The sequence below is a fragment of the Delphinapterus leucas genome, chromosome X (genome assembly GCF_059928025.1).
Source record: "Delphinapterus leucas isolate spDelLeu-1000000601 "Yukka" chromosome X, BTC_Dleu_Yukka2, whole genome shotgun sequence".
Taxonomy (NCBI): domain Eukaryota; kingdom Metazoa; phylum Chordata; class Mammalia; order Artiodactyla; family Monodontidae; genus Delphinapterus; species Delphinapterus leucas.
The window spans coordinates 29,750,170-29,812,701 of NC_143150.1; the positions used below are offsets into that span (position 1 = coordinate 29,750,170).

General features: G+C 43.3%; 4 protein-coding genes, 1 non-coding gene and 1 pseudogene across 7 annotated transcripts in view; 3 read left to right on the forward strand and 3 right to left on the reverse strand.

Annotated features, from left to right (window-relative positions):
- Positions 1-15,376, forward strand: part of LOC111169054 (NF-kappa-B-activating protein) — an 18,508-nt gene extending 3,132 nt beyond the window's left edge. Inside the window, exons 2-9 of the mRNA XM_022562969.2 lie at positions 381-461; positions 4,723-4,793; positions 4,975-5,112; positions 6,765-6,828; positions 8,780-8,889; positions 8,987-9,062; positions 10,417-10,566; positions 13,619-15,376. Coding sequence (XP_022418677.1) covers positions 381-461; positions 4,723-4,793; positions 4,975-5,112; positions 6,765-6,828; positions 8,780-8,889; positions 8,987-9,062; positions 10,417-10,566; positions 13,619-13,793 — 865 coding nt within the window. The 3' untranslated portion in view covers positions 13,794-15,376. The remainder of the gene's footprint in view (positions 1-380; positions 462-4,722; positions 4,794-4,974; positions 5,113-6,764; positions 6,829-8,779; positions 8,890-8,986; positions 9,063-10,416; positions 10,567-13,618) is intronic.
- A 5,496-nt stretch (positions 15,377-20,872) lies between these two features.
- On the reverse strand, positions 20,873-32,432 carry AKAP14 (A-kinase anchoring protein 14). The gene is given in 6 exon segments (XM_022562962.3): positions 20,873-21,757; positions 22,295-22,347; positions 25,024-25,203; positions 29,746-29,837; positions 29,927-30,029; positions 30,031-32,432. Coding segments are annotated over 6 exon segments (672 nt in total). The 5' UTR covers positions 30,085-32,432; the 3' UTR covers positions 20,873-21,567.
- Positions 32,433-33,978: 1,546 nt separating this feature from the next.
- On the reverse strand, positions 33,979-45,844 carry NDUFA1 (NADH:ubiquinone oxidoreductase subunit A1). 3 transcript variants are annotated; one of them, XM_089904132.1, is made up of 3 exons: positions 45,617-45,840; positions 44,487-44,576; positions 33,979-34,106 (listed from the first exon to the last, which is right to left on the reverse strand). In XM_089904132.1, exons 1-3 carry the CDS (start codon positions 45,716-45,718, stop codon positions 34,020-34,022), a joined length of 279 nt encoding a protein of 92 aa, XP_089760258.1. In that variant the 5' UTR covers positions 45,719-45,840; the 3' UTR covers positions 33,979-34,019. The 3 variants fall into 3 exon arrangements, with proteins under 3 accessions (XP_089760258.1, XP_022418672.1, XP_022418674.1); XM_022562964.2 differs by lacking the exon at positions 33,979-34,106 and adding an exon at positions 37,530-38,796 and having other exon boundaries at positions 45,617-45,844; XM_022562966.3 differs by lacking the exon at positions 33,979-34,106 and adding an exon at positions 41,949-42,101 and having other exon boundaries at positions 45,617-45,830.
- Positions 35,026-36,615, reverse strand: LOC149744194 (uncharacterized; annotated as a pseudogene).
- A 90-nt stretch (positions 45,845-45,934) lies between the features above and the next one.
- RNF113A (ring finger protein 113A) lies at positions 45,935-47,116 on the forward strand. The gene has a single exon (XM_022562961.2). The coding sequence runs from the start codon at positions 46,029-46,031 to the stop codon at positions 47,058-47,060; it is 1,032 nt and encodes a 343-aa protein (XP_022418669.2). The 5' UTR covers positions 45,935-46,028; the 3' UTR covers positions 47,061-47,116.
- A 13,497-nt stretch (positions 47,117-60,613) lies between these two features.
- TRNAW-CCA (transfer RNA tryptophan (anticodon CCA)) lies at positions 60,614-60,686 on the forward strand. Its single transcript has one exon. It is a non-coding gene; the product is annotated as a tRNA-Trp (tRNA).
- Positions 60,687-62,532: the final 1,846 nt, after the last annotated feature.

Sequence of the window (62,532 nt, forward strand, 5' to 3'; positions counted from 1 at the left end):
GAATTCTCTTTACTTTCATAAGGATACATAAACAAATGAAGTTATTTCCAAATGTAAGACTGTCTCTGTCACATATTGCAGAAGGTGAAAGGAGCAATTAGGAGCTATGTCATGCATGCGGTGGAAGGGACACACTCGACAGCCTCCCAGGCTGAATTTCTGGCCTGGCCTGTCAGGCTGTCTGTAGTCTGTACCATTTGATAGTACTGTCAGAACATCAGATCCTAAGTGTTGAGTTTACATTTAAACCAAGTTTTTATTAGTTTAAAGTTTAAACTGTAAAGGGAAAATGGAACTTAACTGGACTCCTTTGACTTTTATTATATATTTAGGAAACAGTTTAGCCATGGTGTTATAATTTACCTGCTTATCTCTTCTAGGAGATTAAGTGAGAGAGAGAGGATTGGAGAATTGGGAGCTCCTGAAGTATGGGGACTTTCTCCAAAGAATCCAGAACCAGAGTAAGTGATTTAAAAATATATTTTTTAAATGCAACATTTGTTTAAATCCAGAGTCTATTGTCAAATTTTTTGTTAAGAACTTTAACTACAGCTCTTTTTTTCCTCTTTCTTGTGATTTATGCTATTCTACTCCTTAAGTTTTAAAAAAATTGAACATACCTAAGGATTAAAACATGCTCCTAGTGGATTTTAGCATGCTAATTGTTCTCTTTAAGCTGTAATTCATGAGGTGCTAATTTCCTATTCATAGAAGGGTTCAGTGTTGAAACAAATACATTTATCTTATTTTGAATTATTTTTTCTCAATCCCGTAACTGATTGCATGTCATACATTAGCATTACAAAGCATTTTTTAAATGAATATACTGATATGGGTTTGTTTAGTTTCCTGCATACAGTATTGTTGAAGGCCTAATGCTTTTTCTTTTTGCCTATTTTTTTTTCTCTTTGGTGTTGTTCATAAGCTGCTTCTTCCCTCTCCTTTATTTCTGTGTTTTCTTTAGATTGAGTTGAGACAATGTGCTTGACAGGTAAACCTGTTATTTGTAACAGGGTGATAAAGCATTATTATCTGAAAGTTCTTTTTTCTTCTTAAAAAATTATTTTTCCCACCACCTGTTATTTTTTTTATTGAGGTATAATTGACATACAGTATTAGTTTCAGACATACAACATAATGATTTGATATTTGTATATATTGCAAAACAATCACCACAATAAGTCTAGTTAACATCCATTACCATACATAGTTATAAAATTTTTTTTCTTGTGATGAGAACTTCTAAGATTTACTTTCTTAGCAACTTGCAAATATGCAATACAGTATTATTATTATTTTATTTTAATTTTTGGCTGAGTTGGGTCTTTTTTGCTGTGCATGGGCTTTCTCTAGTTGCAGCGAGCGGGGGCTACTCTTTGTTGCGCTGCGCGGGCTTCTCACTGCGGTGGCTTCTCTTGTTGCAGAGCACAGGCTCTAGGCGTGCGGGCTTCAGTAGTTGCGGCTCGCGGGTTCTAGAGCGCAGGCTTAGTAGTTGTGGCGCATGGGCTTAGTTGCTCCGCGGCACGTGCTTCCCGGACCAGGCTCGAACCCGTGTCCTCTGCATTGGCAGACGGATTCTTGACCACTGCACCACCAGGGAAGCCCCAGTATTATTAACTGTAGTTGCCATGCTATACATTACATCCCCAGGACTTATTTATTTTATAACTAGAAGTTTGTACTTTTTTATACCCTTCACACATTTTACCCATGCCCCACCCACTGGCAACCATCATTCTGTTCTCTGTATCTGTGAGCTTGCTGGTTTTTTGTTTTTTGTTTTTTAGAGTTCACATATAAGTGAGATTATATGATATTTGTCTTTCTCTGTCTGACTTATTTCATTTAGCAAATGCCCTCACAGTCCATCCATGTTGTCTAAAATGGCAAGATTCTTTCCTTTTTAAGGATGAATAATATTCTACTGTGGTGTGTGTGTGTGTGTGTGTGTGTGTGTGTATATTTCTCACAGTTCTTTTTTATCCATTCACCTGTTCATGGATATTTGGTTGTTTCTATATATTAGCTATTGTAAATAATGCTGCAATGAGCATGAGAATGCAGATATCTCTTTGAGATGCTGATTTCATTTCCTTCAGATATATATCCAGAAGTGGGATTGTTGGATTATATGGTAGTTCAATTTTTAATTTTTTGAAGAACATCCATACTGGATTCTATAATGGCTGTACCAATTTATAGTCCCACTAACAGGGTACAAGTGTTCCCTCTTCTCCACATCCTCACCAACACTTGTTATCTCCTGTCTCTTTGATAATATTCATCCTAACGGGTGTGAAGTGATATTTCATTTTGGTTTTGATTTGCATTTCCCTGATCACTAGTGATGATGAGCATCTTTTTATGTACCTATTGGCCATCTGTGTGTCTTCTTTGGAAAAATGTCTATTCAGATCCTCTGCCTATTTTTAAATCACATTGTTTGTTTGTTTGCTATTGAGTTGTATGAATTCTTTATATATTTTGGATATTAACCCCTCATCAGATATGATTTGCAAATATTTTCTCCCATTCAGTAGGTTCCTTTTCATTTTGTTGATGGTTTCCTTTGCTGTGCAGAAGCTTTTTAGTTTGATATAGTCACACTTACTGATTTTTGCTTTTGTTACCGTTGCTTTTGGTGTCAAATCCAAAAAATCATTGCCAAGACCTATGTCAGGGAGCTTACCACCTATGTTTTCTTCTAGGAGTTTTATGGTTTCAGGTTTTACATTCAAGTCTTTAATCCATTTTGAGTTAATTTTTGTGTAATGGTGTAAGATAGTGGTCCATTTCATTCTTTTGCATGTAGCTCTCCAGTTTTCCCAGCACCATTTATTGAACTGACTGTCCTTTCCTCATTGTATATTATTGGCTCCTTTATCATAAATTAATTGACCATATATACATGGATTTATTTCTGGGCTGTCTGTTTTGTTCCATTGATCTATATGTCTGTGTTTATGGCAGTACCATACTGTTCTGATTACTGTAGCCTTGTAGTATAGTTTGAAATCAGGGAGCATGATGCCTCGAGCTTTGTTCTTCTTGCTCGAGATTGCTTTGGCTATTCAGGGTCTTTTGTGGTTTCATGCAGATTTTAGGACTGTTTGTTCTATTTCTGTGAAAAAATACCATTGGAATTTTGGTAGGGATTTCATTGAATCTGTAGATTGCTTTGGGTAGTATGGATATTTTAACAATATTAATTCTTCCAATCTGTGAGCATAGAAAATCCATTTCTTTGTGTCTTCTTCAATTTATTTCATCAATGTCTTATAGTTTTCAGTGTACAAGTCTTCCACCTCCTTGGTTAAATTTATTTCTAGGTATTTTATTCTTTTTGATGGAATTGTATTCTTAGTTTCATTTTCTGATAATTCGTTATTAGTGTATAGAAATGCAACGAATTTCTGTGTATTGATTTTGTATCCTGCAACTTTACTGAATTCATTTATTGGTGCTGACAGTCTTTTGGTGGAGTCTTTGGGATTTTCTATATATAATATCATGTCATCTGCAAATAAGGACAGTTTTACTTCTTCCTTTCCAATTTGGGTGCCTTTTATTTCTTGTTCTTGCCTAATTGCTCTGGCTAGGACTTCCAATACTATGTTGAATAAAAGTGGTGAGAGTGGCTATCCTTGTCTTGTTTAGCTTTTCACCATTGAGTATGATGTTAACTGTGGGCTTGTCATATATTGTTTTTATTATGTTGAGATACTGAAACTTGTTCTAACAGGTGCCTTTAAAATACTCAAAGAGGGCTTCCTGGTGGCGTAGTGGTTAAGAATCTCCCTGCCAATACAGGGGACATGGGCTTGAGCCCTGGACCGAGAAGATCCCATGTGCCGCAGGGCAACTAAGCCCGTGTGCCACAACTACTGAGCCTGCACTCTAGAGCCCATGAGCCACAACTACTGAAGCCTGCGTGCCTAGAGCCTGTGCTCTGCAACAAGGGGAGCCATCGCAATGAGAAGCCCGCGCACCATAACAGAGAGTAGGCCCTGCTCGCCGCAACTAGAGAAAGCCCACGCGCAGCAATGAAGACCCAACGCAGCCAAAAATAAAAATAAATAAATAAATTTATTTATTTTAAAAGAATACTCAAAGAATTAGAGTTGAAAGGAATCCTAAAAATAATTTTCTAGGCAATTTCTAAATTATTCCATATGTGATCTTCAGAGGAAAAGACTGTGATATGGAAATTCCCTTTTTAAGCTATTGTAGAATGTTAATAACACTCATTTTCAGAATTCTCTTACAACAGGATGAAATCTCTGTAGCTGTAGTGTGTTAGATTCTTGCTCTGGGGAGACAGAACAGTTGCTGCTCTACCGTATGTCTGTTCCACAAGTAGAATGAAATTATGAAGTCTTCCCTCAGCCTTCTTATCTCCAGTTTCTCTCCTCTTTCCTTATGGTTCCTGTTTCCCTGCATTTGCCTTGTGGTTTCTTCGAAAATATAAATCCTTCATGCTGCTTTCAGTGTGAATAGCATTTTGTTAACTCGAAAGCTTTATGCAAATGTAAATGATTATTCTACTATTATGAAGGTGGTTGGCCGATAAGCTGTACTGTTACAAAAGCAGTCCGGTGCTGGCTTTGAATGGTTCTTGGACAATCAATTTGTTACTGAAAATTTTTAAGTATGTATTTTTATACTCCGTGGTCCATATTTTATCACTTTCCTGATTCTTACTACAGTTTTCTTTAAATTCAGCTCTGATGAACATACACCAGTAGAGGACGAAGAGCCAAAGAAAAGTACCACTTCAGCTTCTACTTCAGAAGGTATTTTTTAAATATAGGACTTTTTTATTGAGAAGTTTAAAAAATACGTTTATAAATAGTTGAACATTAGACTTTACTCAAATCGCCTGTCATCAATTCCTTTTCAGTATTTTTAATACAATAAAATTGATGCTCAGAAATACTTCTTTAGAAGTTAGTTTTTTATTTGTATTTTATGTAGAAGAAAAGAAGAAGAAGAAGTCTAGTCATTCAAAAGAAAGGTCCAAGAAAAAGAGGAAGAAAAAATCATCTAAAAGAAAACACAAGAAGTATTCTGATGATAGTGACAGTGACTCTGATTCTGAAACAGACTCCAGTGGTAAGAAAGCCAACATCCTTCTGTGAGCCTTGCTTCAAAACTAGTTGTACTTCTTGAAAGCTTATTTTAGAAGAAGGTTCTTAAAAACAATAATAGCCAAGAGTTTTGAACACTCACTGACTTGGTGTTGGGCACCCTGCTAAGTGCTTGATACGCATTATTGCTATTTAATCCACACAGTCACTGTAGGACACATCTTAGAGATGGAGACATGGAGGCCCAGAGCAGGTTATAAGTACCGCCCCAAGGCCACACAGTTGGGATTCAAACCTAAGCCGTGTGACTCCAGATTGGTTGTGTGTAGCTGTACGAGGCATGTGGCACCGAACCATGTTGGGGTTAGTCTGTGAGACGTGTGGTGCTAAACCAAGCCACAGGGGGCTGCCTCAGCCCAGTGGAGCAGCTCTTTTGTGAGATTCTCACACTTAGTGGGCACCTTTGTGCAATTTTCAAAAAGGTACACCATAGGGGACTCCCTCTGGCCAGCAGCTGATTTATGTATCACACTTCCTGTGGGGCGGCACATCACAAAAAAGTCACCTTTTTGTGCCCTCTCCTGGCTGATGACTGACAGAGGGTGCCTCCTCTGGGGACACGTTACACTAAGGCACCCCTTCCTCTGGTGTCACCTGGGTTTCCTGGCCCTCACTGTCACCTTTCTTCCTCACTGCTGGAAGGCTGAGCTTTCTTGAAGCGCAGATCTGAGCATGGCGGTCCCTACTTAAAATCCTTCCGCAGTTCTCCATGGCCTTCAGGGTAAAGTCAGATCCCAATTGATCTCTCAAATCACACGTACCCTGTGGCTCTCCTGCAGCGTCCTCTTTGGCCTAAGAATGACTTTCCATCTCCTTGATACTGCACGTCCTTTCTCTTGACTCTGTCGCTTAATACAGAGAGTCCGTCTGCCTACAATGTTGGTGTCTCCCTGCACGCGGCTTGGCTTACTCATTGCTATGATGGGCATGCATTACTTTTGTAATGAAACTGATTTTAAAAAGAACTAGCTTAAGAGTCACCTTTTCCTGGTCAACCGTTCCTCAACCACTATCCCCAAATCAGCCTGATTTTGAGACTCCTCTGTATGCCCAGAGCACCCCATGCTTCCCTCTCACTCAGATTCGCCTCTTTCCCTATGTCTTCTCCACTAGAATGAGCTCCTGGAAAGCAAACCTCCAAACACACACATCATGAAAATATTCAAACATTGAGAAAACTAAAGGGAGTAGTATAATTAATGCCATGTACAGTACTTGTCACTCAGGTTTAACATTTGTTAGCATTTTGACGTATTTGCTTCAAATAGGGATTTTTTTGTTGAGATAGTCAAGGCAAATTACAAATATCACACTGCCACCCTAAATATTTCTCTACACCTCTAAACAATAAGGACATTTTTGTATCTAACCACAATACTATTATCTCATGCAATAAGGTTAATAATAATACCCTATATAACCAAATGCAACTTTAATTTCTATGTCCCCTGTGCCTAGCACATTTCCTAACAAGTAGAAATAAATGTTTGAATGAATTTGAATGAATTAATTTCTCTGTAACAACAAATGGAAGAGTAATAAGATATTTATCTACTCAAGAGTATTGGGGTTTTAGAGTTAAAAAATTTTTTAATTATAATGTGCTTTAATTTGCAGATGAAGATACAAAAAGGAGAGCAAAGAAAGCCAAGAAAAAGGAAAAGAAGAAGAAACGCAGATCGTCTGTTTTTTTCTTTATTTTTATTATGGAAAAGTTCAAAAATATAGAAAATTATATAAAATAGTGTAATGGACCTCCATGTAACCATCACCCAGCTTGAACAATTATCAACTCATTGGCAGTCTCTGCTGCCTACACCCCCATTATTTGAAACCAATACCAGATATCATTTCATCCATAAAGCTGCGAGTTTCTCTAAAAGATAGGCATTCTTTTAAAGAAAAAAAGTACAATACTGTTAATCCGCCTAAAATGTTTAACAGTAATTGTTCATTCAATTCTCAGTAGTTTTTGGTATAGTTTATTCAAATTAGGATCCAGACAATGTACATAAATTGTGATTGGTTGATATGTCTCTTACATCTCTTGAAATAGATAGCTTCCCCTTCCCTTTTTGTTCCTGCAGTTTTTTTGTAGCAGAAACAAAATCATTTGTCCTGGAGGGTTTCCTGCGGTATGGATTTTGCTGGTTGTATTCTTACAGTGTTCTTTTAACATGTTTTCTGTCCTTTGTATTTCCTGTAGATTGACAGTTAGGTCTAGACACTTGATAAGGTTCAGATTTGAGTTTCTGGCAGGAATACTTCATAGGCGGTGCTGTGTACTTGCAGCAGGAGGCAGATAATGTCTGGTTGTCTCTTTTTGTCATATTAACTGGCATCACTGGTCATTGTCTAGGTCCCTTATATCATTGCCAAATGGTGATGGTCTACTTCTGGCTTTCTTTCTTCATGTATTAGGTAGAATAATGCTATATGAGAAACCTACCCTCATTAACTATTTGGTTACTCTGAAGTATAGTTGGTATAGTAAGGGCAGAATAATTGCTTACTTTTTTTGTTTTATGAGTTTTCAAATAAATGAGTTGGGGTTTTTTAGTATCATTATGAACCCAAGAATTCAAACATTTGATGTATTTTAATCCATTACACTGAAAATTGTTGATGTTCAAATTGGTAAGAGCTGTTTTTTATTTTTTTTTAATTTTTTAAATAAATTTATTTATTTTATTTATTTATTTTTGGCTGCATTGGGTCTTCGTTGCTGTGCATGGACTTTCTCTAGTTGCAGTGAGCGGAGGCTACTCTTTGTTGCCGTGCGCGGGCTGCTCATTGTGGTGGCTTCTCTTGTTGCGGAGCACGGTCTCTAGGCGCATGGGCTTCAGTAGCTGTGGCACGCGGGCTTAAGTAGTTGTGGTTCACGGGCTCCAGAGCGCAGGCTCACTAGATGTGGCACATGGGCTTAGTTGCTCCATGGCATGTGGGATCTTCCCAGACCAGGGCTCGAACCCATGTCCCCTGCATTGGCAGGCGGGTTCTTAACCACTGCGCCACCAGGGAAACCCAAGAGCTATTTTTTAAACTGCTTTATTTCTGCTATCTTTCTACAACATGAGAACTGTATTTTATTGTTCCCTTAGGGATCTTCTTTTTTTTTTTTAATAAATTTATTTATTTTTGGCTGCATTGGGTCTTTGTTGCTGCGCGCAGGCTTTCTCTAGTTTTGGTGAGCAGGGGCTACTCTTCGTTGCAGTGCCCGCGGGCTTATTGCGGTGGCTTCTCTCGTTGCGGCTCACAGGCTCTAGAGCACAGGCTCAGTAGTTTTGGCGCATGGGCGCTAGAGTGCAGGCTCAGTAGTTGTGGCGCACGGGCTTACTTGCCCTGTGGCATGTGGGATCTTCCTGGACCAGGGCTCAAACCTGTGTCCCCTGCATTGGCAGGCAGATTCTTAACCACTGTGCCACCAGGGAAGCCTCGGGATCTTTTTTTTATAGTGAAACATGATTTGGTTAAATAAGTTAGATTTTTTAAATTAAAGTTCTTCTCTAATAAGTTTGAATTAGCTGAGCATCAAGATCATTTCAGTCAGTCCTTCATTGCCTTGAAAAAAATAAGATGCCCTTTAGCATGGGAATATTAAATCAATTTATATCAAATTATAATCATTACAGGAAGAAATATAAGAAAAAGAAGTCTAAGAAGAGCAGAAAAGATTCCAGTGATTCAAGTTCTAAAGAGTCCCAAGAAGAGTTTCTGGAGAATCCCTGGAAGGACCGATCAAGTAGGTTCTTCTGATAGACTTCGACTCAGAACAGGTAAAACATTAAATTAACTGATTAGTCAAAATGTGAATATGTTTCTGAACATCTTTTGTGCAGAGCCTGAAGAACCCTCAGATTTGATTGGCCCAGAGGCTCCCAAAACACTTGCCTCTCAAGATGATAAACCTTTGAAGTAAGTAAGAGTGTGTTTATAATCTCTAAAGTAACTTCCCAAAAGTTTGGTCCTAACGTCCTCTTCCAAGCTTATCTTCCTCTACTCCCTTATTTAGACGCCAGGTTCCAACTGAGCTGAACTAAAACTTCCCTGTATTCACTGTGCACTTTCACCTTATTTCTTCCCCCAATGTGCCTTCCCTTCTTGCCCCAGTCCTGATTTCTTTACTACCCCCAATTTCTTCCTGTTAAAATGCTTAACATTCTTCAAAGCCCTTTTCAAAAGGAGGGGGCATATGCTGATTCCCGATATCGTCCCTCCACAGGTAGGTGTGATTCCTACCCCTCTTTATTTTTTATTTCTTTATTTTTTACTTTGTTTTATTTATTTGTTTGTTTGTTTTGGCTGCATTGGGTCTTCGTTGCTGCACGCAGGCTTTCTCTAGTTGCAGCGAGCGGGGGCCACTCTTCATTGCTGTGCACGGGCTTCTCATTGCGGTGGTTTCCCTTGTTGCAGAGTACGGGCTCTAGGTGCACTGGCTTCAGTAGTTATGGCACGCGGGCTCAGTAGTTGTGGCTCGTGGGCTCTAGAGCATAGGCTCAGTAGTTGTGGCGCATGGGCTTAGTTGCTCCACGGCATGTGGGATCTTCCCGGACCAGGGATCGAACCCATGTCCCCTGCATTGGCAGGTGGATTCTTAACCACTGCACCACCAGGGAAGTCCTCCTATCCCTCTTTAATCCTTTAGTCCTCATAGCGTTTTCTTTCTTTTGTGCAATGTGTTACATATTCTACGTTGTATTAGTGTTATATCCTTATTAATATGTAAGTGCCATAAGAACAGAGATTATTTTTATATTACAAGCTTTGAGTTTAATAGCTATTCAAGAAGAATTCAGTGAATTGAATGAAGCGATGGTAGTTTTCAAAGTCCCCTTGAATGAAAGTTATTTGAGAACCGTTACTGTATAGCATTATTATTGGTTATAAGTCTAATAAATATGTTAATTTGAGATATATTATTTCTTTACTTGTTTTTTAAAGGGAAAAAGGTAAAAGGAGTTCACTGGAGGCAGAAGCAATAAAGGCAATACCTGTGGGGAAAATTGATCCATAATTGCAAACCATGAATATATGCTCACTAACATCAGTTCTTTTATTCTTCCAAAGTATCTCTGCATTTCTGGGTTAGTGATATAGATCACAGTGCAGTGTTCCCTAGTTAAGTTGAAGTAATTTACATTGGGCTTCCCAGCATGCTGCCCAGCAACTGTTATTCCTACTGTTCTCTGAGAGAAATGGTTTTTTGTGCTCTCTTTAGATGATGAACTTTTTATAATGAACCTTTTCTGAATTCTATATTACTTTGTAGCTATGGCCATGCTCTGTTACCTGGTGAAGGTGCAGCTATGGCTGAATATGTAAAAGCTGGAAAACGTATCCCACGAAGAGGTGAAATTGGCTTGACAAGTGAAGAAATTGCATCATTTGAATGCTCGGGTTACGTAATGAGTGGTAGCAGGTATGTTCTTGGCACTGAGGTCAGTTTCCTTTCTCACTACCAAAATTATATTTTGGTGACATTTTCATTAAGTGACCATTCCTAATGAAAAGTAAAGTATAAATATTGGCTTAATATTGGTTTTGTTAGTATAAATGTAGTTGTCTAAAATTCCAAGTAGGTATGCAACTCGGCTGTGTCTCCAACTTCAAAGAATCAGTCTTTTCAGTGTCCTAATCCATATTTTGGTACAGATAGTTTATTCTCCGGAGGATGTAGTTAAATTCAGCTATTTATCACTGCCCCACGAGGAATGAGGCATTCTGGTAGTTAGGAAAGCATTTATATAGGACAGTGTTTCCTGTTTTCTGAGTTTGCCTCTAGTTCTCTGTGGAGTCAGAGAACTTGGACTCTCTAGTTCTCTGGACTCTGAGAATGAAGAGCAGAAAAGGATTATGTCAGAGATCAGTTTTAGCATGAGAAAAGGAATACAAAATTGGGAAGAGAAAGCAAAGTCCCAGGAAGAACAAGGAGAGTGAACTAATAGGGTATCAGTACCAAGATCAAACTGAATTTTGGATTTTTTAAAACTTCATAAACTTTTAAAAGTGGGTAAACATTTTTAAGTGAAATTGGAGGCAAATATTTGTGGAACCCCTGAAGCATCTCCAGAATCTTGGAATTCTGAGGACTGATATTTGAAAACATTATATCTAAGGACCAGTAAGACAAGAAAAAGAAATTAGAGGCATAAGAATTAGAACAGAGGATATAACACTGTCATTTTTTGTGAATGGTATGATTTTTTACATAGAAAATCCTAAAGACTCTTCAGATGAATTACAGATAATAGGAAGGTTTAACAAATAGTTGGATATAATGTTAACACCCAAAAATCAATTGCATTTCTATGTACCAGCAACAAAGAACTAGAAAATGTAGTTAAATAAAAAGAAAACATTTATAATAGTATCAGAGAATATGAAGGACTTAGGAATAAATCTTCACAAAAGATGTCCAAGACCTTTACAGGGAAAGCTATAAGACATTATTAAGAGACATTAAAGAAGACCTAAATAAATGGAGAGGTATCATGTTCATGAATAGGAAGGCAATATTGTAAAGTTGTCAGTTATTCCAAAATTAATCTGTAGATTCAGTGCAGTTCCAATCAAAATCACAACTGAGATTTTCATGAAACGTAATAAGATGGTTCTAAAATTTATATGTTAGACTAGCGGGCCAAGAATAGCCATCTTACTTCTCTGAAGAAGAGCAGGAAGGTGATTTACCCTACCATATATGAGGGCTTATTATGAAGCTTGCAGCACTTTGGAAAGAGTGGCATAACAAATGAACTGTTCAACGGAATAAAATACAGAGCCCAGGGGCAGAGCCATACATGTATGGAATTTCGTTATATGAAAGAGCTGGTATGTCAGATCAGTGGGGAAAGAATGAACTAGGCAATAAATGGAGCAGGAAGAAAATGGTTATCTGTATGGAAAAAGCTGAAAGTAGAACCCCGTATCACCATATTTAAAAATCATTGCAGCTAGATCAGGAGTTAAACATCAAAAACAACTTTAATACTCTTAGTATAAAATATGAGGAGATTTCTATTAGATCTTGGGGTGGGGAAGCATTTCTTAAAGAAGACCAAAAAAATGCACTAACTATAAAATAATATATTGATAAATTTGCCTGAGTTAAAAATAAGAACTTTTGTTCATCAAAAGACATCTTAAAATAAGTAAAAAGACAAGTTCCAAGCTGGGATAAGATCTTGTAATACACACAACTGATAGTTAGTATTGAGAGTATTTAAAGAATATCTATAAACAATCCAAAAGAAAGTGAGAAAACGACACAAACAGGCATTTGTCAGAAGGAAAAAATATATGGCCTACACATACAAAAAAGATGTTTGTTATCATTGGAAATGGAAATCAACATATGGAAATACCATTTTACAGCCATTTGATAGAGAAAAGTTCAAAGTTCTAACAATCCCAAGCATTTGAGAGGATGTGGATCCACAGGCTCTCTTAAGTGTTGCCAGTGGTGGTATAAATCGGTACAACCATTTTGGAAAGCATTCTGACATTATCTTGGAAAGTTGAGCATTCACATATTTTATGATCCAGCAACTCCATACCTACATATCCAAGAGAATCTTTCCCATGTACTAAGAGATGTGTACATTGATGTTTATTACAGCATCATTCACATGGCACTTTCCGTTCCAGATAAACTACTCACTATACCCTGAGCAACCTAAATACATTGTCATCTCCTTGACTTACCACCTGCCACTCCCCCACCTTCACACTAACCTGAAATGATTCTCCCCTCTTTTCCTTACTCAGTTGGCTCTGTTTTTCTAGGTATAGTTCAAGCTTCATCTTGAATTGATTGTGCAGGATTGGGTACATATACATAAAAGAGGCAGGTTTTCATGAAGTTTTCCTTCTAAATAGGCAGATCTTTTGAAGATGATGTAAAAGTTTCCCTCTGCCTCGACCCCTATACTTTACTGATTTGGTCCTTGTGCTAAAATCCCTTCTTTCTTTTCTTTGAGCTGCAACTGAATTCTAAGGAAGTTAAATCCACCCACAAAACTCACCCAAAAATTCAGTTGTAAATTTAAACCTGGTTCTTTTGGTTGTATGATAAATTAGAACTTTGGAGAAGTTCCACCTGCTAGATGACAACTTAAATCTTATCTATCCTACTATCAAGTCTACATATCACTTAGGAAGTTTAATAATTTGCCTGTTCCTAGTTGTTTTACTGGAAATAACAGAACCAGACTTAGGCCCTTAGTATTTGAAATTAATAACATTCACCCTATTGACAGAACCGCAGAGATCATTATTTGAATACTAGAAATGAATCAAAGGACATGTCAGCAGATAAAATGAATGATCTTTTGAAAATCTAACCCATTACAGAAACAGATTCTATTTGTCGGCTTTTTAAATAGACTACTCTGTATTAAGAAAGGATTAGTGAGGAAGCACTATGAAAATAATTACTGAGAAATTAAGCCAAAAAATAAAATTATCTCCAGGCATCGCCGAATGGAGGCTGTGCGACTGCGAAAAGAGAACCAGATCTATAGTGCTGATGAGAAGAGAGCCCTTGCATCCTTTAACCAAGAAGAGAGACGAAAGAGAGAAAACAAGATTCTGGCCAGCTTTCGAGAGATGGTATACAGAAAAACTAAAGGGAAAGAGGACAAATAAGGATTTTCTGATTGTTCATCAGACATTTTAACAACAAAAAAGAAAGTTTGGGTTCCATATATACACACAAAAAGATTACCATGATCTGAAAAAGCTTTACAGTGCTACTGTGCCTTCTATTAATTCTTTCAGTCCTTCTATAAAAAGCTGCTTATTGATGTAACTTTAGCAAGCTCTTTGGGTTATTTTGGATTGACCAGAACAACCTTCTGGTTTAAAAATCCAAATTATGAATGAAACTCTACTGTGTTGGGGGAGGTGGCATTGAGAGAAGGTGCTGGTGAGGTGAGAAACTGCACTCTCACACCACGGGACAGTGCTCCCATTAGCTCTACATGGTGCCCACTCCCCAACCCGTACCAGCTGAACTTGGGAGAAATTATCATTCCTCTATGTTGAAGGTGTTATAGATGGACTTGATAGAAACACACAGGAGGCCACTTTTGTTAACAAAATGAAGGCACGGCTGAAAAAAGCAAATCTGGAATTTGAAGGTTGACTTGTATATTACAATATTATTGTCAGCTCTGGAAGTAATGTGTTTTGATTTTAGTCCCTACCTCCACCCCAAAACCAACAAACCAAAAAGCAAACTAACCCACAGACTTGTTGAATTCTTAATAGGCTAATTAAAAATGGTTATTTCAAATATAAAGTATTGGGAAGTCTCCTGTTGTGCCAGTGTAAGTACATTATTTCCATCTGAGCTGTGTTTAGATCATTATTCGAATACTAGAAATGGATGGGAGTCAACAATGATCAGGAGTTTAATAAGGAAAAATATAATGAGTCATTGTTTTCATTGTTTTAACTTGGTTGCTTCATAAGGATGAAGCTAAAATGATGTTAAACGTTTCTAAAGTCTGTCCTTTGTAATAAGCAGATTTCATTTTAAGCCTTGGTAAACTTTTCAGTTTATTTTTTACATCTGTCATTCAGTTTAATCTGTAACTTCATATAGAACCCGTCACTTTCTCACTTTTTTATGGCTACTGTTGGCTTTTAAGTTTGGGGGAAATGGAAAATTCTGGGACTGTGAGATCGTGATCTTTTTCCTTCCCTCCTTTTGTTAAACTTTAGTTGTTAGGACATACGAGCGAAGGGGGAGGGGATAGTAGAAGTTTTGGCTGTTTTTGTTAAGGTTGTTTTGAGCTGCATTATTATGTGCCTAGGATAAATTTAAATTATCTGAGTGATGGGGAATTTCTGACTTTGCTGTTATAAAATGCCCTCTCTCCTTATAATAGTTTAAAGTTTTTTTTTTAAAGTTTTTTCTTTTGAAGAGTACACTGCATTTATTTAACCCCATAAATTATAACATCTTAACACATGTAAAATTTTTGTAAAGTGCTTTGAAAGATATATATATTTTTTAACAAGTGGAAAATAATGTTCTTTAAAATACATCAAACTTTTAGTGGAAAATATTACCAGAAGCATGTAAGGATTTGTTCATCCTCTTCAAGAAATGGGATTTTTATGTAAAATATATATGTAGCACTGAATGCCAAAATGATGGGTATGTGTTATTGGAATTAAAAATGAGACTTGTTAATAAACCCATCGGGATGGTGTCTTAAGTCAAGAACGACCTTGAGAGGGGAGAGGGAGGGGCGTTGGGTAATCAGTGCTTCCGGAGGTGAACTTCCTTGCCTTGTGATAGGTTTGAGTTAGTGGTCAGGACAGCCATTCAGACTGACAGTCCCCCAAACTTCTGCGGCTTCAGTGACAGGGACAGGAACGTGGTTGACTTGAACATTCTTCAGGCAGCCAAAAAGATTTCCACGCAGGAAGCTTCAGGGTTTTCAAATTAGCTGGGACACCTCCAATGTGCAGATGCTCCTGCGTGCGGGCAGTGGGGATGGGGGGTGCCGTCCAGCGGTGGAACTATAGTCTGCGTCCAGTTTCAGGTGCAGGATGTGTTGTTTTATGGTGACTGTCACTGAGTGCCACTGTCCGTCACACAGAGATTGCTTTGGTGTGACCGATGTCAGGATCCCACCTGCCTCACTGCCCACAGAGGCCGTGACCTTTCCTGCCTCCATATAAACACATAAGAGCTCCCTGGGTTGACTTCCGATGTGAAATAGAATTCCAGTGAGACTTCTCGGGCGAATGCTGAAAACAAGCTTAAATTCTGGCCCCAAAAGCACGGAGTTAGCTAGGATGACATGACCTCCTTCTTGAGAAAAATAGATGCCTTTCTCCAAAGAGCCATCCAAGCAGGGAGACACCCCAAAGCTTGCAGAAGCGGTGTCCAGGGGTTTCAAATCCAGCTGAAAGTTCCTCAGGCATCCCACAAAGCTGTTTTGGGGGAGGGTCTTTGGCTTTCCTGATGGAGACGATCCCAGGTAAACTGGTGCTCTGAGGCTGACGGTGGATTTTCCGGGCAAACTTCCCTCCCGGGCCCTCAGACCATCCACAACCAAGCGCCCCCTTTCTCCATCTTCCCCAAATGCCACCATGTGCCACTTCCCGTCACTGCACTTTGCTTTTGAGCTTCAGTTTTTTCCCTCCTGCGCCCAGTGCAAAGACCAGACGTCCTTTCGAAAGATGAAGAGCCATAAAGGAGTTCTTAGTGGACGCGGGGAAGATGGCGGAAGAGTAAAACGCGGAGATCGCCTTCCTCCCCACGGATACACCAGAAATACATCTACACGTGGAACAACTCCTACAGAACACCTACTGAACGCTGGCAGAAGACCTCAGACCTCCCCAAAGGCAAGAAAGTCCCCACGTACCTGGGTAGGGCAAAAGAAAAAAGAATAAACAGAGACAAAAGGATAGGGACGGCACCTGCACCAGTGGGAGGGAGCTGTGAAGGAGGAAAGGTTCCCACACACTAGGGAGCCCCTCCGCGGGCGGAGACTGCGGGTGGCGGAGGGGGAAAGCTTCGGGGCCGCGGAGGAGAGCACAGCAACAGGGGTGCGGGGGGCAAAGCGGAGAGATTCCCGCACAGAGGATCGGGCCGACCGGCACTCACCAGCCCGCGAGGCTTGTCTGCTCACCTGCCGGGCCAAGCGGGGCTGGGAGCTGAGGCTTGGGCTTCGGTTGGAGCGCAGGGAGAGGACTGGGGTTGGCGGCGTGAACACAGCCTGAAGGGGTTAGTGCACCACGGCTAGCCGGGAGGGAGTCCGGGGAAAAGTCTGGACCTGCCGAAGAGGCAAGAGACTTTTTCTTCCCTCTTTGTTTCCTGGTGCGTGAGGAGAGGGGATTAAGAGTGCTGCTTAAAGGAGCTCCAGAGACGGGCGCGAGCCGCGGCTAAAAGCGCAGACACCCAGCTCGCTTCTAACCAGCGATTGAAGGAGTCGGCTGCTCCTCAATGGCCTCAGGGTTCCGTGGGTTCAGTTGTGACTAGGACGGAGCTAGCGGGTTAGAGCCTGGGTGAGGGGTTTGCTAGAAGTTGGCTTTCGGTGGGAGCTAGGGTGTCTCTGCGGTGACAGCATCTGTGGCCTCCGGAGACACGGGTTCAAGACCTGGTCCAGGAAGATCCCACATGTCATGGAGCAACTAAGCCCCTGTGCCACAACTACTGAGCCTGCGCTCTAGAGCCTAGGAGCCACAACTAGTGAGCCCACGTGCCACAACTACTGAAGCCCGTGTGCCTAGAGCCCGTGCTCCGCAACAAGAGAAGTCACAGCAGTAAGCCCACGCACCACAACGAAGAGTAGCCCTGCTCACCGCAACTAGAGGAAAGCCCGCGTGCAGCAACAAAAACCCAATGCAGCCAGAAATAAATAATTTTTTAAAAAAAAGCGTGGACCCCAGAGACGGGCATGAGACGCTAAGGCTGCTGCTGCTGCCACCAAGAAGCCTGTGTGCGAGCACAGGTCACTATCCACACCCCGCTTCCGGGGAGCCTGTGCAGCCCGCCACTGCCAGGGTCCCGGGATCCAGGGACAACTTCCCCGGGAGAACGCACGGCACGCCTCAGGCTGGGGCAACGTCAATCCGGCCTCTGCCGCCACAGGCTCGCCCCGCGCTCCGTGCCCCTCCCTCCCCCCCCCCGGCCTGAGTGAGCCGGAGCCCCCGAATCAGCGGCTCCTTTAACCCCATCCTGTCTGAGCGAAGAACAGACACCCTCCGGCGACGTACACGCTGAGGCAGGGCCAAATCCAAAGCTCAGCCCCTGGGAGCTGTGAGAACAAAGAAGCGAAAGGGAAATCTCTCCCAGCAGCCTCAGAAGCAGTGGATTAAAGCTCCACAATCAACTTGATGTACCCTGCATCTGTGGGTGGAATACATGAATAGACAACGAATCATCCCAAATTGAGGAGGTGGACTTTGAGAGCAAGATTTATGATTTTTCTCCTTTTCCTCTTTTTGTGAGTGTGTATGTGTATGCTTCTGTGTGAGATTTTGTCTGTATAGCTTTGCTTCCACCATTTGTCCTAGGGTTCTATCCGTCCGTTTTTTTTTCTTAAAAATTATTTTTTATTTTAATAACTTTATTATTTTTATCTTATTTTACTTCTTTCTTTTTTCCTTTTTTCCTTCCATCCCTCCTTCCTTCCTTCCTCCCTCCCTCCCTCCCTCCCTCCCTCCCTTCTTTCTTTCTTTCTTTCTTTCTCTCTTTCTTTCTACTTCTATTAATTCTTTCCTTCTACTTTTTCTCCCTTTTATTCTGAGCCGTGTGGATGAAAGGCTCTTGGGTGCTGCAGCCAGGAGTCAGTGCTGTGCCTCTGAGGTGGGAGAGCCAACTTCAGGACACTGGTCTACAAGAGACCTCCCAGCTCCACATAATATCAAACGGCGAAAATCTCCCAGAGATCTCCATCTCAACACCAGCACCCAGCTTCACTCAACGACCAGCAGGCTACAGTGCTGGACACCCTATGCCAAACAACTGGCAAGACAGGAACACAACCCCACCCATTAGCAGAGACGCTGCCTAAAATCATAAGTCCACAGACACCCCAAAACACACCACCAGACATGGACCTGCCCACCAGAAAGACAAGATCCAGCCTCATCCACCAGAACACAGGCACTAGTCCCCTCCACCACGAAGCCTACACAACCCACTGAACCAACCTTAGCCACTGGGGACAGACATCAAAAACAAGGGGAACTACGAACCTGCAACCTGCAAAAAGGAGACCCCAAACACAGTAAGATAAGCAAAATGAGAAGACAGAAAAACACACAGCAGATGAAGGAGCAAGATAAAAACCCACCAGACCTAAGAAATGAAGAGGAAATAGGCAGTCTACCTGAAAAAGAATTCAGAATAATGATAGTAAAGATGATCCAAAATCTTGGAAATAGAATAGGCAAAATGCAAGAAACATTTAACAAGGACCTAGAAGAACTAAAGACGAAACAAACAATGATGAACAACACAATAAATGAAATGAAAAATACTCTAGATGGGATCAATAGCAGAATAACTGAGGCAGAAGAACGGATAAGTGACCTGGAAGATAAAATAGTGGAAATAACTACTGCAGAGCAGAATAAAGAAAAAAGAATGAAAAGAACTGAGGACAGTCTCAGAGACCTCTGGGACAACATTAAACGCACCAACATTCGAATTATAGGGGTTCCAGAAGAAGAGAAAAAGAAAGGGACTGAGAAAATATTTGAAGAGATTATAGTTGAAAACTTCCCTAATATGGGAAAGGAAATAGTTAATCAAGTCCAGGAAGCGCAGAGAGTCCCATAAAGGATAAATTGAAGGAGAAATACGCCAAGACACATATTAATCAAACTGTCAAAAATTAAATACAAAGAAAACATATTAAAAGCAGCAAGGAAAAAACAGCAAATAACACACAAGGGAATCCCCATAAGGTTAACAGCTGATCTTTCAGCCGAAACTCTGCAAGCCAGAAGGGAGTGGCAGGACATACTTAAAGTGATGAAGGAGAAAAACCTGCAACCAAGATTCCTCTACCCAGCAAGGATCTCATTCAGATTTGATGGAGAAAATAAAACCTTTACAGACAAGCAAAAGCTGAGAGAGTTCAGCACCACCAAACCAGCTTTGCAACAAATGCTAAAGGAACTTCGCTAGGCAAGAAACACAAGAGAAGGAAAAGACCTACAATAACGAACCCAAAACAATTAAGAAAATGGGAATAGGAACATACATATCGATAATTACCTTAAATGTAAATGGACTAAATGCTCCCACCAAAACACACAGATTGGCTGAATGGATACAAAAAGAAGACCCAGGGCTTCCCTGGTGGCACAGTGGTTGAGAGTCCGCCTGTCGATGCAGGGGACACAGGTTCATGCCCCAGTCCAGGAAGATCCCACATGCCGCGGAGCGTCTGGGCCCGTGAGCCATGGCTGCTGAGCCTGCGCGTCCGGAGCCTGTGCTCCGCAATGGGAGAGGCCACAACAGTGAGAGGCCTGCATACCGCAAAAAAAAAAAAAAATTTTCTTAGGAATTCCCTGGTGGTCCAGTGGTTAGGACTCGGCGTTTTTCACTGCCTAGGGCCCGGGTTCAATCCCTGGTTGGGGAACTAAGATCCCACAAGCTGCGCAGGTGGCCAAAAAAAATTTTTTAAATAAAAATTTTGTTCTCTAAGAACATTACTTTTTGTTACTGGTTCCCAGAGACTGAATGGGTTTGTTCTCTGATTTTCATTCAGTAGGCAAGGTAGTTTAAATGCAACAATTTTGTGATATATGAATATTGTGGATTTTCATTGGATTCTCCTGTCTCCTCCACAGAGTAGATACTCAACAAATGCTTGTTGAATAAATGAAAGAAAATATATTAATTTATTTCAGAACTTTATCATATCTTTCATCAAGGTTTTTTCAGGAAAGATCTGCCAAAGAATAGCTTCAGTAGCATGTTCTTTGGGAAAGAGGAGGGAAGAATAAAAGGGCTAAAAGTATTTTTTTTTCAGCCTATTAGAGTTACTGCTTCAAACTGTGTTTTAGTCACCTGAGCCATAAGTCAAATGGAAGGGCTATTGTATTTGAAATATATTTTTTGTTCTCCAAGGAGACTTACCTAGTTTCCCCCCTCCTCACCTGTTGCTCTGATGAGATTTTCCCTCCTTTTTAATTTATTGCACAAATGCAGCAGTTAAAAAAGAAGAAAGAAAAATTACCCACAGTCTTACCCCATCAATTGTCTTTAGTATTCTGTGTTCCCTTCCAGTGCTTGTGTACATAAATACATATTCTGATGTACCTGTAAGTAATCACTCATAATTTTGTCTTTGGTGTTTTAAAACCTTGCAGCCAGGCAAGACAACCTCACAGGAATGGTAGGAATGATCTGGTGTGAGGATGGGAAGAAGACAAGAAATAGTAAGGGTGGCGATTGAACCTTCCCTGTTTCATTGCACCCAATCCTCAAGCCACCCTGGTGCCATCACAGTTGTGATGCTGTGTTGTGTCAGGCAGCACACCCAGTTTCATAGTTTCAGAATGTATTATTTAACAGTGAGGCTTAACTTGCAGTAAATAAAGGGGTCTGTGAGTAGGGAAACTCTTCAGACTGGTTATATTATGAGCTGTAGAACTGTTGCCATTTTTCTGTTCCCTAGTTGTGCCCATGAAAGAGGTGTGTCCAGGCTAGAGACTTAGGCTCAAATGGGGGAACAGGCAGCCAAGGACCAATCTCAGTTTGGTCTGACAGGTGAATTTTAGCAACTGTAAGACTGAGTGATGCAGATAGTGGTGGGGAACCTTCTAGAAAATAGAAGACAACTTACTGGTTACTCTGCTAATGTGATGGAAGTTGCCAACTGGAAAATGAATGAATACAAAGAAAACCAGTGCAGCTGGATTGTGTGCCACAAGTTTATTATTCAATACTATTCTGTGGTTCGATGTACAGTATTGTATTTTTAACACACTCCGATGAGAAATCTATTCCTAAAATATTCTGGAAGATTCTGACACTGTTGAATTGGAAGATATTTGAATTCATTAAAATATATTTGGCCTCAATAATGTCCCTCAGGCATTTTTCTTGAAAGTGAGTCATTCCTGGTCTGCAGAGGAAGAAAAACAAACACAACAGAAGCTTTTAAAATGAAACAAAACATTGAGCCAGGGATTGATTACCTGTTTACTCTGTTACATTTCTAGTGAGCAAAATGCCTTTTGTGGGTGGGGGGCAAAGGTCGTCTCTGTTCCTTAGGCGCATTCAATAAAAGGCTTAATGAGTTTATATGTAAAGATTCTTTAAGAGAGAGCTGTACAAATAAAAGGAATTACTATATGTGAGTTAGTTCCATGTGACTGTGAAGTTTCACATAGAAACAGTAGACATGACCTACCTTGGCCCCACCCTACTCCAGCAACTAATCCTCACATTTATAATCAGTGAAAAACAAGACACTAAAAATAAAAACAATTTTCTAAACAAAGGCAGACTCCTACTTTCAGCCCATCTTAATGGAGTAGGTGGTCCAAAGAAGACAAGTGACCATTACGTAAATCACCTGTGGCTGTGGGCCTGCTGGGCTCCTGGAGTGTGATGAGTTTTCCCACCACCCTTTTAAAGTAAGTCTCTAAATGTTCATTACCTGTGGACCAATGAATGGCTCTCAAAGACGTAAGAGACATCAATGGGTGTATCCTAAGAGAAAAAGACACCTGTCAGCCAAGACCAGTCACAGCAACTCATGATTCTTTCCACTGCTGCAAGTGTCCATAAGTAGACTCCTCAATTTCTAGGATTCATTTTCCCTGTGAGTTGGAGGTCTGTAGGTAGTAGTTCTTTTTCACTCCAAACCTGTGTTCCCCAAAAGATCTTTTTGGCAACAAATACCTTAAGAGTATCCACAAAATTGAAAACAAGTCAAGAGAGGCTGTGCTCTCATTACTAGGAGCATGAGGAAGTCATGTGCCTTCTTTACGTGCTCCAGTTTCACTCAACCAACAGTACCAACTTACCTCGTAAGGATGGCCTAAGAATGAAACCATATAGATGAACATGGTTCAAAAACATTTTAAAAGCAGCATAAAAATCTAGGTTGTAATGCCGTCTCAGTGGTCCCCATCCAGTGTCCCCTCCAAAATTATACTCGGAATTCTGAGCGAGAGCCAGGCTCCCAAGCCCTCTCTCTGTGTGGTCTCTTGTCATGGTCTCATTCACCTCCAGCAGCCTCACTTTCCGATCTTAGAGCTTGCCAGTTAGCAAGACAGCTGATGGCGGGATATATGACCAGGAGAAGTGAGAACTCACAGATTTTACCTCTTTAGATCACTCCAGGTTCCAAACTCTCCAACTAGGTAAGTTTGTACTAGGATAGGATGAATATAGGACACAGTTGGCTCACTGTGGTCATATATAAAGCCTTAGAGTCAGGCAGAGCCTCAAATAACTTTGAAAGGATGAAAGCAGAGGGGAAATAACATTTTTATGTCTGCTGTATTCCAGGCATTATGCTTGGTACCAACCCTGTTCTAAGGACCCTAGCCTTGGATTCATACATGTTATTTGGACTCCTTTCACACCAGCTATCAACATATTTCATATTCACGGTCGACCTGGTGGCTACAAGCAGTCATTCCTTCAAGTATTTATTGAGTGCCTGCTATTTACCAGGCTTTGTTTTACAGCAAGACAGAAATCCCTGCCTTCCTGAAGCTTACATTCTGGTGGGGGAGCAGGGTATAACAAGATAAGAAGTTACATAGAAGATCAGAAGGTGATAAAGTGTTATGGAGGAAAAGCAAAATCATGGGGGTGGGGTAGAAAGTGCAGTGGAGGAGGTGAGCCAGCAGGCTGTGCACGTACCTAGGGGAGAGGGTTCCAGTCAAAGGGAACAGCAAGCGCAGAAGCCCTGAGGAGGGACAATACCTGGCTTATTTAAGGAGTGGCAAGATCAGAGTGGCTGGAGCAGAGTAAGTGAGGGGGAAGGAGTAACGGGAAAGTCGAAATAACAAGGAACCAGATCACACAAGGCCTGTAGGCCCTCATTACTCAAAGTATGGTCTGTGGACCTGCAGCATCAGCACCACCTGGGAGCTTCTTTGTAATGCAGAAGTTTGAGCCCCAGACCTGCTGAATCAGAATCTTCCTTTTAACAAGACCCCTGAGTAATTCACATGCACTTTGAAGTTTGAAAAGCATGTTGGAATGTTCAGAACAGACGCGTGACATAACTTCATTTTTCCAAGGCTCACTCCGGCTGGCTGAAAAGAGACAGGATGTGGGTAAGGGTGGAAGCAGAGAGACTAGTTAGAAGCCTATTGAAATAACCTTGGTGAGAGATGATGGTGTCTTGGCCCAGGGTGGTAGAGGTGGAGTGAGAAGAAACGCTTGGATTCAGGGCCTTTTTTTTTTAAATTGTTTTTTGGCTGCGTTGGGTCTTCATTGCTGTGCGCGGCTTTCTCTAGTTGCAGCGAGCGGGGTCTACTCTTAGTTGCAGTGTGCGGGCTTCTCATGGCGGTAGCTTCTCTTGTTGTGGAGCATGCGCTCTAGGTGCGCGGGCTTCAGTACTTGTGGCACGCGGGCTCAGTAGTTGTGGCTCGCGGGCTCTAGAGCGCAGGCTCAGTAGTTGTGGTGCACGGGCTTAGTTGCTCTGCGGCATGTGGGATCTTCCCAGACCAGGGCTCGAACCCGTGTCCCCTGCATTGGCAGGCAGATTCTTAACCACTGCGCCACCAGGGGAGTCCCGTCAGGGCCTATTTTTGAAGGTAGGACCAACAGGATTTCCTAATGGATGTGAGTGAAAAAGAAGAGTCAAGGATGACGCCCAGGATTTTGGCCATCAGCTGAGATGAGAAAGGCGCAGGTAGGTCGGACTTGGAAAGGCAAATCAGAAGTTCAGTTTTGGATACAATAAGTGAGATGTTTATTAAACATCCAAGTGGCAGAAATCTGGGCTGGAGATAGATAGAAATTTGGGAATCATAAGCTAGAGGTGGCATTTAAAGCCAGGAGACTGGATAAGATCATCAAGGAGGTTAGGCTAGAGAAAAGATCCAAGGCCTGAGTTTTGGGGCATTCCAACATGAAGAGGTTGGTGAGAGGAGGAGAGGCCAGTAGACCAGTAGAGAACGAATGGTCAGTGAGGCAGGAGGAAAACCAGGAGAGAATGTTGTTCTAGAAGCCAAATGGAATATTTCACGGAGGAGGGAGTGATCAGCTATGGCAAGTGCTGCAGATGGGCCAAGCGAGACGAGGACAGAAATATGACTGTTCTGTTTCACAAAGAAGGGGCCCATCAATGGCCTTGACAAGAGAAGTCTCTATTCTCGTCGAAGCCTCACCGAAGGGAACAGGGCAGAAAAGGAAAGCGCTTACCGGAGGTTTGTTTGTGTTGATCTTGATGGTGAAGTAGACACTGGCAGTGGTTCGTGCTATGGGTCTCCGAGCAGTTGGGATGCTCCAGTGTACACAGTAGATGTAGTGGAAGCTGTGAAACACATCTTCCCTCTTTAAAAACTCTGTGTAGTGCACCCAGCGGCCTTGATACTCCCAGTTCTGTTTCATAGGAAAAAATAAAAAGCACACAAAGGAAGAAAAGCAGACTTGTGTTCAAGCTGTCTAGACGAAGGCAGCGCACAGCAGTAGGGGTTACAGCCCTGCTTCTGGATCCATTTCTAACACTTTTGACTGGGATTCAAACTACAGTCAACCCCCGCTTATCTCCACAGGTACGGGAGAGAAAAGGTGGAGCTAAAACGTCAAATAAGTGAATAGTGCAGACATCGCTTGAGATTGGGCTCTGGAGCTCAGGGGCCCACGCGCAGTGTGTGTGTACATACACACCACACACACATACACGCTAACCTCCTTCCAGGCCTTGTCTTGGAAGGCAACTTTGGTTAATTGGAAAATAATTACAAAGTGCTTAGAACACGTGTTCTGCTCACTGTGCTCCAGAAGACCTAAAGGTGTGACTAGAAAGTAAGGGGGCTGATTTCACAAGCTGTTTTGGAAAATCAGACTCAATTCATTGCAGCCCTAGGTGGTAGGTAAAATAAGGTCAGAAAAGGAATAGATCAGGCAAGGGATCATTCAGATCCCTCAGATCCCTTGGAGAAGCTTCCCCCTCCAAAGCACAGATCTTACTAACACCTAGGGTCCGCACAAGGCATGATGTAGCCTTGAGTCTGAGCACCAGGCCTTGAACGCCAGAGGTGTTCAACAAGTTCAACAGAACACCATTGCACTGGCTATTGGGGCACAGAAAGCTTCCTAAAAAAGATCTTGAATTAAGATGCAGGTCCACAGAAGGAAGGAAGTAGGATTGTCTAACAATCCCACTGATGTAGAGAGAGAGTTTGGGAGGAGATGGTAAAAAGACTTTAGGCCTTCCTTTAAAAAAAAAAATGTAGGCTGGCCTTCTGCCTCAGCTAACTTTATTTCAAACTTATACCCAATTGGCTGTTTCAGTTAGCCAGAGAGGAGCACCAGACTCTAGATTCCTTGAGATCAGTTCTGTGTCTTCTTACATAGATCATTTTCCCTTTCATTGAAAGAGTCTGACAGCCAACCCCATGAGGCCCGTTGGAGCATGTCTTTTTTTTCCCAACCTTTCTGCGTTACTTGATATACTTTTTCAGGCCTAATGTTTAATCTGTCACACAATCACAGACTTTGTAGCATTGGAGTGGTCCCTAAAGATCATCTAACAAGGCCCCTCACTTTGCGGATGAGGATCCTGGGGCCTAGAAATAGGAAGGGACAATCCCACACAGCAGCTGGGACCCAGGCTCCCGAGCAGCCAGCTCGGAGGGCTCCCGAGCAGTGCTCTCTCCACCCCATCAGATGTCTCAGTTCTAGGATTTTCTAAAGCAGCCTTAGACGCAGTAAATTCAGCTATCTCCATCAGGCCACTCTCTTCCCATTTTTATCTCTGTGCAGTGAGTGTGTGTCATCCCATGTTTTATCATTTTTACATAACATTGCTTCATATACTCACTTCCAGGAAGCAGTATCTCATTGTGCTACTCTACCATGGATGGCTTAGCCAATTACATATTACTGGACACTCAAAATCAACAGGCACCTGGAAGTATATGCACAAAACTGTTATCGATGATAAGTGACATTTGAGGGAGTAGATCTGGGAACTTTCATTTTCTACTTTGTGTCTTTTTGCTCAGAGTTTTTTTTTTAATAATGATGTCTTATTATAAAAATATTTTAAGTATGGTGATAGGCATGGGGGATTTTCCAGTTTTTCTTATATTAAGAACTTATTTGTATATTCTTGTTGCAAGATTGCATTCCTGAAGAAAATTAGCCAATTATTATGCCCACTGGCAATGTATAAGTGCACCGGTTCCCTCCCCACAAACACACAAGCCTTGTGATACCAGATTTAATCATTCTTTTTTTGGGGGGGGGCCGCACCGCATGGCATGCGGGATCTTAGTTCCCAAGGGATTGAACCCGTGCCCCCTTTCACATTGCAATGCCTTAAAATCTTTTGAATTTGCATTTTTCATTGATAGTAAACTGCATTATTTCTGTCATCAAAAAGTACTTTTCCTATTAAGGTGGAAGAAGTATATCAGACAGACCTATGATCAAAACTTCATTTTGCTGGTTAATCAGAAAGACTTTGGGGCTTCCCTGGTGGTGCAGTGGTTAAGAGTCCGCCTGCCAATGCAGGGGACACGGGTTCGTGCCCCGGTCCGGGAAGATCCCACATGCCGCGGAGCGGCAGGGCCCGTGAGCCATGGCCGCTGAGCCTGCACGTCCGGAGCCTGGGCTCCGCAACGGGAGAGGCCACAACAGTGAGAGGCCCGCGTACCGCAAAAAAAAAAAAAAAAGAAAGAAAGACTTTGAACAAATTGCCCAACCTCTCTGAGCCTCAAGATTCGTCATCTGTAAAATGGGTACACTGAGGTACCTATACACAGGTTTGTTGTGAGGATTAAATGAGATAATGCATGTGAAGTGCTTAGTGGTGCTTGGCACATAGCAGTGCTCACTCAGGAAATGGTAACTCCTAATTTGCTGTCCCCTGGTGTATGGTGGACTCTGGGAAATCTGCAATAGGCTTGAGAAAGTTCTCCATCAGAAATGCCTAGCACTTAGATGATAGACTTCACTTCTAGGGCTTGCTGCATTAGTGGGGCTGGGAACAGGGTGATTTTATGTCAGGAGTTATATAGAGCTTTTACCTTTTCCATCACCTTCTACTTTCTAATTTTCTGTGTCCTCACAACAGCCCTTGACTTAGCTTTTCATCTGTGATAGCTTTTCATCTGTGAAGAATAATGGTATGGAGAGAATAAATCTGTTCATGTATTCAACACATATTTATAGAACATCCTCTACGTACCTGACCTTTCTAAGGCCTGGGGACAGAGCAATGAACAAAAGTCTCTGCCCTCATGGATCATGTGGTCTGGTGATGGAAAAAAGGCAATAGCGTAAATAAAATCTAATATCATAGGTAGAGGTAAGTGCTAATGGAAAAAAAAATAAGAGGAGAGATGGGTGCAATTTTAGATGAGGTGGCCGGGAAATGCCTCAGTGAGCAAAAGGCGTCCTAACAAAGACCTGAAGAGAGGGAAAGTGCGAACCATGAGAGTAGATCTCAGGCAAGAGGGTTCCAGCAGAGGGAACAGCAAGTGCAAAGGCCCTGAGGTGGGAGCATGCCTGGCAGTTGAACAGCAAGGAGGCAAGTATGGCTGGAGTGAGGAAGGTGAATGGGGAGAAGGTGGTGGGTGATGGAGTCTGAGCAGTCAGTTGGGAGGAAGTGGGGATGGAGACTCAGATTATGTCGGGCCCTATAGGCCACTGTCCGGACTGACCTTTGCCTTTTACTCAGAACCAGTAGGATCTGCAGGGGAACATTTTCCTGCTTGTTCTGTGTCCAATTTCAGTCTGATTCACAGACTTTGGGTGCAGCAGGCAGGAACTTTTGCCCCAACCCAAATGGGAGATGTGCTCCAGAGCAGGAAGGCCCAAGAGTAACTAGTACTTTGCACCGTTTCTCTTCACTGTGCTCTTGATACCCCTTGCAATGGCAAGGGCGAGCCGTGCCGCAATCAAGGATGGAGGGTGTGGAGCCAGGAACCCCTGACCTTCTTCCTCCTTCCCACCTGACCAAGCCTTCCTGGGCCTGGGAAAGTGCCCTTAGGGTGGAAGGCTTGGATGGGCTGATCAGAGGAACAGAGACAGCTGGAGACTTCTCCCAGGCTGGGGGAGTTTGCCTCCACCAATTTCAACTGGTTTCTCTTCTAAGGAAATACAGTGAGTGGGGATTTCAGGCCATTCTTCTTCATCCACCCCGCCAGTTATGCAAAGCCACCCAGGGCCTTCTCCCCAGAGCTGCTGGGATAAGCCACACAAATAGGTCAGAGCCAGGACCAGGAGGAAAAAGAAAAGAAATTCATGAGCATGTGCATCTGACTGTACAGTGAATACATTCCAAAGCTAAATCAAAAAGACTCGTGATCTGTGTGCATCCCCTCTGTTAATATGAGAACTCTAAAGCTGGGGCTGGAGAACCCCTGTTTTAGAGGGGCATCTCCCTCCTTAGGCCACTAGGCCCCCATTTAGAGCAGCAGCATGGGGAAATTGCTTAGCTGAGAATATCCGATTTTCCTAGGGAAGTGTACGGTGAGGAAGACACAAACACTGGAAAATACAATTGGCTTTTCACCTTCAAAGACTATCCCATCTTGACTTTGCAAACCAGATGAGGACAGTTTTTATTTATTCAGGTCGCCTGTGATATCATTGCTTAGGCTTCCTAGAAGGACATCCACTTTGCATCAAACAGGAGCCTTTTTTTTTTTTTTTTTGCGGTACATGGGCCTCTCACTGTTGTGGCCTCTCCCGTTGCGGAGCACAGGCTCCGGACGCGCAGGCCCAGCGGCCATGGCTCACGTGCCCAACCGCTCCGTAGCATGAGGGATCTTTCCAGACCGGGGCACGAACCCGTGTCCCCTGCATCGGCAGGCGGACTCTCAACCACTGCGCCACCAGGGAAGCCCAAACAGGAGCCTTTTAATTGTTCTTCGCCTTTGTGTGCTGAGCTGGAGTGGTCAACGGACTTACCGAAATGAAATCCTCAATTTGTTTACGGCCCCTTTCTTCTGTGAATTCACCCTGTGTGATCCAGTCGATATTTTTGATGGGGTTTTCGGCTTCTGCAAACAAGGTATGAGTTTATTAGTTGCCTCCTAGTGTGCTGTTACATAATGAGACCATCCTTTACGCACCCCAACAGGATTACTACCTTCCATGGACTTGATAGCAGCAGTGATGGCATTCTTGGCTAAAGCTAGAGCTAGTTCAGTTACATTTTGAGTGTCTTCTGTATCCATCATCTGGCTTGTAGGGACCTTTATCCACATCTACTTCCTTCTGAAATTTGACATTTTTAGTCACATTCATTTTCTTTTGGCTTGGAAAAAAAACTCAAAAAGTTACTTTTTGCGTGTGTGTGTGTGTGTGTGTGTGTGTGTGCGCGCGCGCACGTGTGTACACTCTCGTCTAAGTACAGACTATCTCTTGAAGAATCATAAGACACAGGAAACGGTGTTGAGGTCCATATTCCCGAAAACCAAGGATTTGCCAATTCTCATAACCATGAAGACTTCAGCAAGACATAGCCGAATGATTCCTAACTTCCTTAGAGTTCTAACAATATTGATTTCTAGTTGAGTCTTTCTTAGAACTTCAACCCCTGCTTTAGGCCACTGAGGGCACGCGACTCTTTAAAAAAGTGTATCAAAATGATTAGAGGCAGTACAGTATAGGAGAGGTTCGTTTTTCAGGTTTTTTTCTCTTGGATTTTCCAGGTATACAATTATCCGCCGGAAACTATCATTTTTTTTATCTCTTTTCCTACAATATATGTGTTAGCTTTGGGTAACACTTACAGAAAAATGGAAGTGAAAGTGGAGATGGTGAGCCTGCTTCTTTTGCGTCGGGCTTCAGTGTGTGTGCTTTCTGGTGTCACACCAGTAAGTATGATGCTGGCTCATGGCTTGAGATTTATTCAGAAAACATTTGTCTGCTCCTATTTTAGTAAGATGTTTATAAGTGATAACTAAAATTTTCCAAATGCTTTTAGCATTTGTTGAGACTGTGGAAATTAGAGTTATCAGGGCTGTGAAGGGTTCATCACAGAGCTAGAAGTCTTTGCACGTTTTCCATCTTTTTCCCTTGAGTCTTGGATTCCTTCTTTCCCTGCTATACTGAAGTCTCCTCACGGAGGAGTAGTCACTCACTTCTAGCGCCAGTCATAAATCCCTTGTAGGCAATCCCTGCATGGTGGGCCCTGCGTGAAAGTGGCTCGCTCACTCCCAGGGGAGCTATTTATTTTTGTAAAAATAGCAACTCCCAATTTGGGGTGTTTAATGGGCCTCGTTCCATTTAGCTCTTAGCACAGCGCTGTGAGATCATGGCTGGAGACCTTCCCTGTGCCCTTCCAGGCCCACTCTCCCCACCTCCCCCGCTCTCTGCCCTGGAACGCTGACCTGCTGGGACTGCAGCAGTGGGCTCTCCCGTGCCCTCTGGCTGAAGGGAGAAGAGTGAGCTCCGGGCATGTATTCACCGGGGTTCTCCGCCTCCAGGGTCACCTGTGGCTGGCTGAGTGGAGGAGGTGTCCATCTGTCCTGGGGCAGCTTGCTCACAACTTGTCAGTCTGGTGAGGGTAACCTTCCTCTCCCCTCAACCCCATGGCCCCACTGTTACCAGCCCCTCCTTTCCCTACCCTCTGCTCACACCTTTGTAAATATTCCCTTTACTTAACACTTCTCCACCTCTCCTATTTTCTATATGCCAACAATTTCCTGCTGGGGCCCTGAGTCATAAAGAGAGGGACTCCTGTTACCATGTGAGATGAGGAAGCCAAGCTCACACCAGACCATCCGGCTCCACAGCCTGTGCTCTTAATCACCCCACTCTCCTCCCTCCAAGGTTCACAAAGAGTCCTGGGGCCCTGATCTCACATTTCCGTCTGCCGTCCAGAATGTGCTCACTCTCTTTCTGCGAGCCTCTTTCAAGAAGGGTCACCCTTTGTTCCCTTTCTGGACATCACGGGTCCCAAGGTGTGGTGAGTGCTGTACAAAGCAACCCCAGTTCCCCTGGCCGTCAGGCCAGAAATGGTGTGAACAGCCTTTAAACATTCTGGAAATAATACTGACTCGTGTTCATTTGGGTTTCATGTCAGCATTTTAAGCTCGTTTGCCTCTGCCTCAGTTCCCTGTTGCTGCAACTGGTGGACAGCGTCATCCTCTGGAGGAAAGTGGAATCTTCTCAGGCTGCCCATCCCAGAGTGAGGAGGACCTGAAGGGTGGCGGTAAGGGTGTCTGGAGGCCCTTAGCTCTAGAGAACTAGCTCTCCCCAGCCCAAGGCCCATGCCAATTTGGCCAAAGCAATTTGCCGTAAACTCTATAGTTAGACAATAGTTTTTTGGTAAATTGGTAAATTCGGTAGGCTTTGGTGAGTTAACCATACAGCAACGTGAGCCTTCAGAAAATGGCCCATTTGGCTACTTGGCCATTCAGCGACTTGGCTTTCAGCAAACTGCTTCTTGACAAATTGACTGGAAGCCAAATCTGTGCCCTTCGACACCTAGCAAATGAGGTAGGGGCCTTGTCTATGCAAGGACCCAGGGTGCCCTGTGCTCCAGTGGCAGAGGGAAAGGGGGGAGCAGGGCTCAGGAAAGTTCAGATGTTACCCTCACACATCTGTGGGCACCAGTCTAAAGCATCCCTCCAACCTGCCTCTCTTAGTTCTTTTTCTCCCCTTCCCTTCCTAATGAGAGGACAGATGGGCAAAATGGGTGTGAAGGGCCAGGGCCAAGTTTGTGGTCTGAGCAATGAATGGGGAGAACAATTGCAGGTCCTTTTTGTGGAACCCTCCCACCCTTAATAACCCTCGATACCTGAGTGACCAGATCCTTGTCTGGAACAGTAGTAGCCCGGGAAGCCTCAGAAAGTCTCTGGGCAGCTTTTCCCCAGGATTCCCAGCCAGAATGTTTACACGTGCTGCCAAGGCAACACCAATTTCAACCAATGGGAAGTAAAGCCCAAATGTCTGACTGCTTATGTTAGTGAGAGAGGGGGACAGTCAGTCACAGCAACAATCTGACCTGCAAAGCAGGACCAAGCTGTCCTGTCTATACCCAGCTTCTCCCCAGCAGATGGGCTCGCAGGGCTGTGCCAGGAGGAATAGTAAACCTGCAGCTGGTATGTACTGGGGGTCCTTATTATGTGCCAGTCACCGTGGGAAGGGCTTATTTACTCCTCACAATAGCCCCATTAGGTAGGTGTCAGTGCTTTCATTACAGCTGAACAGAGGCACAGAGAGTATTAAATAAGTTGCCCCAAACTCAAACCCAGAGCTGTCCAACTTCACTGAGCTTTTACTTATTTATCCCCAAATTCTGAGGTTAGAGTCTCGTGTGCTTGATTTTTTTCAAAGATGTCTTTTATGAATCAAGGGTGAGCTTATATTGTAATGGTTATCAGCACAGACCCAGGAACAATTTACTTAACGTTTCTTAGTTTCTTTGTCTATAAAACGGGGATAACAGTGCCTATGGAATAGGGTTCTTTATGAGGATCAAATCAGATAATTCACGTAAAGACTGAGAACAGTGCTTGGCACATCATAGCCTCTCTCTATAATGGTTAGATATTATTTCTAGTAGTACTATTAATAGTAGTAGTAGTAGTATAAATAGTGTTCTTTTAAATGGTGAAATCAAAAGTCACTGGCCCTGTGTTAGAACCCAGTTTTATTTTATTAATTCTCTTAATCCATGAAAGCCCTAAGCCTCAGAACCCCTGCCCTTAACCACTGTGCTTTATATATGGAGTGGTTGGTTTCTTACCATAAGACAGTTGGTCTCAATCCCAATAAAGAAAGGAAAGTGCTTTGCTAAGTGTCCTCTTTATCCAGGATGAAATGCTGAGCTCACTGCATGGAAGACACACACAGACACAGGACCCACACACAGAGACTGCTGAGATGGTTGTAGTGAGGTAGGGATGGACTGGGGATGGACTGGGGTGGGAGGTACTGCGGCTTAGATGGAGGAACTCAGACTCTTATCACAGACAGGATGTCAAACCCCAGCTCTGCCATGCACTGGCTTTGTGACTTCAGGCGGGTTGTTTCACCTCTCTGAGCTTCACGTGTACAATAGGGATCTTGATAGGCATCACTTCATAAGGCTGATAAGAAGATGAAAGGAAGCGATTCATGCAGAGCGCTCAAAACAAGGACAGGCACACTCTAAGTGCTGTTGACTGGAGAAGAGAAAAGCACAACCTAAAAGTTTTAAGTTCTGTTTTATTCAGGGACCTTACTGAGGACTACAGCCCATGAGACAGCCTCTCAGAGAGCTCCGAGGAACCATTCCGAAGAGGTAAGGGAGGAGCCACGATATATAGGAGTTTTTGCTGAAAAAAAAAATGTTGTCAAACATCAAACGATTATTGCTAATCACAAAAAACATCTCAAGTTCATGACTTTAGTGCTTTTCTCTGTATGTGAATATGCCAGAGTCTGGGCTCACTGAAATCATTCCTTAGATATGCATCTTAACTGTCTATAGCCAGTATCCCGTTTTCTCTTTCTGAATTCCCCTCAGGGCGCGCCGTGTTGGGCTGGGGGTGCAGCTGCAGTGGCCCCTGGCCTGATGGCGGGCAACATTGTTTGTTTACTAGAACGGCAGGCGACTTTCTTTGTCCACAGTGCCCAATAACCATTAGGTACCACAATCATGACGATGAAGAGACAAACCATAACGGGGAGAATCAAAAAGTACAGCAGGGGCTTCCCTGGTGGCGCAGTGGTTGAGAGTCCGCCAGCCGATGCAGGGGACACGGGTTCGTGCCCCGGTCCGCGAGGATCCCACATGCCGCGGAGCGGCAGGGCCCGTGAGCCATGGCCGCTGAGCCTGCGCGTCCGGAGCCTGTGCTCCGCAACGGGAGAGGCCACAACAGTGAGAGGCCCGCGTACCGCAAAAAAAAAAAAAAAGTACAGCAGTCAGAAAGAGCCGGTCACTTCCCCAAAGCTAGGAGAATGTGCCTAGGATAACAGGGGCGGGTGTGTCTTGAGCTCTCACTGTTTAGGCTTGATGCCCAACAGCCAAAGCAGGAGGAGGACTCGTGTGGACACTGCCCTTGGTGAGCCCACAGGCTCCTGATCTACGAAAACGACTGATGATAAGGACTGGTGTCAGTTCTGTTTGCTGATCTGACTCCCACAAGGTCCATCAGACCAACTGCCATGAACCTTCTAGTGCCATAGCAGGCCCTGGTCCACACCCTGCCCTCCTCCTGGGTTCCCTGGGGGAAAGAGGGGAAACTGGAAACACTAGGCCCTACGTAGATGCGTTCCAAAACAGCAGAGCTCCAGCCTCCTGCATGCCAAGCTTTTGTGGGCAGGGGCAGCAAGACCTCTCCTAAGAAGCCCTGGGGCCATTGGTGCGAGGCCCAGGGTGAGGACCTGGCCTGGAAGGGCGGGCAGTGGGATTCTTAATTGCCCGGAGGAGAGAGACTTGCAGGCCAGCGATGAGAAACTCCTAGAAGACAAAGTGTTTGCGTGGGGGAGCCAGGAGAGATTTCCCAGACGATTAGAAAGGCTCCTCTTTGAAGCAGGAGCTGCAAGTGGGTGGGCCAGAACTTGACCTCCTACCCCCAGCCAGGCCGCTCACTGAAGCGACAAATTCTGGCCTCCAGGCTGTCCAGGTTGAGAGGGCTTTTGAACTCTCAGGCAGCACTGAGGACAGGTTCTTCCAAAGCATGCCCTCCTCCGGTGCCTCCTTCCCGGCGCAGCTGAGTGTGGAGAAGTGGCACAGAGCCCGGAGAGGCGCAGGTGGGGCACGAGGACGGGAGCAGGAAATAAGCCTTGGCAGCCGCTCTCCAACACACACGGCGCCTGGTCCAGCCTGGCTCCTGCAAGAAGGTGGAGCCTGCGTGCAAAGATGTGCCCCACGGACCCAGACCCGCCACGAAGCCCTTCCAGACCCTGACGGCAGCCCGGTGAGTGCGCGGAGCATGCCCGGTCTGCTTCAGGGAGACCATCGACACACGGGGTCAGACGGGGTCAGACGTGTGAGCCCGCCTCCCGGGCTTCCTTCCTTCTGCCAGGGGAGGGAGAGGGCAGGGGCCTCACTTGCCCCCCCCACATATGGGAAGTGGGGCGAATTTGTACCCAGGATGCGGTGCTCACTAGAGCGAGGAGTTGCTTCCGTCGCTGTCAGCTCCTTCCTGAATTGAGGGCAGTTGGGGGGTGCTGGCAGGGGCGATTGACATCAGCGCACGAGGAAGGACGCCACACCTTGGGCCTTGGATTCTATTCTTTCCCACCTGTAGCCCTTCAGTCATGTCAGTTCCCTCCCAGTTCCTGCCCTCGCCTCCTCTTGTACCCTCATGCTCACCCCGTCACCCCCTTCCCTTATTTATCTTCTTACTCTCCCACCCCGCCTTTCCTCCTCCCTGCCTATGTCCAGCAGGGCTGTCAGTTCTCAGCGATGAAGCTCGGGCTAAATGCTGACGTTCTCCTGTCAGGTGAGCCCAGTCAGCCAGCACATATCTTCTAAGTACTGCAAAGTGGACAGGTGGCAGGCAAAGTGGACAGGTGAAGTGAAGCTGAGTGAGACAAGGTTCCCACCCTCAGTGCACTTACAATGTAGTTGGGAAGATAAGGTGTGCTCACGTGAAAAGAGAACCAGTGAGTCAAATGTAGCAAGGTATCTCGGGTTGGGGCAGGTTCTAAGTGTGTGGCAGAGTGACCTCACTTCCAGTCTAAAAGGCCACCAGACTGTCCCGGGAAGGGAGAGGAGGTGGTAGGAGCCCAGGGCCTTTCCTAAACTGAGGCCCATTCTCCATCCATAAAGGCCACACAGCCTGAGTACTGTACTGTACCAGTCAGTCCCAGGTTGGGTGGATCCCTGACAGTCATGATGTCAATGAAGACCACTCAGAACGTTCCAGCTTGAGCATATGCAGGTCTGCCATAGGGCGAGTGCCTCACTGAACAGTGCCATGCTCAGAACATAAGTACTGTGGCAGAGCTGTTCCCGGATGGCTGGACTTTCGATGGTGATGCCTTGATGTTCTGTTCCAAGGTCATAACCACACTGGGCTACCCCCAACAGACACTGGATGAAAACTCCAGAGTTGCCCTAGAGACCTGACCCACCTTGCCCCAAAGACCAGGCTCTTAGAGATGAGAGACCGGAGTGGGCTTCTGGGGGCCTGTGCTGTTTTCTGGCCTGTAGAAACAAAGGGTATTAAACCTAGAAAGAAAAAAATCTGTCTGCTAAGTGAAAGAGACCCTCTCCAGCCGTGCGGTAGGTGGCACGCACGGGGACAGGCAGGTATACCAAAGAAACTCCTAAACACACGGGAAAGATTCTTGTTTTCTTGGGGGCAGTGATGCTCAGTGTTTCCATTGTCTTCCCTTTTTTCCTATTGCCTTTGGTATTACAGTCCTTTAGGGTCATAACTGAAATTGCATACTTGTTCGTCAATTTTATTACCTGACTACGCTCTAGCCCATATATCATAATTGGTTTCTCCATGTTTTCTGGAACTTAGGAAGACGCCTGCCAAGAAACAGAACAGATGAAACAAAGTGTGTTCAAACTAGTAAAGCACCAGTTACATGGGTTTACACAAGTAAGATCTGCTAGGCCATTTTCTCAGTAATGCCCTGAAAAGAACAATTAGGTCTTTAGTCGTCAATCAAGATTTGTGGAAATCCCAAAAGCAGTGACTTGGCTCTGCAATGCTAAAGAGACTTTGGGGGTGGGAGAGGTATATTATGCCCAACAGCATCAGACACAGAGGGTACACAAATAGGCCAAAGAAACCTTTAACAATTAAAGATTATGCAAACATAGCATTGGATTTATTCCTTACAGAAATTTCCTCATCTTTTATCAACAGTGCCCCATATGTGAAGGTCATAAGAACATTCTGAACCCCTCAGGGTCTAGCTCAGGCTCTACTCCAGCTTCATCTGGGAAGCAAAGGAAGAGCACATCCCAAAAGAATATTCCCGAGTATGCAAACCTCAGAGATGAAATATTGGGTCAGGGGTGTGTGGATGAGGTGGGGTGGAGGAAGGCAGCATTACACAAGCACACGGGGACCCAAACCAAGAAGCTGAACGCCAGTGTCTTTAGATACGTAAAATCTGCATCGACATACTTGGGAAAGAAAAACCTCGATAACCGTTCTGTGTGTCTTATGTGTCACAAAAGTGTAGTAGAATCATTTGAGTTCTCAGGTCACAAAAGTATCAGGGTGATATGAAATCTTGAAAACCAAGTGGTGTTTAACTCTCTACCCTCCTCCCATCCAAAGGCTCCCTGTTGAGGACGGCCAGCTTCAGTCCCATCCGGTCACCACTTTCTCCTAGAACAGAGCAGGCCGCGTCTGCCGAGAGGGGTAACCGGGCACTCGGTCCTCACGGTGGCAAGAAACTGCATTTTCCTCTCTGCTCTCAGAACACACCTTTAGAGCAATGCGTGTCCTTATGGAGGTTAGTGTGGTCTGTTGTCTTTGTTGCGGTGTCCTGCGAATCCCTAGGTGTGACCACTCATTCTAAGAGAGGACCCAAGACTGCTGCCGCCACCTACACTTGGTTCCGCAGAGGGCCTGCGGGTCCTCCTACCACGTTCAGGTAAGTGCCTTTGGGCGACCTGGGAGTGGACTGGACAGCTGTTCCAGGGGTGCTTGCAGCACCAGCAGTGATCCCCTCTACAGGCACAGGGCTGCCCAGTTACAAACTACTCCACATACATGATGTCCTGACTATCTCAGATACCCAGGGACGTGTGCAGAGTGCGTATTATCTTCCCTTGGAAAATAGGAGGAGACCTGAGCCTCAGAGCAGTGAAGTGACTTGCGTGAGGTCACACAGCTGAAGGCGGCGAGCCTCCTGATGTGCTGATTCCCCCAAAGTTCCGAGTCTCCACAGCCCTTCAGAAAAGAAACGGTTTGTTCTTTGTCTTCTCAACTTGAAGCACGTCACTCGCAGTGAGTTGGGATACATCCATGGGAAAACAAATGCCTCCAGGGATGGGATAAAGTTCAGGTTTACAAATGAGCCGAGAGAGAATCTGGGATCTGAACTCTAACGAACAAAGAACGAGGAACGAGAGGAAAAGGGGAATTACTCCCATAGACTCCTGACCTGAATAAGTAGGAATTTAAAAAAAAAAAAAAAAAAACAGCAACATTTCAGGACTTCCCTGGCGGTCCAGTGGTTAAGACTCCGAGCTTCCACTGCACGGGGCACGGGTTTGATCCCTGGTCGGGGAACTAAGATCCCGCAAGCCGTGCCAAAAAAAAATAACACTTCCTGGCGTGTTGCTTGATGGAGACCCTGCTGCTTTCAGAGTTTCTCGATCTCAGCAGTGTTGACGTCGGGCTCCCTAAAACTGTCCTGGGAGGGGCTGGCCCCTGCACTGTAGGCTCTACCCACTAGATGTCAGTAGCACCTCACCCGACTCCCCACGTGACGGTGAAAACGTCTCCAAACTTGGCAAAAGTGAAGCACGTCTTTAAGTGCGTGCTCTGCAGAGCAGCCCGGCAGATGGATGCACGTCCTCACCTCACTCTCCTGCTTGCCGCCCCCAGAGGCTTCCAGCTGCCCTGGACAAAGTCTGACACCCAAGGGAGACGGGCCAGGCCCTTGGTGTTCTGGGCCCTGCCAGCCTCTCTGCTCCCTCTTCCCTCTCCTTCCTGCCTCACTCTTTGCTCTAGTTCTGCACAATACTTGCGGCTCTTTCCCACACAGCCACGCTAGTTTGTGTCCTCACACTCGCGCTGCTTTCTCGCCTCAGTTGCTTATCTCGTAAATGCTCCCCAACCTTGAAGACTTCGCTTGGTGTTGGCATCACCTGGAACTTACCTGAAGCCCTCTCCCTTCCCTCCATCTGAAGGTTGGGTCAGATCCCAGCTGTGTGCTCCCACAGCACCTTCTGCAGACCCCTGTCATAGCACTCACCACCCCATCCTGTAACTGCCTTGCAGTCCTCCAGACTGAGCTCCAGAAGGGCGAGCCTGTCTTATTCAAATCTGGGGCACAGTACCTGGCATGTGGCATTCACTCAGCAGTGTTTATTGAAGTGAGCCACAAAGAACAGTTAAAAGTACACTAGGTTGGGAGTCTAGACACCAAGATTCTAGTCCCTGGTCTGCTACTAGCTAGCCAGGTGATGGCTTCCCATCGCTGAACCTTTGTTTCCTCATCTGAGGAATCAGAATTTGGACTAGATGTCTAAGGGTCCTTATAAGTTGGAATTGCTGATTCTAGAGCGTTGTCTTTTTTTTTCATAAATATTTCACTTAAAAGTGTTTCCCAAAGGGCAGGGCCATCCTCTTCCAACCCCCTTCTGAATGTGTATGGCTTCCTCCAAACTTTTTCAAACTCTTTTCCTACTGACCATTTCATTTGACCCTAGAAATAATGATGGCAGCCTGACAGATATAATTTCAAACAAGAACCATTCTTCCAAACAAGTGACATAAAGGTAAACTGTGTATCAAATGTTACCATCACAGAAGACAGAAGAACACGTGTTTGTATTTCTACATGCATAGAGACCCTTTGGGGTAGTGTGACAGTGGGGCAGGTGCTGGGCAGGGGACTGGAACAAGTCTTTTCACTGAATACCTTATATTGTTGGATTTTTGAGCTATGTGAATACAGTATCTGTTTTAAAAGTTAAAGAATAAAGCCATATGTATAAAATTAGCTACAAGGATATATTGTACAGGACAGGGAATATAGCCAATATCTTATAATAACTATAAATGGAGTGTAACCTTTAAAAATTGTGACTTTGTTGTATACCTGAAACTTATATAATACTGTACATCAACTATACTTCAATAAACATAAATAAAAAATAAAACCAAATGAATGGCATCGTTTACCAAGCATCCTTTCAACTGGCCTTAAAAGCAGGTGACCAATGGACCCGAGGTCAGTAGCCAGACCACATCTGTCATAGCTGCTGTAAGAAAACCCTTCTGGCTAACTGCACTTTCAAAAAATCAAGAGAAATGCAGGCTACAATGCACCACTATAGTCTTCTAGCTTCAAAGTGTGCATTTTAATCTGGTTTACTCCCTGGCAGTGGAGTATAAAAATAAGGCTAAATTTCATAGCAAGTGCCACAAAAAAGGGAGTGAAGAATTCGGACGCTAACGCTAAACCTGACCAACTGATTTTCTGTCACTTTGTAGCCCCTCGCCGTACAGCCCTGACATTCATCTAAGGATGAATCCTCTAGTGGATGAGCCCTGCCTAGAGGTACAGTGGACAGAGAACAGACCTAAAAATCAATAGATTTAGTGACAAATTTAGTAATGTTGTCAGTAAGTCTCCTGTATTCCTATCTGTACTACCTGCCCCCTCTCTTCCTTTCCAGAGATAGTTCTCATAACAGTCAGCAAAATGAGCCCTGTGTAGCACTAAATAAAGACTAGAGGTTGTATTAAATTTGTAACCATGACCACAGCTTTCCTTAAACAGTTTCATCATCACAGGGTGGCACAATATACAGTATTCCTCTAAGTGGGACTGCCGCCTCCTTCCTCTGTAAGCCCTGTCCTGTAAGATGAGGTCAATGGAAACTATACAGTGCAGGTGTGTTTAAGGTCACCAGCAGATCAAATGTTAAACTAAATAAAAGATGGGGATGACAAATAACTTAGTTTTCTCACCCAGAGGTCCTGTGGTCACCTGGGGTGTTGATCTGTACACATGGAGTATCACCATCTTCACAGTAGTTACACCCTTTCAGATCTTCATATTATCTGAACATGCAATTCTTTATTTCAAATGGTCGGTACACTCATTTTAATAAACATAATCACTGTTGTTTCTGCTCTACACAGCAATCTAAAATAAAAATCAACACTTAAGTGAATACTATGTGCTGGATACAGAGTGCATGAAAGTTGAAGGTGCGGTCTGGAATTTTAAGCACATAGGATTCACCCAGAAAAGGAACCTGAAAAAGAACAAAGTACTACTTTTTCTGTATTCTCCTAGCAATCTCTGAAGAAACAATGGTTTTCAGTAATATTACAATAGCAGGAACTACCATTTGTGACACATTAGGCACCAGGCACAGTGATCGGCACTTGGTGTACATTATGTCTCTAATTTTACAAGCCTCAGTTGCCTTTAGTTTTTTTAAAGTGATAAAGCTACATTGGGTAGACTGCTTGATCTTGTGTAGTACCATTCTAAAAAGTAAAGAAAACCTCTGATTTTACTTTTTTGTTTTATTTTTATTACACACTACAAAATACACTGCATGCTACACAATACACTGCATAACCTTCTAGCAGGGGTAGACAAGCATAACTGAGTTATTTTTCATCAATCAGAAAAATGCTTCCTTAATCAATGTTCTCCAAACCCTGAAAAACAGTTTAAAAAGGAAGATGTGAGAATTCTGTTCCTGTCAAAGATGTACATGTACTATAACCAACAATGATTCCTATAACCTATAATGACTCCTAATTTTCATTTTCTGACAGTAGCAAACATACCACTTTATATGAAAAGACAACCCCCCCCTTCCACTTGCAATCAAGACTAAAGTAAAGCAACTATTTACCACCTGGATCCTTCTACAAAGCACCCTCAGCGTCAGAGGACAGTAAGGTAAATCCATTTTATAAAATAACAGCCAACATCAGGAAAGATATTATTAGCCCCATTCTACTTTTTTACAGGTGAAAAAAATGGAGGCTCAGAAAGGTTTAAAGTCCCTTGTTTAAGTCAGTAAGGAAGCAGTAGAGCCAGAATTCAAGTTCAGGGACTCCCAACTCCAGAACTCTTGCCCTGTGAGCATGACACTATTCAGAAGACCACCCTATCTTACTCAGTTCACAACCAAATAGTTCAGAAACAACAAAGTAAAAGAGTAATCAGTGATGACATTTCTTCCAGGTGTTAAAATAACACATTCCACGTATTCTGTTTCAATTGAAGGAAGAATCACCTTGAGAGAAATTAAAATTGCATAGTCCTAGGAGCCACCTTGTAAAAATCCTAATTCATTTGGTCCAGTCAGGGTCCTAGGAATCTGTATTTCATCTCACATGCCAGGTGATCCTGATGGCATACTTTTTTTTTTCTTTTTTTTTTTGGCTGTGCGGCTTGCAGGATCTGAGTTCCCTAACCAGGGATCGAACCCGTGCCCCGTGTCCCTGCCCCTTGCAGTGGAAGCTCAGAGTCCTAACCACTGGCCAGCCAAGGAATTCCTCCCCCACTCCCCCTTTTTTTGGTTATTCTTGAACCATACTTTGAGAAATACCACTCTAGATGAGCAGATATCTATCATCATGTTCATCAGATGAGATTCTCAAATAGCACTATACTGAGAGGCAGATCACATAGGTTGAGTCCTTATACTATAATTTAATCACTCTGACCTTCTGTTTTCTCATCTATAAAATGGAATTAATATTTACCTAGATTTGCTGTGAAGGGTAAATCAGCAAGGAGAAAGTATAAAATAGTAAAATTTTTACAAGAATAATGAGGATGAACTCCTACAATATATAAGAACATACTATTAAGTTGAACCATATGAAAATGCTACTGCTTGGCCATTTTTCTTTGTTTGTTTTGTTTGTTTGTTTGTTTGCGGTACGCGGGCCTCTCACCCCTGTGGCCCCTCCCATTGCAGAGCACGGGCTCCAACGCGCAGGCCCAGCGGCCACGGCCCACGGGCCCAGCTGCTCCGCGGCACGTGGGATCCTCCCCGACCGGGGCACGAACCCGCGACCCCGCATCGGCAGGCGGACTCCCAACCACTGTGCCACCAGGGAAGCCCTGCTTGGCCATTTCTGACCCACAAAAACAGCAGTTTCATATGATTCAATCAAATAAAAAATTATAGTAATTCTTTAATGTACTGGTGCAGGAACTGGCAAACCAATGGAGTATAGAAGAGTGCATTCATGAAACAGACCCATGTGTATATGGAAGTTTAGTTTACTAGAGTGGTATTTCAAATAAAAAATGGACTTTTCCATATGTAGATAACTGTGACAACTGGCTGTTTCTTGGAGAAAACTAAAGTTAAATCCTTGCTTCACATTATACCCCAAAATGACCTGTAGACAGGTCAGAGCACTAAATGTAAAAAAGACTTTAATGGTATTTGGAGAAACTGTAGAAATATATTTTTAGAATCTTGGGTACAAAAGTCATTTGTAAACAAGATATAAAACCCAAAATCCAGAACGATAAAAATATGATAAACTGAACATCAAGATTAAAAACTATCTGATCAGCTCGGTGCTTTGTGACCACCTAGAGGGGTGGGATAGGGAGGGTGGGAGGGAGGGAGACGCAAGAGGGAAGAGACATGGGAACATATGTATATGTATAACTGATTCACTTTGTTATAAAGCAGAAACTAACACACCATTGTAAAGCAATTATACTCCAATAAAGACGTTAAAAAAAAAAAAAACTATCTGATGAAAGCCACCATAAAGTAAAAAAGACAGCAGACTGAGAAAAATATTTGCCACATATAAAAGAGACAAAAGATTAATATCTGTAATATATATATAAGAAGCCCTATAAATCAAAAAGAAAAAGACAACAGAACAAGAAAGGATATAGGCAGATGATCCACATAATAAGAAATGCAAAGGATCATTAAATATGTAAAAGACAGTGCTATTTTAGCTTGCATTTCCCAGTCTGCTGTAAGACCTTTGGCAAAACATTAACCAGAATGCACCTCAACCCTGACAGATGGGCTAGCGTCAGAGCCATCTTACCTTTGACACATAGTAACGATTAACTCCAGAGATGCGCCTATCTCTTTCCATCAACTTCCACTGATATGAATAATGGGCAACCCTTTTTTCCTACAATTAAAAGAAATTGTTATTGTAGTTTATAAAGATGAGTGACCCAATAGAGGGATATTTATAAGTGACATTCCAGAAAAATGGAATCACTGATATAAAAACCAAATTAACAATATAAGACCAGAATCCTAAATAAAATCGGACCACTAAACTTTAGAGCTAAGATGGTAACCATGAGTTCTTACACTTTCTATTTTAACCAGCATCATTTTTTTTCTTTCCTCCTTTCTTTTTTTTTTTAAAGTCATGACTACTTGTTCCCTTTGGGGACCCTAGTGAGAAGAAACGACAGTGGTAGATCACAAGTGAAAGACAATCACAAAACCAGAAAGTAAGTACATTTATACTCTGAGATAATGTGAAGGACTAATTAGAGAGGAAAATCACAAATCCTAATGTGAAAAACAGGAGCATGACCTAAGTTCCTAAAGGCTTGCAAGAGAAAGTGGGAGGATAAAAAAATGTCAAGGTAAAAGAAACCTAATTAAGGGGAATTTCCTGGCGGTCCAGTGGTTCGGACTGGGCACTTTCACTGCCCGAGCGGGGTTCAACCCCTGGTCGGGGAACTGAGATCCCGAAAGCCGCGCGGCGCAGCCAAAAACAAAACGAAGGCTAGAAAAAAGTGAAAAACATGAAGATACCAAGATATGGATGCGAGAAATTAAAATCAAAATCCAGCAAGAAAGGAGACCAGAGGTCAGAGGGAGTGGGGCCAACACTAATCGACGCCTCTCTCCTCTGCCTAGCAGTTTGGACCTACCTCTTTGATTTCCTGTCTTTCCAGCCCCCAAAACTCTACTCCGCCCTCCTGCCCACGCTTCACCTAGCAGCCAGCTGTTTCTTGCTAAAGTAGAATACGGTTCCCGTCGGCTTCGTTCCGCAAGCCTCTGCTTTTAGGCAATAAAAAGAAAAAGGGCCGATCTCGGTATTCCCCATCTCGGAGAGAGGCTCCGGGTCCTAATGGGTTCCCGACCCCACCGCCCATTTCGTAACGCCAGCCGGTGGAGTCAGCCGCCGGGCCGGTGAAGCCGCCTTACCTTGCTCCCGTTAGTGAACCTGTGGATGCGTGCAGTGGCCATTCCCGGGATGAATAAGCACACGGCCATGACGGCGATCCCGGGGAGAATCTCGAACCACATCGCGACACCGTTACCAAGGCCAAACACTTCCTTCCAAGCTCCTTAAAGGTGACCCGGCTTCAAACCCTTTCCCGTAACTTCCGCGGCAGCGAACGAGCGGGGCGGAGTCATGTACGCGGAGGAAGCTACGGAGCGCGGCAGGGCCCAAGAGTGGCGCGCGCCTGCGCTCTCGCACACTCTTGCTCCCACAGTCATCTTTCCGCAGCGGATTTTGCACCGACTCGCGGTCAAGTGCAAGACGTGCAGTGACGTGAAGCAGCTCCGCGCCACCCAGCAGGCCACAGCCGTTTCGGAGCTCGAAACTCTTAAAATGGCAGAGCAGCTTTCTCCAGGAAAGACGACAGACCAGGTGTGCACCTTTTTTTTCAAAAAGCCTGTGCGAAAAGGGGCTGCAGGCCGCAGAAAGCGCCCGGTCTGCAAACGAGAGTCCGGAGACAGCAGCAGCAGTGACGAAGGCAACACTGTGATCCGCCCGGAAAAGAAGCGGGCGACCCACAATCCGATGATACAGAAAACCCGTGGCAGTGGTAAACAGAATGCGGCTTACGGCGACCTGAGTAGCGGGGAGGGGGAGGGGGAGAACGAGCCCGAGAGCCTCGGCGTGGTCTATAAGTCCACTCGCTCGGCGAAACCCGTGGGGCCAGAAGATATGGGGGCGACTGCTGTCTACGAACTAGACACAGAGAAGGAACGTGACGCGCAAGCCATCTTTGAGCGCAGCCAGAAGATCCAGGAGGAGCTGAAGGGCAAGGAAGATGACAAGATCTATCGGGGAATCAATAATTATCAGAAATACATGAAGCCCAAGGATACGTCTATGGGCAATGCTTCCTCCGGGATGGTGAGGAAGGGCCCCATCCGAGCTCCCGAGCATCTGCGTGCCACCGTGCGCTGGGATTACCAGCCCGACATTTGTAAGGACTACAAGGAGACTGGCTTTTGCGGCTTCGGAGACAGCTGCAAATTCCTCCATGACCGTTCAGATTACAAGCATGGGTGGCAGATCGAACGTGAGCTTGATGAGGGTCGCTATGGTGTCTATGAGGATGAAAACTATGAAGTGGGAAGCGATGAGGAGGAAATACCATTCAAGTGTTTCATCTGTCGCCAGACCTTCCAAAACCCAGTTGTCACCAAGTGCAGGCATTATTTCTGCGAGAGCTGTGCGCTGCAGCATTTCCGCACCACTCCGCGCTGCTATGTCTGTGACCAGCAGACCAATGGCGTCTTCAATCCAGCGAAAGAATTGATTGCTAAACTGGAGAAGCACAGAGCTCCAGAAGAGGATGGTGCTTCCGATTTCCCAGAAGACCCCGATGAGGGTCCAATTCCCATTACTTAATTTTCCCATTATTCTCAAATCTCAAAATAAATGTTTTTTTGTTTTGGAAATCTTAATTTGTGTCCTTCCTTTCTAGGGAAAGTGAGAGTAAAAGGCGGGTGGTGAAGTAGGGTGCTGGATGGATGGCTTGTAAAAGCACCAAGGTAGGTATAATCTGGATTTTTACCTGGTATAAATGCTGCCTGTGTGTAACAGATACTTTTCAAGACCCTTTGGCATAAATTTGGGGGATGGGAGAAGTTCGAGAAAAGAGCTAGAATTTGCTTGAAGTGACCAAAGCTGTGATGAAAGCAAGAACTGGACCTATTTATTATATCACATTTTTGCATCACTTAATAATTTACAAAAGTACTTTCATACATTATCCGTCTTGGGAGCGCGTACTACTTCAAAATACACCCCAGCCGGGCTTCCCTGGTGGCACAGTGGTTGAGAGTCCGCCTGCCGATGCAGGGGACGTGGGTTCGTGCCCCGGTCGGGGAAGATCCCACATGCCGCGGAGCGGCTGGGCCCGTGAGCCATGGCCGCTGAGCCTGCGCGTCCGGAGCCTGTGCTCCGCAACGGGAGAGGCCACAGCAGTGAGAGGCCCACGTACCGCAAAAAACAAAACAAAATACACCCCAGCCAAGGTGTGTCTGTTGGGGTTTGAGGGCAGCAGTGGGAGTGGGAGAATTGGGTCGGGAGACTGGTAGCTAGAGCCCCACAGCCTGTGCGTATGGGAGATGCTCCTTGCTCTCCTTAAAGCACCTTTAGGTAACCCCCTGCCATGGATGACTGAAATGGTCTATGTTCCGTGGTCCAGTATGACAGCCACTACACTAGCTTCGTGTGGCTGTTCAGCACTTGAAATGTGGCTGGTAGCCACCGTATTGGACATGCAGTTCTACACTGAACTTGTGAACCTGCAGAGGGCAAAAATCTAACATTTTATAATCCATTGTCTGAAACTGTGTTCTCTCAGACCCTGTAATAGAGCTGATCACGCCCTATTAAAGTTAATCTATGTACCTGTGTTCCCAAATAGTTTGTGAACTCCTCAGTGACCAGGCCAGTGCTTGGCATATAATAAGCACTTAATAAATAAACCCACAGAGGTTTGAAAAAGGGGATCAGGGCCAAAGCCTTGAACCCAAGCTGAGGAGCTTTGACTATATGACTATATTCTGTTGGTAATGACGAGATAGAGACTTGGGGAAGGGAACACAATCAGACTTTTTTTTTTTAATGTTACTGTGGTTGCAGGCTATCGGATAGATGGCAGGGAGATGGAAGGCAGGGAGGCCAGTTAGGGAAAATGACTAGTAAATTTTTCTTGATCTGACTAGAATTTGGGCTGATCCCAGGAAACAGATGTAAGAATAAATTGTGGGTTAGAGTTTCTGTATTCATATTCATTAGTCCATTTAAAGATATTCTTTGAGCAACTCTGTCAGGCACCATGCCTGGCATACGGGATATTAGCAAACAAGATAGACATAGCCCCTTACCTCATGGAGCTGGACATCAAACAGTGCAGGTGTGATGAGTACAAGAACAAAAGTGCAGTGAGTTGATCTCTCAGGATTAAGCCAATCCCAGACTTTGGGAGAGTTCAGAATCAAACTCACTTGATATAATGTGATAACATTCTTTAACAGAATGTATTAAGTACAGTGGGGATACATGAGAAGCCTAGTGGGAAAAGGGCTAAAGAAAGCATCACACAGAAAACATCATTTAAGAGATGAGACAAAAAAACAGCAGAACAGGAAAGAGGAAGTTGTAGAGGCAGATGGAGAAAGAGAAGCTTACACTGAGGTGGAACACAAAGGAAGACAGTGTTCTAAAAAGTGTCATGGAAAGAAACAGGACAATGACTAGCAAAAATCAGTGGTGTACTCAAGGTATTTTTCATGTTTACAAAGTTTATGATTAAAGTTTTTAAAAGAAATATTTTTATCACCTTTAATTAAATGGTGCAACTTCATTTCATAGGTGAAAACTAAATAGTTATTCCTACAAATTAAAAAAAAAATTAAACATGGAGGGAGTTCCCTAGTGGCCTAGTGGTTAAGACTCCGGGCTTCCACTGTCGTGGCCCGAGTTCAGTCCCTAACTGGGGAACTGAGATCCCGCAAGCCTTGTGGCGTGGCAAAAAATAAATGGGGGGGGGGAGGGAAAGAAAGCATGCCAGCAGAGATGAGTTGCAGCTGGACTCTGAAGGCACTAACCTAGTCTGAGAGCTCAGAGGAGGCTCCCCTAGGAGATGACCCTCAAATTGAGACCTGAAAGGGGGGTGGTAGGAAGAGTATCACAGTCAGAGGGTTAGTATACACCAAGGACCTGAAGTGAGAGACTGGCTTCAGCTAAGAACTCGAAGCAGACCAGGATGCTGGAGGCAAAAGACAGATGGTAGTCAGGGCCAAGTCAGCCACATTGCAAGTCATATTAAGGACTCTGGACTTTATCAGAAGGGCAAAGGGACGCCATCAAAGGGTTTTAAGAAAGAAAGTGAGATGATCAGATCTGAATTTTAAAAAGATAATTCTGCAGTGTGGGAAATGGATCGTGGAGACTGGACACAAGCCAGGGAGATCAGTTAGGAGGCTCGTGCACTAGTCCAGGCGATATGATGGCAGACTGGACTAGACCGGAGGCTGTGGACATTCATTTAATAAATAGTTTTTGAGCACCCACTATATGCCAGGCATTGAGTTAAGCACTGGAGATACAGCCAAAGCAAAAGCATTCAAGTCCCTGCACTCTAGAACTTACATGAGGGAGACTAACAGAATTATACATGCATAATATATAATAGATTGAGCTAAGTGCTATGAAGAACAATGAAGCAAGGTAAGGGGATGAGAGTGCAGGGTGGGGGGGCATGTTATTTTATATAGGGTGGTCAGGGAGGGCCTCTTCTGATAAGGTGACATTTGAGCAGAGACCTAAATGAAGCAGATATCTGGGAGAAGAGCATTCCAGACAGAACACCAAGTGCAAAGGCCCTGAGGCAGGAAAGTGCCTGACGTGTCCTAGGAACAGTGAGGAAGAAATGTAATTATCTGTTTTGGGAGCCCGTACAGAGTAGACTGAAGGAAGAGGAAAGAACTCTAAGATTAGATAAGAAAGGTAATGGGGGGGCGAGGGCAGACTGTGTACAGCCTTATGAGCCATTGTACGAACTTGAGTTTTTATTCTCAGTGACATGGAGGGTCACTGGGAGGTTCTGAGCAGAGGACTAACATGATCTAACACTGGCTTTAAAAAGGATCCTTCTGGAACTTATGGGGGATAATGGAAATGTTTTATATCTTAACTGGGGTGTTTGTTACACAGGTGTCTACATTTGTCCAAACTCAGTGGACTGTACATGTATGTGCATTTCATTGTATGTGATTATATCTCATTAAGAAACACCTTCAGATCAAAGGAGAAAAAAAAGAAACTGGTTGCTATGTAGAAAATAAACCGGGGCAGGAGGGTCAAGGGATGAAGCACAGAGATCAGTTAGAAGGCTACTGCTGTTGGGACTTTGCTGGTGGCGCAGTGGATAAGAATCTGCCTGCCAATGCAGGGGACGTGGGTTCGAGCCCGGGTCCGGGAAGATCCCACATGCCGCGGAGCAACTAAGCCTGTGCACCACAACTACTGAGCCTGCGTGCTAGAGCCCACGAGCCACAACTACTGAGCCAGCATGCTGCAACTACCGAAGCCCGTGCGCCTAGGGCCTGTGCTCTACAACAAGAGAAGCCACTGCAACGAGAATCCTGCGCACTGCAACGAAGAGTAGCCCCTGCTCGCCACAACTAGAGAAAGCCAGCACAGAGCAATGAAGACCCAACGCAGCCAGAAAAAAAAAAAAAAAAAAAAAGGTTGTCCAGGTGAGAGATGGTAAGTGCCTCAAGCCAGGTGGTGGTGAGAAGGGGTCAGATTCTGAATGTAGTTTGAAGGTAAAACTGACAAGTTGTCTTGACAGGCTAGATATGAGGTGTAAGATAGAAGAGTCAAGGTGACTCTAAGATTTTTGACCTGAGCAACCAGGTGGAAAGTGGTACCACTTAGTGAGGTGGAGAGAGGCACATAGAGAAAAGTGCATAAAACATAACTTTGCAGTATAACAAGTAGTTACATAGGAACCCCTTGCATAACCACCACCCAGGTCAAGAAATACAAAACTGACAACACTCAAGAAGCCCATCACATTATCCAGATTCTCCAGATGACACACACAGGTAACCACTACGCTGATTTTTATGGTAATCACTCCCTTGCTTTTTTTCCATTGATCTTCCTCTTTAGCTATTTATCTCTCCTTCCCTCTCGCCCAACCAAGAATAATGTATACTTAATGTCTTTTGTTTCTCTCCCATGTACTCTTCTTTGTAACAGCTTTATTGAGATATAATTCACATATCATATAATTCACCATTTTAAAATATGCATTTGAGTGGCTTTTTGTATATTCACCAAGGTTGTGCAGCCATCACCACTATCTAATTTCAGAAAATTTTCAATACTTCAAAAAGAAAAGCAATACCCTACACCTGAAACTAACACAACATTGTAAATCAACTATACTCCAATAAAATTTTTTTTAATTTTTTAAAATTTAAAAAAGTTTGCTAATAAAAAAAAATAGAAAGAAAAGCATACCCATTAGCAGTCACTCTCCATCCCCCCAGGCAACCAGTAATCTCCTGTCTCTACATATTTGCCTCTTCTGGACATTTCATATCAATGGAATCATATAATATGTGGCCTTTTGTGACTGCCTGCTTTCACTGAGCGTGCTCTCAGCGTTCATCCATGTTGTACAGTATATCAATACATTCCTTAAGGGGGCTGAATAATATTCCATTTTATGGTTATACTATATTTTGTTTATCCATTCATCAGTTGATGGACTTTGGGTTGTTTCCACATTTTGGCTATTATGAGTAATGATACATTCATGTACACACGTTTCTGTGTGGATGTGCATCTTCATTTCTCTTGGGGAGATACCTAGAAGTGGAAATGCTAAGTCATATGGTAACTGTTTAACCTTTTTTAAAACATTTTTTTTAACTGAAGTGAAATTCACATAACAAGAAGTTAACCGGTTTAAAAGGAACAGTTTGGTGACATTACCTCTATATAATTCCAAAACATTTTCATCACCCCGGAAGAAAGCCTCATACCCATTAAGCAAATGCTCCTCATTCTCTCCTCCCAGCATCTCCTGGCAACCACCAATATGCATTCCGTTTCTGTGGATTTAGCTATTCTAGATACTTCATATAAATAGAATCATATAATATGTAGTCTTTTGTGTCTGGCTTTCACTTAACATAATGTCTTCAAGGTTCATTCACATTGTAGTATGTATCAGAACTTCCTTTTTGAGGCTGAATAATATTCCATTGTATGTATATACCAAATTTATTATCCATTCATCTGTTGATGGACATTTTTTATTTTCCACCTTTTGGCAATTGTGAATAGGGCTACTCTGAAAATGTGTACATATCTCTGAGTGCCTGTTTTTCAATTCTTTTGAGTATTCACCTAGGAGTAGAATTGCTGGGTCATATGGTAATGCTATCTTTTTTTTTTTTTTTTTTTTTGGCCGCGTTGTTTCTTCCTTGCTGTGCACAGGCTTTCTCTACTTGTGGTGAGCAAGGGCTACTCTTCATTGCGGTGCACGGGCTTCTCATTGCGGTGGCTTCTCTTGTTGCGGAGCACGGGCTCTAGGCGCGTGGGCTCAGTAGTTGTGTCTCACGGGCTCTAGAGCACAGGCTCAGTAGTTGTGGCGCACAGGCTTAGTTGCTCCGCAGTATGGGGGATCCTCCCAGACGAGGGATTGAACCCGTGTCCCCTGCATTGGCAGGCGGATTCTTAGCCACTGTGCCACCAGGGAAGTCCCTGGTAATGCTATCTTTAACTTTTTGAAGAACTGGCAAACTGTTTTCCACAGCAGCTGTGCCATTTTATATTCTGCCAGCAATGTAAGAGGGCTCCAATTTCTCCACATCACCAGCACTTAATTCCTTTTTTTTTTTTTTTAATAGCAATCCTTGTAGCTGTGAAGTGGTATCTCATCATGGCTTGGATTTGTACTTCCCTAATGACGACCATCTTTACATGTGCTTGTTAGCCATCTGTATGTCATCTTTGGAGAAATGTCTATTCAAGTCCTTTACCCATTTTTTAATTGGTTTCTTTGACTTTGGGTTGTTCAGTTGTAAGAGTTCTTTATATATTCTGGATACCAGGCCCATATCAGATATATAATTTGCAAATATTGTCTCCCAATCTGTGGGTTGTCTTTTTACTTTCTTGTTGGTATTCTTTGAAGCACAAAAGGTTTTAATTTTGATGAAGTACAATTTAACCATTTTTCTTTTGTTATTCATACTTTTGGCATCACATCTGAGAATACATAAATCTGATAAATAAATCTGAAGTCATAGAGACTTACCCCTATGTTTCCAAGAGTTTTATAGTTTGAGCTCTTACATTTAGGTTTTTGATACAATTTGAGTTAATTTTTGTATATGGCATGAGATAAGGGTTTGGTTTCATTCTTTGGCTTGTGGCTATCAAGTGACCTAGCACCATTTGTTGAAAAGACCATTGAATGTTCTTGGCAGTCTTGTAAAAGTATCAGTTGACCATAGACAGATAGGCTTGTTTCTGGACTCTCAATTCTATTCCATTTATCTATATATCTATTTTTATGCCAGTACCACAAGGTCTCGATTACTGTTGTTTTGTAGAAAGTTTTGAAAACAGGAAGTGTGAGCCCTCCTATTGTTTTGGATATCCTGGATCTCCTGCAATTCCTTATGAATTCCTTAAGAATGTTTGAGTCAGCTTGTCAATTTCTACAAATAAATCAGCTGGAATTTTGATAGAGATTGCATTGAATCTGTAGATCAACTTAGGAAGCACTGCCATCTAAATAATATTAATTAATATCGTGAATTCCCTGGCAGTCCGGTGGTTAAGACTCCACACTTTCACTGCTGAGGGTCTGGGTTCAATCCCTGGTCAGGGAATTAATACCCTGCAAGCCTCATGGCGACGTGGCCAAAATAAATAAAGTAATTTAAAAAATTAATGTTAATCTTCTAATCAGTGAACACAGGATGTTTTTCCATTCATTTTAATCTTTAATTTCTTTTACAGTTATTCATGGTATTCATTTATAATCCTTTTCATCTTTATAAGATCATCAGTAATGTCCCCTCTTTTATTTGTTTTATTTTTTTGGCCACGCCACACAGCTTGTGGGATCTTAGTTCCCCGATCAGGGACTGAACCCAGGCCCTGCAGTGAAAGTGCCGAGTTCTAACCACTGGACAGCCAGGGACTTCCCTATTCATTTCTGATTCTAGTAATTTGAGTCCTCTCTCTTTTGCTATTTATTTATTTAGTCAATCTAGCTAAAAGTTTACCAATTTTATTGATCTTTTCAAAGAACCAGCTCTGGTTTCATTGATTTTTCTCTATTTTTCTGTTCTCTCTTTCATTAATTTCCCCTCTAATCTTAATTATTCCCTTCCTTCTGCTTGCTTTAGGTTTAGTTGGAAAAGACACTTTTCCAGTGTGCTAAAGTAGAAAGTTAGGTGATTAATTTGAGATTTTTCTTTTTTTAATCTACAGATTTAAAGCTATAAATTTCCCACTAAGCACTGCTTTTGCTGCATCTCATAAGTTTTGGTATGTTGTGTCTTCATTTCATTCATCTCAAAGTACTTTCTAATTTTCCATTTGACTTCTTTGATTCATTGATTGTTTTAGAGTATGTTGTTTAATTTCCATATATTTATAAATTTTCCAGTTTTTCTTCTGTTATTGATTTCTAATTTCATTCCACTGTAGCTAGAGAATATACTTTGTATTCTTTCTATCCTTTTAAATTTATTGAGGTTTGTTTTATGGCCTATCATTTGGTCCATTCTAGAGAATGTCCCATGTACACTTGAGAAGAATGTACATTCTCTTGTTGGGTGGAGGGTTCTAAGAGTGGGATGTGTCTCTTAGATCTATTTGGTTTATAGTGTTGTTAGATTTTTCTATTTCTGTGTTGATCTTCTGCCTACTTATTCTATCCATTATTGAAAATGGGGTATTGAAGTCTCAAAAATTATTGAATTGTCCATTTCTCCCTACATTCCTGTCAGTTTTTCCCTCATGTATATTGCTGCTCCTTTACTAAGTGCATATATTTTATAATTGTTATATCTTCTTGATGGATTGACCCCTTTATCATTATAGAATGTCCCTCTTTATCTGTAGTAACACTTTTTTGTTTTAAAGTCTATTATGTCTGATATTAGTATAGCCATTTCAGCTCTCTTGTGGTTGCTGTTTACATGATATATCTTTTTCAGCCTATTTATATCTTTGAATCTAAAGCGTGTCTCCTGGGAATTCCCTGGCAGTCCAGTGGTTAGGACTCCTTGCTTCCACTGCAAGGGGCACAGGTTCAATCCCTGGTCAGGGAACTAAGATGGCACAGCCCCCCCCCCAAAAAGTGTGTCTCCTGTAGACAATAACAGTTGGATCTTGTTTTTTTACCCAGTGTGACAAACTTTATCTTTTGCGTTGTTTAATCCATTCACATTTACTGTTACTGTTGATAGAGTTGAATGTATGTTTTTATTTTACTTTTTTTCATTTATGTTCCTCTGTTCCAACTTTACTGCTTTCTTTTGCATTAAGTGAATATTTTTCTAATGTAGCATTTTAACTTCTTTAATGATTTTTTCACATTTTTTGAATTATTTCCCTAATGGCAGCTCTAGGGTTTACCATTCATGTCTTTTTTTTTTTGGCTGTGCTGGGTCTTCATTGCTGCGCACGGGCTTTCTCTAGTTGCAGCAAGCAGGGGCTACTTCACTGCCGTGCTTCAGCTTCTCATTGCAGTGGCTTCTCTTGTTGTGGGGCACAGGCTCTAGAGTGCGTGCCACAACTACTGAGCCCACGTGCCACAACTACTGACACCCATGCGCCTAAAGCCTATGCTCCGCAACAAGAGAAGCCACTGCAATGAGAAGCCCGCTCACCACAACAAGGAGTAGCCCCTGCTCACCACAACTAGAGAAAACCCGCGCACAGCAACGAAGACCCGATGCAGCCAAAAATAAAATTAATTAATTAGGGCTTCCCTGGTGGCGCAGTGGTTGGGAGTCCGCCTGCCGATGCAGGGGACACGGGTTCGTGCCCCAGTCCCGGAAGATCCCACATGCCACGGAGTGGCTAGGCCTGTGCTCCGCAACGGGAGAGGCCACAACAGTGAGAGGCCTGCGTACCGCAAAATATATATATATATAACCTTTATTAAAAAATTCAGATTTATACTAATTTATACTAATTTATTTCCAGTGAGATATAAAACATTCCTATATGCTTCTATTCCCTTTTGCCCCTTTTTGTGATATTACCGTTACACATATTACATCTATAAATGTTACAAACTAATACATTATTATATTACTTTATATAATTTTATGACTTTTACAGGAGCTAAGAAAGGAGAACAAGTATATATTTATACCTTCTGTTATATTAACCTTCTTTTTATCATTTTTCCTTAGCCCAGTACATCTTTGTTCCACCCACCTCCTTTGTGCTACTATTGGAAAATATATTACATTTCTATGTTATAGGCCCGACAATACACTATAGACGTATCATTTTCTACAGTTAATATATAAACTGGTTAAGAGAAGAAAGGAGAAGAAATATGCATTTATATTGTCTTTAATAATTATACAACTACTGTTGGTTTGTAACCTCAGGAGTTCCCCAGGTGAAATCTGAAATTGGCCCCCTTACACGGAGGGTAAGGAGATACCAATGAAAGAGGCAGACCACTCCAGATTTGTAGGTGGCAGTTTTAATAAGCAAGGGAACTTACATAGGAGGCGTGTCTTGGGTGGTTGCAAGCTAAGTAAATCTCTGCATCCACCCATCAGAATCTTAAAAGTTTACATAGAGGCCTTAACAGGGTTCAGTCACATATTCAGTCCAGGTGGTCTCAACAATTCAGCATTACTCTCTCAAGGCTACATTCTTGAAATGGCATCTAGTGTGGGAATGGTGGGTAGAATACATATTCCACTGACTTGGGTAGTGGGGGGATAAGGAGCCTCTAATTGCCTGGGTCCAGCTTTCGGGTCAACCAACGATCACATCTTGATGACCTCCTCCAACAATTACCTTTACCTTTGTTCTTTGGGGTTTTTTGTATGGATTTGAACTAATATCTGGGGTCACTTGATATCAGCCTAAACAACTTCCTATTTCTTGTAAGGTAGGTCTACTAGCAATGAAGTCTCTCAGTTTTTATATACCTGGGAATGTCTTTAGTTCACCTTCTTTTTTTCTTTTCTTTTTTTTTTTTTTTTGCTGTACGTGGGCCTCTCCCTGTTGTGGCCTCTCCCATTGCGGAGCACAGGCTCCAGACGCACAGGCTCTGCGGCCATGGCTCACGGGCCCAGCCGCTCCGCGGCATGTGGGATTCTCCCAGACCAGGGCACGAACCCGTGTCCCCTGCATCGGCAGGCGGACTCTCAACCACTGCGCCACCAGGGAAGCCCCACCTTCATTTTTGAAAGATAACTTTGCTCAATACAGGATTCTTAGTTGACTGTCTTTTTTTTTTCTTTGAGCACTTTGAATACATTGTCCTACTTTCTTCTGGCCTCCACTGTTTCTGATAAAAAGTCAGCTTTTAATCCTATTGGGATTCCCTTGTAAATGATGAGTCATTTTTCTTTTGCTGCTTTCGAGATTTGTTCCTTGTCTTTATATTTCAGCATTTTTATTATGATGTGTCTGTTTATGGATCTTTTTGCATTTGTTTTACTTGGAGTCCATTGAGCTTCCTAGATAGGTAGATTGTTTTTCAATAAATTCAGGAAAGTTTTTAGCCATTATTTCTTCAAATATCTTTTTTTCCCTCCTTTCTCCCACTCCTCTCTTTCTGGTACTTCTGCTACGTATATGTTGGTGTGCATAATGGTGTTCCATATTTCTCTGAGGCTCTTCATTCTTTTTTCTCTCTATTCTTTGGATTGCATAATCTCTATGAATATATCTTCAAGTTTATTAATTCTTTCTTCTGCCAATTCAAATTTACTGTGGAGACCTGTTATATAGGCAGAATTGTTTCCCTCCCAAAAGTCATATGTTGAAACCGCCAGTACCTCAGGATATGACTATATTGGGAGATAGTGCCTTTAAAGAGGTCACTAAGGGGGAGGACTAAATCGGGAGATTTACACACTACTATATATAAAATAGATAACTAATAAGGACCTACTGTATAGCACAGGAAACTCTACTCAATACTCCATAATGACCAGGACTTCCCTGGTGGTCCAGTGGTTAAGACTCCATGCTCCCAATGCAGGGGGCTGGGGTTCGATTCTTGGTCAGGGAACTAGATCCCGCATGCCACAACTAAGAACCGGCACAGCCAAATAAATAAATATTTTAAAAATACTCTGTAATGACCTATATGGGAAAAGAATCTAAAAAAGAATGGATATATGTATACGTATAACCGATTCACTTTTCTGTACAGCAGAAACAAACACAACATTGTAAGTCAACTATATGCCAATAAAATTTTTTTTAAGATTGATTGGGAGTTTGGGATTGACCTATGCACACTGCTATATTTAAAAGATAACCATGGAGGGCTTCCCTGGTGGCACAGTGGTTAAGAATCCGCCTGCCAATACAGGAGACACGGGTTCGAGCCCTGGTCCAGGAAGATCCCACATGTCACGGAGCAACTAGGCCTGTGTGCCACAACTACTGAGCCTGCGCTCTAGAGCCTGCGAGCCACAGCTGCTGAAGCCCGTGTGCCTAGAGCCCATCCTCTGCAACAAGAGAAGCCACTGCAATGAGAAGCCTGTGTACCGCAACGAAAAGTAGCCCCTGCTCGCCGCAACTAGAGAAAGCCTGCACACAGCAACAAAGACCCAATGCAACCAAAAATAAATAATAAATTAATAAATTATTTTTTAAATAATAAAACAGATAACCAACAAGGACCTACTGTAAAAAAAATTAAAACTCAGTGGGATGAATTGGGGGACTGGGATTGACATATATACACTAATATGTATAAAATAGATAACTAATAAGAACCTGCTGTATAAAAATAAAATAAAATTCAAAAAAGAATTAAAACTTAAAAAAAAAAAAAGGTGACTGGGCTTCCCTGGTGGCGCAGTGGTTGAGAGTCCGCCTGCTGATGCAGGGGACACGGGTTCGTGCCCTGGTCCGGGAAGATCCCACATGCCGCAGAGCAGCTAGGCCCATGAGCCATGGCCGCTGAGCCTGTGTGTCCAGAGCCTGTGCTCCGCAACGGGAGAGGTCACAACAGTGAGAGGCCCGTGTACCGCAAAAAAAAAAAAAAAAAAAAAAAGTGACTAAATTAAAACAAGACTGTTAGGGTGGGCCCTAATCTAATCTGAGTGGTGTCCTAATTTTTTTTCTTCCAGTATTATTGAGATATAAATGATATACAGCACTGTGTAAGTTTAAGGTATACAGCATAATGATGTGACTTACATACATCATGAAATGATTACCACAGTAAGTTTAGTGAACATCCATCATCTCATATAGATACAAACTTAAAGAAATAGAAAAAAATGTTTTCCTTGTGATGAGAACTCTTAGGATTTACTCTCTTAACAACTTTCATATATAACACACAGCAGTGCCAATTATATTTATTATGTTGTACATTACATCCCTAGTACTTATTTATCTTATAACTGGAAGTTTATACTGTAAACAGAGAATGTGGCCTGCCATTCCAGCTCTACAAGGATCAAGTCATTGGCCACTGCAGTCACTGACCTACAAGGACACCCTGAAAGGAATTCAGGATGAAGCATTGTGTGTTTTGGATATATGAGCCCCTGGATAGTTAAAATGCATATTTTAAGGAAGGAAGAATTTCAATGACACCATATGCTCGCACCTTCCCATACTTAGAAAAGTACTAAAATCATTGACTGAGATATTTGATCCTCATGAGCAGTAAACCTTTACCGAGATCTTGACTGCACTATATATACTGGCTCTTCCCCTACCTCTTCGGAACTGTTTCTCAGAGTTATCTGAGGGGCTGTCTCCTGGGCTACAGTCCTCAGTAAGACACGGAATAGACTCAACTCACAGCTCTTACATTGTATGTGTTTTTTCCAGTAGCTTTAGACTACTTTCACCCAACTCCCCCTCCCCCCCAACTCTGGTAACCACAAATCTGATCTCTTTTTCTATGAATTTGTTTGTTTTTGAAGTATAATTGACCTACAACACTATGTTAGTCGCTGGTATACAACATAGTGATTCAATATTTATATACATTTCAAAATGATCACCATGATAAGTCTACTTACCATTGAGCAGTATCCTTATGAGAAGAGGAAATTTAGATACAAAAAGAAACAACAGGGGCACATGGACACAGAGGAATGACCATGTGAGAACACAGTTAAAGATAGCCATCTGCAAGCCAAGGAGAGAGGCCTCAGAAATAACCAAACCTGGGGATTTCCCTGGTGGTCCAGTGGTTAAGACTCCACGCTCCCAATGCAGGGGGCCCAGGTTCGATCCCTGGTCAGGGAACTAGATCCCACATGCTGCAACTAAGAGCCCGCATGCCGTAACTAAGACCCAGCACAGCTAGATAAATAAATGGAAGGAAGGAAGAAAGAAAGGACCAAACCTGCTGACACCTTGATCTTGGAATTCTAGCCTCCAGAACTGTAAGAATATAAATACCTGCTGTTTACGCCACCCAGTCTGTGGTATTTTGTTATGGCAGCCCTAATAAGGTAATATAAGACCCTCTAGTGAGTTTTTCTTTTCAGTTACTGTACTTTTCAACTCCAGAATTTCCAGTTCTTTTTTATATATAATTTATATTTATTGAATTCTCTATTTGATACATTGTCTCATACTTTATTTCTTTAATCATGGTTTCCTTTAGTTCTTTGAATGTATTTATAATGGCTACTCTGAAGCCTTTGTTAACTCTGACATCTGGTTACTCTCACAGGAAGTTTTTGCTACCTGCTTCTCCCCACCACCCTATAGTGTATGGGTAATACTTTGCTGTTTCTTTGTATATCCCATAATATATTTTCTTTGGAAACTGAATGTTTTAGGTAATATACTAACTATGGATGCAGGCCCCCCAGCCACCACTCTGGGCTTATTATTGTTACTTGCTTAGTGAATGGCTGGATCATTACTGAAGTCTATCCCTGCTGTCCCCCCACCCCCCAGTGTTAATCCTCTGATGTTGGTCCTCAAGGGGTGTGGCCTTGGGTGAACCCTTAGTCTCCTAAGATGACAGTGGTTTTGACAGCTTTTTCTTTGTCTCTTTTCCTGACAGTGCCCAGCTGTTAAACTCTGTTTGCAAAATGATTGTTCTATTGTCTTCAACAACACCCTGGGGCATAAATTGCTCTACTGTCCAAATTACATTTTTCAGTATTTACCTTACTTCTCTGCAGCATACAAATTAGAGCTCCTTTGTTTTTTTCGTTTTTTTGCGGTACGTGGGCCTCTCACTGCTGTGGCCTCTCGCCTTGCGGAGCACAGGCTCTGGACGCGCAGGCTCAGCGACCATGGCTCACGGGCCTAGCCGCTCTGTGGCATGTGGGATCTTCCCAGACCACGGCACGAACCCGTGTCCCCTGCATCGGCAGGCGGACTCTCAACCACTGCGCCACCAGGGAAGCCCCTCCTTTGTTTTTTGTTTGTTTTTGTTTTTTGGCCATGCTTCATGTGGGATCTTAGATCCCTGACCAGGTATTAAACCCACACCCCCTGCACTGGAAACACGGAGTCTTAACCACTGGACAGCCAGGGAAGTCCCTAGAGCTCCTTTGGAGGAACAGTTCCTGAGATCAATGTTTGAGAGTTGTTCTGAGCCTAGGAGGGCTCCTCCCAGCCATCTCCTTACCCAGTTCTCTCTTGTAGATGAGGTGGCCTACAGTTTAGTTTATATATCTCCACTGAACCTACCAAACTCCTCCCAAAGGCCACTACCTCCACTGTTTTTGAGAATACCCTTAAGCTCGAACTTCCTATTCTGTGTTGCTGATGAAGTCAGTTCCTTTGGGAAGAGATTATGGACTGTTTTGTAACCTTCTCCCCCAAAGAAAAATCTCCAAGCCAAGACTATGGGATTGAGGGGCGAGGTTGCTTCTCTCTGAGCAACATCCCCACTTTAGGACTTAAGTGCTAGGTAGAGGTGGGGCGGTAGCCTCAGGTCTTCTCAGCTTGCCTCTGCCAGTGTGGAACCACCATACCAGCCTGGGCAACGATAATCAGGGTCCCAGTATTTTCAGCATAACCATGCTCAAGGCAGAGCTTCTGTCCCACCAGAGGGGGCTGGGTGAAAGAAGGGACCCCGACCTTTCAGCCACATTACCCCAGAACTTAGCCTCAGCAACAGGTAGCT

Excerpts from the sequence above, each read along its gene's own strand:
- NDUFA1 (XM_022562964.2), bottom strand. The coding sequence starts at position 45,718 with ATGTGGTTCGAGATTCTCCCCGGGATCGCCGTCATGGCCGTGTGCTTA. Across the intron at positions 44,577-45,616 it reads GGTTCACTAACGGGAGCAAG|GAAAAAAGGGTTGCCCATTA; the intron begins GTAAGGCGGCTT and ends TTTTAATTGTAG. Across the intron at positions 38,797-44,486 it reads ATCGTTACTATGTGTCAAAG|AGTTCAGATCCCAGATTCTC; the intron begins GTAAGATGGCTC and ends TTTGTTCGTTAG.
- RNF113A (XM_022562961.2), top strand. The coding sequence starts at position 46,029 with ATGGCAGAGCAGCTTTCTCCAGGAAAGACGACAGACCAGGTGTGCACC.